The 71,599-nt window shown below is 38.3% G+C and overlaps 4 protein-coding genes and 2 long non-coding RNA genes across 12 annotated transcripts in view; 4 read left to right on the top strand and 2 right to left on the bottom strand.

Annotated features, from left to right (window-relative positions):
- Positions 1-2,807: 2,807 nt before the first annotated feature.
- LOC135767058 (CD59 glycoprotein-like) lies at positions 2,808-6,527 on the bottom strand. 7 transcript variants are annotated; one of them, XM_065276649.2, is made up of 5 exons: positions 5,453-6,012; positions 5,201-5,234; positions 4,259-4,778; positions 3,883-4,005; positions 2,810-3,599 (listed from the first exon to the last, which is right to left on the bottom strand). In XM_065276649.2, the coding sequence occupies exons 3-5, from the start codon at positions 4,305-4,307 to the stop codon at positions 3,499-3,501; spliced, it is 273 nt and encodes a 90-aa protein (XP_065132721.1). In that variant the 5' UTR covers positions 4,308-4,778; positions 5,201-5,234; positions 5,453-6,012; the 3' UTR covers positions 2,810-3,498. The 7 variants fall into 7 exon arrangements, with proteins under 7 accessions (XP_065132722.1, XP_065132720.1, XP_065132721.1 ...); XM_065276650.2 differs by lacking the exons at positions 5,201-5,234; positions 5,453-6,012 and adding an exon at positions 6,476-6,527 and having other exon boundaries at positions 2,808-3,599; positions 4,259-4,322; XM_065276648.2 differs by having other exon boundaries at positions 2,808-3,599; positions 4,259-4,322; positions 4,629-6,012.
- A 17,366-nt stretch (positions 6,528-23,893) lies between these two features.
- ly97.3 (lymphocyte antigen 97, tandem duplicate 3) lies at positions 23,894-28,032 on the bottom strand. Its single transcript, XM_065276643.2, has 4 exons — positions 27,927-28,032; positions 27,372-27,424; positions 24,298-24,420; positions 23,894-24,145 (listed from the first exon to the last, which is right to left on the bottom strand). Exons 2-4 carry the CDS (start codon positions 27,421-27,423, stop codon positions 24,036-24,038), a joined length of 285 nt encoding a protein of 94 aa, XP_065132715.1. The 5' UTR covers position 27,424; positions 27,927-28,032; the 3' UTR covers positions 23,894-24,035.
- A 2,661-nt stretch (positions 28,033-30,693) lies between these two features.
- On the top strand, positions 30,694-37,603 carry crygn1 (crystallin, gamma N1). The gene is made up of 5 exons (XM_073815093.1): positions 30,694-31,287; positions 31,556-31,804; positions 32,284-32,429; positions 33,953-34,039; positions 37,499-37,603. The coding sequence occupies exons 1-5, from the start codon at positions 31,213-31,215 to the stop codon at positions 37,566-37,568; spliced, it is 627 nt and encodes a 208-aa protein (XP_073671194.1). The 5' UTR covers positions 30,694-31,212; the 3' UTR covers positions 37,569-37,603.
- LOC135767056 (uncharacterized) lies at positions 34,298-37,369 on the top strand. Its single transcript, XR_010541879.2, has 4 exons — positions 34,298-34,384; positions 35,129-35,161; positions 35,288-35,435; positions 36,128-37,369. It is a non-coding gene; the product is annotated as an uncharacterized lncRNA (long non-coding RNA).
- A 3,480-nt stretch (positions 37,604-41,083) lies between the features above and the next one.
- On the top strand, positions 41,084-57,866 carry acvr2bb (activin A receptor type 2Bb). Its single transcript, XM_065276640.2, has 11 exons — positions 41,084-41,558; positions 45,917-46,124; positions 48,269-48,378; positions 48,886-49,037; positions 49,579-49,722; positions 49,809-49,952; positions 53,165-53,310; positions 53,416-53,530; positions 53,632-53,770; positions 54,728-54,858; positions 55,027-57,866. Exons 1-11 carry the CDS (start codon positions 41,507-41,509, stop codon positions 55,228-55,230), a joined length of 1,545 nt encoding a protein of 514 aa, XP_065132712.1. The 5' UTR covers positions 41,084-41,506; the 3' UTR covers positions 55,231-57,866.
- A 10,827-nt stretch (positions 57,867-68,693) lies between these two features.
- LOC135767505 (uncharacterized) overlaps positions 68,694-71,599 on the top strand; it is a 17,276-nt gene continuing 14,370 nt past the window's right edge. Inside the window, exon 1 of the long non-coding RNA XR_010542046.2 lies at positions 68,694-68,925. This is a non-coding gene — a long non-coding RNA (uncharacterized lncRNA). The remainder of the gene's footprint in view (positions 68,926-71,599) is intronic.

Raw genomic sequence — 71,599 nt, 5'->3', positions numbered from 1 at the left:
CGAGAGAGCACTGTTGCAAAAAGGATCTGCAGGTGTTGGGGTCGCCATTGTAGGTGGGAGGTGTTGCCGTGTGTGGCTCCCGTTCAATCGAAACGGCTCCTCCGGATGAGGCTGGAGCTTCATAGTGAGGAGTCACTTGGTCCAAGCGATTACTGAGCTCCTTAAGTTGCTCAGACAATATTCTGAAATCTCTGGCAGCAGCAGACAATAATGAAGAATGTTGATCGATGGCCGCCCCCTGCTGGTGAAGGGCGGTTTGCACCTCCAGACTCTCTAAACTTGCTGACTCCATTAGTGGCGCGCTCATCTGTCAGGAAAAACTTCGGAGTCAAGTGCAAGTTAACAATATTTATTTAGAAAATAGAATGAGAGATCTGGAGAGCAAAGTCACTGGTAGATCCACACACGGCACACACCCTTTGACTTACTCTGGATGACAACACTACTGTGGGAATGAAGCACTCCCACAGTAGGAGAGAGTGAGTCGGCGCTACACAATAGTCCAGTACAGATCCGAAGGGAGAGAGAGAGCCACCCACGCACACCGTCGAGAACACCAGCACAGTCACCACACGCAATAGAGGGATGAAACACGCCGCTCTGAAGGTGGATGACAGGCGGAGATGGAAGGTGGAAAATCCAAGTTCTCAGACGGGTAATCCACTGTGAAATCCTGATGTAGATGAAGCCACCCGGAAACAACTGGTCACCGCCTAAAAACGAAGCGAACCAGCGGTTCCGAGAAACAACAGTCATTAGAGTCAATGTAATCCACAATGGTAAAAAGGTGTACTCCACTCACGGGTGATGATGCAAACCGATGAGAAACAGAGACAGCTGGTGTACCGCCTAGAAACGAAGCGAACCAGCTGTTCCGAGAGACAAACAAAGTCAATAAGATCCAGTAATCCACAAGCGAGCGGTCCGGGCGAAGACGAGTCCCCGGACGCCGAAAACCAAACCTGGGGTAACAAGAGGAAGAGACAGAAAACGACTGACAAGACAAGGCAGGGCAGCAGGACTGTGATAAAACAATGAGCGCGCAACGAAAGACAGGACTACGTGCAATATAAAGGAAAAGGTAAACGAGACACCACCGGTGAACAATTACCGAAACAAGGGGGCGGAGTTAGTGAACACACGAGGAACCGGCACCACAGGTAAACAACACACACACACACAGATATCACAGAGCCATCGATCACCCAGCAGTCATGACAAGAATAAAGCAAAGAACAGAACCCTGGGTAAATGATGACCTCCTTGAGGCATTTAGGATAAGAAATAAGAAGCATGGTTTATTTAGAGAAAATAAGGATGAGCAGAGTTAGGAGGATTATAAAAAAGCAAGAAGTGAAGTAAATAGATTAGTGGTCAATACAAAGAAGGCATATTTTAATGAAAAAAATGCTGAATACAGAAATGACTCAGGAAAATTATAGAAATCCCTTAAGCAACTTGGATACAGTAAAAGACTAAAAACAAAAAACACTAACACTCTAGAATAGATCTTGGTATCAACATTACATCAGAAAAGGAGATAGTGGCAGATTGCTTTAATAAGTACTTCTCATCTGTTGCTAGGAAGCTGGTGGAAAAGTTGCCCAGCCAGACTGGTCAATATGGTGAAAGGCATGTGCATTCTGTGAGCTTCTGTTTTGAAAAGGTGTTGGATGCACTTGTTTTTGAGAAGCTAAGAGGATTAGAATCTATTCCATCTAGATTCCTGAGGGATGCCACCGAGATAATTACCCCAAGCATTACTCATATTGTAAGAAGGCTGATAGAATAAGGATGCTTTCCCAATGATCTTAAGATTGCCAGAGTGATTCCATTATATAAGAAAGGGAGTAAATTAGACCCCAGCAATTATAGACCTGTTTCAGTTCTTTGTTGTCTGTCAAAGATAATTGAAAAGATAATTTTTGAATGGTTATGTTAGATCTTCAAAAAGCCTTTGATACAGTTGACTATGGTGTCTTAATGTATAAAGTGAAAGCCATGGGTTTTAGTGGACAAGCACTGAAATGGGTGGGCTCTTATTTGGAGAACAGAACACAAGTACTGGATATTGGGTGGAAATGTCTCAACCAAAAGGCATGGTTTGTGGGGTACCTCAGGGAACCATTTTGGGTCCACTTTTGTTTTTGCTATATATACATGATCTAAAGTCTGCTTGTTCATGTAACCTTTTTTTGTATGCAGATGATTCTGCATTAGTTGTCTCTCATAATAATAAAAATATGATTGAAAGCATACTCAGCACAGAACTTCTAAATGTTAGTATGTGGATGGCTGATAACAAATTATCACTACATTTAGGGAAAACGGAATCTATATTGTTTGGAACAAAGCTAAAGTTAAAGAAAGCCTTAAAGCTCCACTGTGTACTTTTTTGAGTTAATTCTTAGCAAAAACCCATGTTTTCTTTACATACTATAAAAGGGTACATGTGTGTATGTGCATGAGTGAGCATTAGAGCCAACCACTTTACATCTTTGTTCAGCATCAGTTGCAGTTGTTTTGCCATATTCTATAAAAATACCTTTGTGTGTGTGTGTGTGTGTGTGTGTGTGTGTGTGTGTGTGTGTGTGTGTGTGTGTGTGTGTGTGTGTTTGTGTGCGTGCGTGCGTGCGTGCGTGTGTGTGTGTGATTGAGCATGTCTTTTCTATTTTGGATTTGTGCTCTAGTACCAGGCCTTCTTTTCTGTGTCAAATTTTCAGATTTATTCTGGATGCATAGATTTTTTGACAAATAATAAAAAAGGATTTTTTGCATTTCCTATTCATTTTCAGGGCCTCTTTTGTAAAAAAAGTACACATCTTCAGAACGACTTAATCAAGTTTTTTAAATATTGACAGATAATGCCGAAAAGTCACAAAATCTTATTCCACTGAGATGAAAGAAACGATTTTTTTAACTAAAGAAAAGTGACTTGGGGTTAGAGTTAAAAATAATTTTGCAGTTGTAAGAGTTTCTTAAACACTCCCTCTCTGATCAGAAATACCCATCTTACATAACATTGCTCTGTAATGTATAAAATGATGCTAAATAAATTATACAAATGAAATGGCTTTAAAACAGATTTTTATGACTGAATCATGATTACATTAATTTACAGTATTTTCTTTCAAAAGCATGTAAAAAAAAGGTATAGAAACAATACATTTCGTGAAAGCAAATATGTTTAAAATGATTCGTTGAATAGAAAACTGCCCAAAGTTACACAATCACCCCCAAATACTAACAAACATACACCTAATATTTAGTTATGTAGTATAAAATCAAGTAATGCATTATTATTTTCATTCGGTAAAGAATTCCATTAATGGCTCTCTGGAGTCGTTTCTTGTATTACCCCAAAACGAACAAATGTACTTAATGTGTCAGTTGTAACATCTGAATTAATCATTATTATTACTTATGTAAATAATTTCACTGACAGTGCCGTGGCATAAAAATCTTCCCATTTGAGTTTCTTCTTCGTATAATGTGAACTTAATTGCACAGGTCTGTCTGACAGCATCTGGCTGTTATATAACGGTTGGCCTGAAGAATCAAGCAGTCGGACATAGAAATGCACCTCCGGAAAGAGGAAACTAGAGGAAAAAAGAAATGGAAAACAATCTGAAACAAAGATTTGAAAACGAAAGGAATCTAAAACAAAATGGGCCTTTAATTGAATTTATTTGTAGCTTACTATTGGTTTACAGACAATTTTCAAATTGACTTTTGTCAGCCGTATTATTCTATTTTGAGCATGCCTATATATACAGTTTTATGTTGGTTTGATAAAGTGAACTTTATTCATACATACTCTGTTACATTCTTTTTAACTTCACATATCATGAAGATGTGTAGATGAGTGTACAGTATACTCACAAGGAGTGATTAAGAATCTGGCAGATACACAGGTATTTTTATTATAACCACAAGTCTCCTGCGTGGTCACACAACTTCCACCAGGTGTGCCAGGAACACATTTATTACATTTCAAGGCAAATCCTACAACACAATAAGACAATCAGTGCAAGACATCATAAATCACACGCTTTCAACACCATAGCTGTTGCATTTTTTTATTTTATTACAGAGTCCTGGCCCGAGAGATTAACTGAGCTTTTCTGTGACAACATGAAAAATGGGGACTTTGTTCACATAATCAAAATCTTTGATAGGGAACATAATAACTGTTGTGCAAAGAATGTGTAGAATTGAAACAGCATCGATTGGTTTCATCTAGTATTTTAAGACTCACCATCAGCCAACAGCAGCGCGAGAATCAATGACAGCAGCAGAACCTTCATCTTTCTGTTGAATTACTGTAAGCAGAAACCACATTGGCTATGTTTACACACACAAAATTTTGTCAATCCGACTAAATTTAATTTGATTGCAGGTTACCGCAATACAGCATACATGTACCCCAAACATTGCAATCAAAATAAAATCTTCATTTTCATGCGCATTCTTTATAATCCGAACCAAGCACACAGCCAGGGTTGCCAGACTCGCGTATTAAATCCAGCCCAATGGACATTCAAATATAGCCCAAAAGCCCCCACTCTCATGACTCCTTGGTGATCGGTCAGTTGTGTGTGTGTGTGTGTGTGTGTTTGTTTATTTACCTGTTGGTGACGGCTCCTCATGTGTGCACTAGCCCCGCCCGCTCGTTTCGGTAATTGTTCACCTGTGGTGTCTCGTTAGTGTTTTCCTTTAAATAGCACGCCGTCCTGTCTCTCTTCGCGCGCTCATTGTTTCGGTTGGTCACAGTCCTGCTGCCTTGCCTTGTCCTGTCGGATGTTCTGTGTTTCTCTCTCTCTCTCTCTTCTCCGATCACAGGTTTGATCCCCGGCATCCGGAAGCTTGTCTACACCCGGAGTTCACACACCTGTGGATGTACATGAACTTGACCTCGAATGAACTCTGCCTGTCTTCCCATTACAGCTGGTTCGCTTCGTCTTTAGGCGGTACACCAGCCTCTTCCGGGTTCCAGCGGTTTCCTTCAGTTGTGTGTGTATCATACTGTCTGTCATCTATAGTGAGTGGATTTCTCCCCGGTCCATGACCAGAGTGGATTACCAGTTTCCAGGTTCGCATCACCCTCACCTTCAGTCGAGTGTGTATACTAACCTCTGTTGTGTGAGGTGATTGTTCCTTCAGTCATCAGCCGTGTGTGGATTTCTCCCCGGTCCAAGACCAGAGTGGATTATCAGTCCCCAGGTTCCGGTTCACTGTAGTAACCATGTTTTTTTGGTCAATTGATTACTATGAGCAAAACCATGGTTTTACTACACTAACCATCGTTTAACTATGGTTTTTGAAAACCATGGTTGTCAAAACCATAGATATTTTGTGGTAACCATGGTTTTACTACAGTAACCATGGTTTTTTGGTCTTAACTGTAGTAAAACCATGGTTAATTTTCGCAAGAGTCACGTGTGTATCATACCCTCTGTCGCATGAAGTGAACTCCCCGGTCTCCATCCAGTGTGGGTTCGACGGTGGTCGTCGCGTGTGGTTCTCCTGGGAACTGTGACTTTTGCTCTGTTTCATCCTCTTTCTCTTTTCTCAATAAATTTGTGAACTTGCATTTGACTCTTTTTGTGACACCGAATGATTATTCACAGCCTAAATACCAATAACTAATCAACAAAATCCTTTCATCTTAAACTCGCTAAACAGTTTAAAAGTAGCACAAATCTGAACTCGGCCAAAAGCAGAGGACTTGGCAATGCCACGCTGCGCACAGCATCTCTCGTCGAGTTCACACTTTATCTATGAATAAATGTACAAAGTCAAAGATAAGTTTGAGAAAGTTGTTCTTAAAAAGCTTTCAGATATACAATGAAAACACACTTTCGAAAGGCACAACGCTATTTTATTGCTTTATATAATGTTGCAGAATGTACGGCACATGACCCCATTACCTTAATAATGTGTGGTGCCATTGCCTTGCTATTGCTATTTCTGTGACGAGAATCATGTGAAACGTAAAAAGAGGTAAATATAAAAGGTATCCCACGATTAATGCGTTTACATGCATACTTTTCTCCTGATGATCGGAGCGGAGAGCAGACTACACCACCCCTTTCAATGCGATCAAATTTTCCATTCATTAATCTCAATCGAAATTCCTATATGAAGGCTTTTCAATCTGATTGAGCCACCAATACAAATACAAACAGATTATTTGGTTGAATGTAAACGTACCTTATGTTTAAATGCTGATGGATGATTGCCATATGAATCGATAGATTATTATAATTCCTGCACTGAATTTTTTCAATTTGATTTATAATAACTGTGAGCTCAGAGCCATTTAGGCTGTCTGTATACAATTTGAAAAGGAAAAGAAGTTCTGAAATAAACTTTATAAAATTCAACTATTGTCGATATATTCATTATCTGATTAAATAAAGCATCTATGTCTTATTACTGTAGAGCATTGTTAATTAATGGAGTATAAACATACCTTCAGTGTGTAGTGCTGAGCTGATACAAGTTCACAGGCAGCTTTGTCTGGCACTTATATAGGCTACTGTCATGTTACAGGAATACATTCCAGAAAACCAGTATCGAGATTTTGGACATTTCGTGTTAAAAGCTGGCCAAGAACCATAAAACATTAATAGCTTCATTGTTTGCTCCTGGCATGAGTCATTTTATAAGGCAACTGTTTTTCTGTGCTTCTACAAAGTCATCTTTGTTTTCTCCTATTTACTTTAAATGTTATTTATATAGCACTTTTCACAATTGTTTAATTGTTTCAAAGCAGCTATCCATTAATAATAGTGGGAGAATACACAGAAAAATTAGTGGACAACATAAGAAGCAGAGTACAGCAGCAAAAAAAAACCCATACTATTGAGCGTAGCAATAACTAAGGCTAACTATGGCGGCATAAGTATATTACCCAGACAAGTTATGTGAATGCTTTATTCCAGACTAGCTAACTATTGTGGGATAAGTACATTTACGAGAGGAATTATGTGAATGCTTTGTTAAAGAGATATGTCTTTAGTTTAGACTTAAAGTGATTGACTGTGTCTGATTCTCGAACATTGTTTGGTAAATCATTCCAAAGCTTAGGGGCTAAGTAGGAAAAGAAAAGGATCTACCAACTTACACACTTTTGATATTCTAGGGATAATTAAGTGACCAGAATTTTGCAACCATAGTGTACGTGATGGATTGTATTCTGATGGTAGTTCTTGGAGACACAAAGGTGCTATGCCATTTAAGGCTTCATAGATGATTAACAATATTTTAAATGTATGCGATATTTTAACTGGAAAATCGCTGTAAAGATGCCAACAAGTTACAATAGTCTTTTCTTGAGGTCATAAAGTGTGGCAAAGATTCTCTGCATCTGGTGCAGACAGCATATGTTTTAGGATCCCATCTCCAGCACCATCCACGTCATTCACTTCTCCCACTTGTTTACTCTCCCCTGAATATTATCCCCATCACCTGTGTCTCATCACCATATTCCTTTAAAACTCTCACACTCCCATCCCATTCCCTCATCGTCTGGTCTCATCTCATAAGGACACTCAGACTCACCCGTGCTACTCACTTGGAACTTACCTGTTGTCATCTTCAGTCACCCTCCAGGAATCCTCCATCTGCAATACAGACTATATTATTATTCAGCTATTTGCTGTTTCCGAAACTTAATACATTTATATACTCACCTGATATCCCACTGCTTCTGTGTGTGTTTCAATAAAGTACTGTCACACTTACCTTCAGTCTACTTCCTGGTTCTGAGCGTGACAGAAGACCAGACCAAGGATGCAAGACACCACAGATCCTGGAGGGAACCCGGATCACAATCCGTTCGCTGAACTGGTCCAGTCGGTTCACTTGTCACTACTCCCATCTCCTCCAATTAACCCTCCTTCAGTACCCAAAGAAAAACCTACACTCTGCTCACCAAATACTACTTCCCAAAAAATCTGCTGTTTTGTCAGCTGCCTCTGCTAGTCCCATGTTCCAACCAGCAACATACTCTGGTGAGGCCGAGGATTGCAGCGATTTTTAACTCCAGTTATCACTTTAATTCCAAATGCAAGCTCATCAGTTTTCTAACGATTCCTCACGTGTGGCATTTATCATCTCCCTGCTGTCCGGTCGAGCTCTGCAGTGGGCACAATCCCTTTGGAATTCGGATTCACTCGTTTTACAGTTTCTGTCAAGTTTTCTTCAGCACTTCAAGGAAGTCTTCTGGCAGACAGTGGCAGATCTTACCGTTGCACAATCAGCTCTTTTATCTGCGACACAAAAATCTGTGAGCACCTACGCTCTGAATTTTCACACATTGGCTGCATCCAGTGGCTGGAATGAGACTGCCCTTATTACCGCTTTTCAACTCTAACATCCGTCAGCTCATTGTAGTGTATGATGATAGCATGGGTCTAGAAAACCCAGAGGTGTAAAGAGTAGCTTAAAGCCATACTTGAGTAAAAGTACAAATTCCTTACTGTAAAAATTACTCCACTACAAGTTACAAGTCACCAATTTAAATACGACTTGAGTAAAAGTATTAAAGTAACCCAATTTAAAAGTACTCAAGTATTTTTACTCGTACTGAATGTTGTCTCAAAGATGCACTAGTATTCAACACAAAGAGACATTGTAGGTCCGGGCAGTGAAAACTAAGAAAGTTTATTTATGAGGTTTTATTTCCTAATATAGAAAAGAAATCAAACACCTCAAAATTTTGACCTGGCAGAACAAACACAGATTAAACATAGTCATAGTCTTTTGACTCAAATTTAATTTAGTTTTAGTCATATTTTTGTCATCTGAATTGATTTAGTTTTAGTCTAATTTTATTCAACTAAATGCCATGAGATTTTAGTCTAGAAATCTACATTAAATTTAATTTAAACCCATTTAATTTTAGTCTAGTGTCATTGTGTACTTGAATGTGCCATGCTGAAAAATATATAGCCTAACTTTGTGATATAAATATATGGTAACACTTTACAACAAGGTTCATTAGTTAACATTAGTTAGCTACATTAGTTAACATGAACTAATAATGAACTGCACTTATACATCATTTATTCATCATTGTTAATGTTAATTTCAACAATTACTAATACTTTATTAAAATCTTGTTAACATTAGTCAATGCACTCTGAACTAACATGAACAAACAATTAAAGCTTAAATTTTTATTAACTAACATTAACAAAGATGAATAAATAATGTAACAAATGTATTGCTCATGGTTTGTTGAAGTTGGTTAATACATTAACTACTGTTAACTAATGAACCTTATTGTAAAGTGTTACCAAATATTCTTATATAGGCCTATCCTAAAAAAGATATAATTTTAATATTTAAAAAATTCCAGTAAACTAAAATTACACTAACAGAAATATGATAATGCATATTAAAAACGTGAAGTTGTTCATTTGAAAGATTAATTGTAAACACATGTAGTACGTAACACGACTATCTCACAAGTGCACTACATTTCTTCCGTCATGCATCCCTCTTTACATTAAATACATTACAGCATACTTGATTAAATGTGAGGACAGTGAAATTGTACACTTATTATCAATCTTATAATGTACTTAAGTTACTTGGGCAATCAGTACAGGACCTCGCTGGTTTATTTTGGCTTATATAGTAAGTTATATCAAGTTATGTACCAGCTCATGTTAGCTGATAAAGTAGCATCAGAGTATATAAACATTTGTGCTTGCCTTTGAGTTGCGGGATGACTCTCCTGCAATCGCGCATCACTTTTGCTTTGATTGTAGCATCACATGTTTAACAAAGGGTCCCTTGATTGAAGCAAATGTGATATGCATCCATATGTTTGCTCTTTATCTCTTCTCTCAGACCAGACGCGAACTTTTCGCTACAGTTTATGACATACGCAGCACGCAGATGTCCCGCTACGGTGGCTCAACGCAAGCCATTCAGCGTTTGACATCAAAGTACCGCGAGACCAGACTTCTCCATATGCATTTGATTCGCTCTCGCAGTACTTTGATTTCATACGATTGCTCTGCGCAGCGCCAAATGTGTGTTGCGTGTAACCTCGCGACCACAGATTCTATCCATCATCACCCTCTGACACTTTCGTCTCGTTTTTATTTGACGAATAAACAATGTAGCGAGTAACGTTAAGTGTCATTTCAAATGTAGTGGAGTAAAGAGTACAAATACCCTATCAAAAATGTAATTGAGTAGAGAGTAAAAGTTGCCTATATTTTTGATACTCAGTACAAGTACAAAGTAGCCCAAAAAATACTTAAGTACAGTAACGAAGTACATTTACTCAAGTACTTTACACCTCTGAGAAAACCTCATACAGAAAACCATCCATTTATCCCAACGCCTATCAGCCTGTAAAGATGTCTCTACCGCTGCTCCTCCTCCGCCTATGTAAATCTTATTCCACAGAGACTCTGGCTCTACTGTAGTGGTGAGAAGCACATCATCGCGGACTGCCCAGTTCAACCTCCTCGTCAAGCGGTAAGCTCTGTTCATATCCTTCCCATTACAGAGACCTTAAGTCAATCTACTGTACACCTGCTGACCTCCTGTGTTTGTGTCCCAGTAAATCTACCCTCTATCCATCCCAGAAGAGAAGGCCATGGAGAGGTTATGTGGAAGAAGCTTAAAAACAATTCATCCACCCATCAACCTCCCCTGCCGCTTCCAGTTTCTTCTTTGTGGCCAAGACCGTGCATTGACTACAGCAGGGGTGGGGAACCCTGGTCCTGGAGGGCCACTGTCCTAATTAAACACACCTGAAAAATCAAAGTCTTCAGAATTACTTGAAATTCGGGTGTGTTTGATTAGGGTTGGAACTAAACTCTGCAGGACAGTGGCCCTCCAGGACCCAGGGTTCCCCACTCCTGGACTACAGACATCTTTACTTCCAAACAGTTAAATTTAGTTACCCTCTTCCTCTGGTCCCAGCCACTCTGGAACAACTGCATGGAGCCCGCATCTTCTTCAAGCTGGATTTGCATAGTGCCTATAACCGAATCCAAATCCGTTAAGCTGACGAATGGAAAACGGCCTCCGTAACCCTTTAGGCCATTACGAATACCAGGTCATGCCCTTCGGACTCTCGAATTCGCCAGCCGTCTTCCAATGCTACACGAACAAGGTTCTTTTGAGTACCTTAACAGGTTCTTTATTGTCTACATAGGCGTTTATTATTGTCTCTGCAGGGGAATCCTCCCAGACTCCATTCATGTGCCACCTTCTCCAAAAAACTGTCTCCAGCTGAGCGGAACTATGATATCGGTAATTGGGGAACTGCTCGCCATTAAACTCGCCCTTGAGGATAGCCCATGGTGCTGGCATTTTTTCTTGGATTCTTTTTTATCTAATGGGAGCAACAGTGTCTAGCGTGCTAGAACAATTGTTGTTCAAGGTTTCTATTAGAGCATCCAGATCTTCATGTTTATCTGCTACATGTTTTATTTGGGACAGTTCTGGGAGAGTACTAATAAAGCTATCTTTAGTAGTGGAAATTATTGTTCTGCCGTATCTAGAAGTACTGTGTACGAGACAAGGCAATGGTCTGAAACAACATCACTCTGGGGTGATTTTTTTGCATCATTAATAATGAGCCCAAGTAACAGAATTAAGTCTAATGTGTGTTTAGGGGTATGCGTATGCCCTCTCACAGTTTTTTCTAATACTGAGGGAATTAAGAACATTCATAACGCTAGTCCAAATGTATCTTTTTGGTTATCAGTCTGGATATTAAAGTCACCAACGATAAGAGCTTTCTCTACAGTGACTACTAGCTCAGGCAGGAAATCTGCAATTTCTTTTAGAAAATCTGTGTGGTGGGCTGAATATCTGTAGATAGTAGCAAAAAAAAAAAATCTGTAGATAGTAGCTAGGATGAAAGAAAGATGTTCTTTGTTATGATTAGTTAGTTACATATTTATCCACATTATTTCAAATTAATTAATGAATTAATTAGTTTAAATTAAATTTTAGTTCAGATGTATGGTTTACTTTGAATATTTTATTGTAGACTGTAGCTACAAATAATAGTCCTGTGGGGTGGATTCATTTAAACTAATGTAATCATCTGTTTTAAGCCAGGTAAATGCTATTTTGTTCTTTTATTTTTATTTCTTTGAAATATCTTTTAGTTTTCCAGATCCAATTGATCTTGTTACATTAAAATAGAAATGTTTTAATATTTTGTTGATCAAAAAATGCGATCCATGTTTATGTTCAGGCTCAGTTGATTGCTATACATGACTGAGAAAAAACATGATGAAGGCACAATGAAATTAACTTAAGCCATAATTAAACATAAACTGGCCAATTTTAATGTTTGCTCTCTAATAAGCATCAGCTGGTATGTTTTAAATATGTTTAGTGGGCTGCTGTTTCTTTATTTTCCACAAAAAAGGGAAGGACTCACCCTGCAATGTTTTTTTTTTTTTTTTTTGGAAAGTGACTGTTTCTTTTCTAATGTTCATACGAATCTGGTGTTTTTCTTCATCACAAACAGCAATAAAAATAAATATTTCACTTTTTGTGGTTCTATAATTTCATAAATGCAACAATCTAAATGTTTTTTTATAAATAGCATATGAATATTAAACTTATATGCCATGTAATTTTTAAATTAGGGATCAAATAAGTTTTGTGGCTCTCAGAAATTTTTTCTTTGGTCAGACTGAGGTCAAAAGACTGAGGTGCACTCTTTGGATGTTAAAGGTTGCAGACCCCTGCACTATATGTATATATACCAAAATTTGGAATCTGAGGGTCCAAAAAAATATGAACTGCCTTTAAAGTTATCCAAATAAAGTCCTTAGACACACTGATACATACATTTTTATATATTTACAGTTAAGTTTAAAAAATAAGTTTAATCAACTTACAATTTAATACTAACAATTACATTTAATTTCAACTTTCTTGACTAATGAGCAGTTGCTATCCTGCATAGAGAAGCAGTTAGTTCTCTGCACCGCCACCTCTTGCACATGCTCAAACTCCATATGCATGCTCGCTCCCTTTTCTATCTCCTATATGAAACGGATGTTTCCAAGATCTTTGCTTCAAACCACCTGACTAACTACCCGTTAGATCCCATACCCACCCATCTCCTTCAGGCCATTTCTCCATCGGTTATGTTTGCTCTCACACACATGAGATCAACTAATTTCATATACCCCACAGTATGTGGTTTTTGACCTCCTTCTTCACACAAAGTAACCTCCTGGACAGCAACCAGTCTGGTTTCAAGGCAAGGGCAGCCTCCAAATCATCTGATCGTACTGGATCTATCTTCTGCTTATAACACGGTCAATCAACACATCCACCTGTCGACCCTCAAGGCTACGGGTGTCTTTGGAACAGTGCTAATGTAATGTAAGTCTTTCTCTCAGGTAGGTAATTAAGAGTATCCCAAACCCCATTCACACAGACCTTTAGTCCCAGAAAATACCCGTAAAATTGCCAGACAAGCGTCTGTTTGAACACAAACTCGTCCCGTTAATCTTCTGGGATTGTTGCCGGAAAGAGAACCTAGTCAGATACACGAAAAACCCTCTGTGTGAACAAGAAGCCGAAACAATGCCGTAATGGGCGTGTCGTGTTGAGGACGCGCGCGTCATCACAACAAAAGTTATGGTTCAGCTCCTTAAAATAAAAGATAACATGCATATAAACATTCACCACAAAAAATGTTGCAAACCAGATTGAAGCAGTTATCAGGAAATGATAAATGAGACGCATAAACAATGACGCACGTGCTGTAGTGAGGACGTGCGTGATCATGGCAACATGAAGTTGGTTCAACTCTTTAAAATGAGGGATTTACAACATTCACGACGAGAAATGTCAGCAAACTGGACTGAAGCAGATATCAGGTAAGTTAGCTCATCAAAACTGAGATCATTCAGCAGCATAAAAGAATATCGCGTCACGTTCTCATTTGAGCTATAATGCAAAATGCGGGTTTTAAATGCATATAAACAATCACGATGAGAAATGTCTGAAAACTGTTTTAAAGCAGAGATCAGGGAGCTTGTTAAATATCCATTCAGAAGCTGAGATCATTCACCAGCATTAGAACGCCGCGTCACACGCTCCTTTATTGTCTTATCATAAACAAAAATGCACGCGAGTTGTTTCTGGAGAGAGAAATAATAAATAATATGCAAACTTCAGATGCTGCGTAGAAGAGAGGGCGGGACTTTCAACAGCAGGGACGTGCACAGGAATTTTTAGGGGCAGTTGCTCTGACCTAAATAAAGGGCACCCCCCCCCCTAAATATTTTTTTAAACACGGCCTATATGAAGGATTGAGAATAACAGGGTCTTTATTAAAATCACCAAACATGTTTGCCTAATGCCTACCAAAAAAATTGTAGCCTAGGCTGCTTGTCTGCAAGCTATGATAGCTAGCTGCTATCTGTCTGATTATTTAGGCTTAAACGTGGCAAACTCAGCCTAGATTCATGAAGATTTTAACAGAGGTGGAAAGAGTAGCCAAAAACTAGTAACTAAATAAATAATTACTCAAGTAGAAGTAAAAAGTATGCAATGAAAATAATACTCAAGTAGCGAGTTACTAGTTACTGATGAAAAAATAAATCTAGATATACACGCGCAAACACACACACACACACACACACACACAATACAGTGCCCTCCATAAGTATCAGAACTGTAAAGACAAGATTTTTCTGTTTGCTGTGGAGACCAGAAATTGGAAAGATAAATATCAGTATGTCAGAAGTTTAGAATGTCACATTTTATTAACCTTTGTTTATGTTTCAACACATACATGCTTTAACAACAAAGAACAACAGCATTAAATGCTGATTTATGTATGTTGTACACAAATGCACATACGTGAATCAAACTGATCCTACACATTTTATGCTTTTCATGTGTAAACAATCAGGACACAGCTCAGTGACCATTAAAAAATAATGATGTGACAGATTCTGTACTTTTGTTTCATGTTCATCTTTTAATGTTTAGACATTTCTTGACTCCACAACCAACAGAAGAATGCTTATGAAGGGCACTTCTACAGTATGTGTAAAACTGCAACATACACAAACAGTACAGAAAAAAGAATACAAACACAGAATAGACAAGCATTTCAAATTAACAAATTAACTCTAGTCTCAATGTTGATGTAACTTATATCTGAAATATCAGACAAGTAAGCTGACAACAGTTTTGCATATGTATAAAGTTAGAAATCTCCTAAGATGGTCTAAGGCAGTGGTTCTCAATCCTGGTCCTGGAGGCCCACTGCTCTGCACATTTTGTATGTCTCCCTTGTTTAACACAGCTGATTCAAATCATCAGCTCATTAGCAGAGATCTTATTGTCCATCAGAAAAGAGAGACATAGAAAATGTGCAGAGCAGTGGGCCTCCAGGACCAGGATTGAGAACCACTGGTCTAAGGACATTGACAGTTTACACTTACATAAAAATGATTTTAGACAAAACTCATGTTTTCTTACGTTGTCATGTCACGTGTGTTTTGTGAGAATCACTTACATCATACAGTACAGTATACAGCGAATCAGATGTCAATCATCGATGGATTTTCTTCAATCTGTGCTACAATGCTTCTGGAGGTTGCACGCGTTTAACTGTGTCTGACGACGAACAGGTCGCGTGGGTACATGTGTGAAGTTTTGCTTTTAGTTAAAAGATTGGTAAATTCATTTCCACGTCACCCAAAAAGGGTTATATTCTGCGTGTTTCTACATAGGTTACGAGTAAAACAGCTTCGGACGATTCCGTTTTTGCAGCGATCTGAACAATTCATTCAAACTGATTCGCGAACCAATTTAAACGTTTGGCCCATTCGCTTTGTAAAGAATCGATTCAAAAGACTCGTTTATTTGCAAAACTTTGTAAGGAATCGACTCAAACGAGTCATTAATTCGCGAATGCGCCAGAAACACAAGATAGCAATTTAAAAATAAAATACAAATTTCGTAATTAATTAAAATACAGTAACGAAGGAACGCTGCATAGTGTAAACGAAGTAAAAGTAAAAAAAAATGTCCACCTCGGAAGGGCAACTTGAGTCGAGAAGGGCATATGGGCAGTTGCCCGGGCAACCTGAGCAACCCCCCTATGCTCGTCCCTGTTCAACAGGTCACGTGTCTTTCCGGGACCATCAGATGCCGGCAAATCATGTCAGTGTGAATGAACAAAAAATGGTTCAGAACAGTGCTTGGACCACTGCTTTTTTCAATATACATGACATCCCTAGGTTCTGTCATTTGAGAAAATGGCTTTTCCTACCACTGCTATGTAGATGACACACAACTCCACTTGCTTTTCCATTCTGACAATCCTACAGTTTTTGCCCGCATTTCAGCATGCCTGAGGGACATCTCACTCTGGATGAAGGATTATCATCTTCAGCTGAACCTTGCAAAGACAGAACTGCTTATCATATCATCTGACCCTAAGATTTATTACAATCTTTCCATTTAATTAGGCTCTTTGACCATTACCGCTTCCAGGACAGCCAGAAACCTGGGAGTGGTTATTAATGATCAGCTCATTGCTACACGCAATTGTGTACCGAAGTCACAATGTTCAGTAAAACTTCTACGTACTGTGCAACGGTCTCCCCTTCCTGTTGATTTCGTTTGTGGAAATGGAAACGTTCCGCTATTATCACGGGCTTTGGCGAATAATTTTCATTTAACGTCGTTACAATCTCCTGATATGTTTTTTCTTCTGGTTTATCAAGTTACGTAGAAGGCTGTACGTTTTAGTGCCCATTACACTTAACAGCACTGGCACTTTGTTTTCCCTCAGCGATATCATTTGCCTTCGTGAAGTGGTCAAACCGTTCAATATATTTTGCCCAATGTTCGATGGCCTCGTCAAAAGCATTAATATGCCCAATAGTCGCCATCCTGAATTGTCCCACTCTTCGGCTGTTGCTAGAGTCTTCTGCCACACCTTGTAATCTTCATCTATTTCAGCAAGTAATGTACTAACTTACACTCATTTACATTAATCCTCTCCGTAAAGGGTTGGTTAAATTTCAATATTTCCACTCCTCGTCGCCAATTTTGTTGTATTTATCAGAATATCATTATATCCTGAGGAGTTATCCATAAAATTCCACGGAGACTGAGTACTCTTAGAATTGACTTCTTTTACTGTTTTTTTAAATGCTCAAGGGATACATAGCGCCATCTACAGCATAAGAAAATAATTGCCTTATAACCCAGTTACCAACACTAAATACATAACACAGCTTAGATTCACATAGCATGTTGCCAGCACCACCCGCGCTTGTATATTCATCCTCTACAATATTAGGAAAATTAGACCTTTCCTAAATGAGCGTGCAGATCCTAGTCCAGGTTTCAAATTCGAAGCTCTGCTCCTGGCCTTTAAAAACACCACTGGGTCAGCACCCCCTTACCTCACTCACTTATACAGACTTACGTACCCTCTGTATCCCTGTGCTCTACCACGAACGACGCTTGTGGTGCCATCCCATAAAGGGAAAAAATCACTACTGCGACCCTTCTCTCTCTGGATCTGTGCCAAGATCTGCTGATTCTGTAGTCTTCTTTAAGAATCGGCTAAAAAAACATTTTCTATCTTTATCTTCTTTGTCATTAAAAAAACTAACCCTTGGCTATGTACACTGTGCTACACTTGATGAGAGTTCTAGTGCACTTATGTGTTATTGTGTTGTTCTAATTCCTTCTATTGTTTACCTCATTTGCAAGTCGCTTTGCACAAAATCATCTGCTTTAATCAGGGCCGGCCCTGGCCAATTTGCTGCCCTAGGCAAGATTTCACCTGGTGCCCTTTAGAATCACAGAATCACAATTGTGTTCCAATCATTTTATTCATAAACTTACACAGAAACAAACAGCACAGCTATGTCTTGTTTTTCTTTATTTTGAAAATGTTTTGGAAACACACACAAACACACGAACACATACACACAATACCCTGTTACTCAGGCATTTGATCTTGACATTGTTAAAATATTGTCTTTTTTACATGTTTTAACACTGTACATTTAACTTAAAATATTTAATTGTGTACAAGAAAACAGCTCTTATTAATGAATTATTAGTAGCATGTTGTAGTGTCTCGGGAGATTGTGCTCATTGTTAAATAGCTTTGTGGCTATACTGCACTGAAGCGGCAGTTTAAAATATAAACCCAGAATTCAGCGAACGTCAAGAACAAGAAAAAAACAATAAGGCCAAGACGCGGGATTTATACGTTACACGGACCATGTATAAATTTCAATGTTTCTGGACAGAAATACAAACTTTGTCTGGTATTAATAAGCTGCACATTGGAGTGCTGGCTGCTCCCCGCGGTGCTGAAGACGCGTGATGGCACATATACACAGATATCTACAGTACGTGCAATCTATCGGAAATGGAGGAGTCATTAGCTGGGTTAGTAAAATAACGAAATTACAGCTTTTAAATAGAAGATAAACGTTTTTTTTTTTTGTAAAGAGATATATTTTTTTTAAATTTAAAAGTGCAGAACTCTTCTCAAGGGGAAGAAAGCTATACTTTTCTCCTTACGTGCAACCTATCGGAAAGCGCAGATGAGTTAGTTGGGTTAGTAAAATAATGAAATTATAGATTTAAGTACAAAATAGTATTTATATAAAGAGAAATATTGAAAAAAAAGTGCAGAACTCTTCTTAAGTGGAAGTAATAAAGTAAAACAACGAATACTAATTATATAATAACGAATAATAGTTTTCAATAGGTTGCACGTAAATATCTGTGCTGCGGCTGCCACCAGTACTCCATCCGAGCGCGTCTTCAGCACCGCGGCCAGCACTCCAATGCGCAGCTTATTAATACCAAACAAAGTGAATAAGTTGGTATTTCTGTGCAGAAACATTGCAATTTAAACATGGTCTGTGTAACATTATGTAAATTCCGCGTCTCTGTCTGATTGTTTTTTCCGTTTTCTTGTTCTTGACGTTCGCTGAATTTAATTCTGGGTTTATATTTTAAACTGCCGCTTCAGTGCAGTATAGCCACAGAGCTATTTCACAAGCACGATCTTCCGAGATACTATGCTACTAATAATTCATTGATAACTGCTGTTTTCTTGTGCAAAATATTTATATTATAAAATATATAAATATTTATTGTTAAATGTTTATATACATATATTAAAAAAATAATAATTTGGGCGCACGGACGCCCCAAGGGGTCGGCGGCGCCCTTAGCATTTGCCTATTCCGCCTATGCCCAGGGCCGGCCCTGGCTTTAATGACTAAATGTAAATGTAGAGTTTCCCCAACATTATTATTTTTGTCATCAGCTATGCATAACAAGTACTGACTGTTCCATGTGATTAAGCAAGATCCAGTTTATTCTCATTCCACCACAACAAACTCTAAACTGATGTAAATTAATGTTCAAGAGACTAAGTTTTTGAGTTATTTTCCCTTATCCCACAGGTACAGTATGTTGCTGTACTTATCTCTTTATTGCTTGTATACTCCAGTATGATTTGAGAGTATAAACAAAAATTTTATTCAAATAAAAATGTATAATTATTTGTTTTTTTAGCATTTAGCGTAACATTAGGCAACATATATTTGTCAATAGTAAAACAAACATTTATCAGAAAGATCTATGAAAGAAATGACGTCAGATTGCAACATAACACATTACTCACCATTGAACCTTTAGGCTATTGATGAACAATCTGGAAATCACAAATATGCAAATATGCTTGAGGCTGGTAACAAAAGACAATAGTGTTACCAGCCTGGCAATGGTCCACTATTGCTTAAAAATGAAGAGAAACACAACAAGTATAACTGACATAAAAAGCACAGATAAGAAGTTTTATACCTTTTCAGGATATATATCAGAGCATATATATATATATATATATAGACATAAAAAGCACAGATAAGAAGTTTTATACCTTTTCAGGATATATATCAGAGCATATATATATATATATATATATATATATATATATATATATATATATATATATATATATATATATATATATATATATATATATAATGAAAGTTGTTGATGAGCTCTTTCAGCTGCCAAAAGAACACAAGTAATTTTTTAATCAAATTGGAGTTAATTTTTAGTTAATAGGAACTACTTAATAGAAGCTAAAACTTAATAAAGGTCAAAAGACTAAACATAACAGTTGATGTCAAAAGGGCGTAACTCCACAAACGCCCTTTTGGTATTGAGAAATGTTTTGTGGGTAAGGCATGTGAAAATGACATGTAAGATAGGCATAACAAACATGAGAAGAATACAGTTTTTAACTGCTGAAGATAGCAAGCATGTATAACATATTCATCTTTCATCATTTTGTAAGAAATCCTTATTAGATTGAATGTTAGCCTATGTGGTTTTATTTCTATACAGTAGGTCTATATGACAGGGGTATTCAATTACTCTACTTCCAGGGCCAGATTTTAAAAATGTAAATATGATGCAGGCCAAACTTTACCCCCTATTTTAACCTTTTATATATTTTTTACTTTTACCTATTATATGTATTATTATAGCACTAACTATAATGCAGAGCTCTTAACCTTTAAAATTATATTGGCTAAACTGCATTTCTATGGTACACTACTTTCGGACACGACTGTCGGAGTTCGCCCCCTAGTTGCAGTCGTAATGAAATTTCAATTTAATCATAGATCCGTGTCAACATTTGAGAGAAGCTCATTCCAGCGCAAGAGCCTTATGTACCCTCTCGATCACTGCGCTCTGCCACCGAGCGAAGACTTGTGGTACCATCTCAAAAAGGGAAGAAAACACTAACGCGTACCTTCTCAGGAACTGTCCCACAACTGTGGAATGATCTGCCGGTCGTGACACGATCAGCTGACACTGTAGCTGTCTTTAAGACTCGGCTAAAAACCCATCTCTTCCATCATTACCTAACTTCCTAATTACAGATTTACTATCTTTATTTAGTTACCCTTCTCTTTATCTCTTTCTCTATTTACCTTCCTCTTTATCTAAAAAAAAAAAAAAAAAAAAAACAATACTAACATACCCTTGGCTATGTATATTGTGTTGGACTTGATGAGACTATTTCCAGTGCACTTATGTATTGCTGTTCTTATGTTGCCATAATTGCTTCTATTGTTTACCTCACTTGTAAGTCGCTTTGGACAAAAGCGTCTGCTAAATGACTAAATGTAAATGTAAGAGCCTTTAATCTCTTAATATATCTATGGTTAATAATTTACTTATCAGTAATCCATCTCATCAAGTATCAAATGTTACTGATACAGTAAAAACATGTTTGCTATCACACAGTCTGTCTGGCCATTTTACCGATATTTTCTGGGACCAAAGTGCTGTGTGAATAAAGTTTATGTTTAATGATATAAAAAATAATGTCACAGGGTTCACAATAGTCTGTCTATGTCAGACTTTTATTATGATATAAATTGAAAGGGATGTTTTGTTTTGGATATCAGAGCAGCAGCCTCAGATATATCACAGTTAAATCAACATCTGTATATAGATAAAAGTATTTAACCTTTTATACAGTACAGTGGCTAGGGTTAGCCATATTCATCCATAGTCATAGTGTTAAATGAAAGAAAGAATTTAAAGAATATAAAACAAGCATATCAGGTAACCTTTTCAGGATTCTATACTGTACATGGTAGATGTGTGTCTTTTACCAATGCAAATAGTGTATGCAAATACTCAAAAGTTTTAATAATAATAACATTTCATACACTCTAAGAAAGGATGTGTTCATTTTCACAAATTTTTTGTGTTATGATATTAATACATTATGTGTCATTTTGTGTTGTTTTTGTGTTAAAATAAAAATTTTCAAAACCCCTTTCAGGGTGAGGATTTTAAGAAACGCCGATTGCAGTGCTGTCCTGTAGACACTAAAATCGGGGTTTTTGCATTGCAACGTCACTTTCGTTAGGCTTCTGATTGGCCAAGGTGGCTTTAAGATTTGGGTTATATCGCCGCCTGCTGGTGTGGCATGATCTTGACAGCGCTTGATAGCGTGTTTTTGCTTTTTCATGTGGACAGAGATTTCTTTAAACCAAGCATGTGTCGATGGGACTTTTTTTAAGGAAAAACTACAGTTATAAAAATACCCGTTTCCGTGTGGACTAGGCCTTAGTTGCCTCAAAATAGCAACGCACCAACAATGCGCCAAAACGCCAATGGGCGCAAAAATTGGCATAAATATTTAATCAACGTGGCACTGAACGTGAAAATTGAAACTGCGGTGTGGTTAAACTAGCAATAAACACTTGCATCGCTCTTTGCACTGCATTGCGCCGGTTGTATGATAGGGCCCTTGGGGGTGGTTTTCCGGACAAGGATTAGTCTAGTCCTAGACTAAAATAAATGTAAGAGCTATAGAGGTGGGAGGTGAAAAACAAACACCCGAAAATTCTCGGGACAGCCGCATATGTCGAAATTTCAGTCAAAACCGTTCTATTTCATCATAAACAATCTAAAAACAGGGCTTTAAGTGTAAAATACTGAATTTGTCCTTTAAAATACACCAGTGCCCTTTGTTTGCCTCAAAAAAGTAGCACAAGTAATGTTTTTAGCAAGGCATGTTTGTTAAAACTAGTTATATTTCCTAATTAAACTAAGGTCTAGTCCAGGCTTAACCTAATCCATGTATGGGAAACCACCCTTGATGTGTAAACTTTAGAGAGAGTTGCGCTGCTGTGTCTCAAACTATAATCGATTAAAATACACTTGATGAATAGAGCACTAAACAGCAACTTGATTTTCACTTTATGTTTATACTGCATCTGCTTACCGAAGCGCCATTTGGATTTCGCCCTCCGTCTGTGTTTGCGCGTGCATTTAAATGCACTCAGTAGTGTATACACGGAGAGACGCGTTTCAAAAAGTAAGCGGACTTAAAATCTTTCTGTTTTTGACAGGACATATACAAACAAAATGATCTCAAAATACCACAGTATTCTTTTTCTACTAAAAACATTTGTTGATGTCTTAAGTGTATGTATAGATTAGAGGCAGTAACCAGTCCGTGCTTATCTTAAAGAGACAGTAACCACAATTAACCTACTCAAGTCTTTGTCATTAACGTTAAAGCGTAACTAAACCCCTGGTCAGAGCCTGACTCCACCCACTGGCAATATTTGAAAAACACAAGAAAAGTGGGCAGATCCTAAGGAGATAGAGGGGACGAACTAAGTGTGTGGTGAGATGGTAACAAGGGCGTGGTGATCTTGAACCTGCTTACGTCACGAGTCATTTTTTGGACCCACCATCCAATAGGAAAATTCAACTGCAGTAGCCACCGTTCAACCTGAAGAGGGCAGCACTCAGATGTTTTTACACCATATATTGTAGCATTGAAACACTTTACATCCAAATGTCAAAAAACTTACTAAAATCAATGAACAGCACTAATAAAGCCCCATTCTTACAGAACATTAACTAAAAAAAGTTGGTTTAGGGTTTAGTTACCCTTTAATCAACACAAGACAAAGAGAAAATCATTAAAAAATTATAATAATATTTAATTTACACAATTAAGACAGTGTTATTATTCATTTGATTTGATTTCTGAACCTTATGCTAATTTTAGACCTTACTTAATGTGCAATTTGGTGCTTTTTATTAAATGTTTTTAATTTCTTTATTTGTTATTAGATTTTCCCCACCCCTTTTTATTTGCTGATCCGAAAAATGATCCAATCCCTTTCTCAAAAACTGTATTGTGATCCGAACCGTGAGTTTTGTGATCCGGTACACCCTTAATTTGCAGACACGTATTTCATGTATTTTCTGTAATCTATTTGTGAAAAGGGCTATTTGTTTTCAAGACAAAAAATTACATCAGCAACAAAAATGCTAGTATACATATTTTATTGTAACCAATTATGTGCCAAGCTGCAGTTCTGCAACATGTTGCATATTGTGTTAATGTGTGTAACTTGTGCTAATAATAAGCCATTGTTTTTTATGTAATAATCTGCCCGATAAATGGCAGTTTAGTCAAAAGTGTTGCATAAATCTTTCTGGCAGCACTTGATGTTGATGTAGGAGTTCTGTTTCACCATCTCACAGTCTGGCATGGCCATGCACTTCTGGAAATGTCCATCTGTTTCAAACAAGTACAGACTTTGTATTGATACAAATGTAAACATTTGACACATATGAGCTCATGTAAGACACAGTTAAGTGAAGTCAAAGGAACAAGTAACTTAAATGTATATTAATGTTCCTAAAAGCCTGAAATGAACAGGTACTCACATGGTTTTCTGAGGAACCTGGCAGCCGCACATCCGTTTTTCTCTGGTGGACAGGTAAATGTAGTAACCTCACAGGCTCCACCTGCCTTAGCTGGGGCACACTGAAGGCATTCTAGGGCCCAGCCTTGAAACACATATTCATCGTACATGTTAAACATTTCTAAATGTTTTAAAACATAATTATTCCCTTTTCAACTGTTTAAAGTTGCAGTCTGTAACTTTATTCAGCTTAAATGAACATAAATCAACTGTTGTTCAACTGTTGTTTCAGGTTTTAAACAGAGATGGCAATAAAGAGGCAAAAGTTATGAATTAAAGCTTTAAAGGGGTCATATTTAGCCTGACGTTGTCATACTCAATTCTAGTCAGAATTTGAGTCTGATACCGCTCCATTGAGCTATAATTATGAGGCGTGTCTCAACCGAAAAATGCCTCTGCACTCAATTGGATAGACCTACGACCAATCAGAGCAACGGGGTGTGAGACGTATGTTGAAATGACGTATTTGCAGCTTGACCGAACTGCTAGTTATTTCGCTACGACACACACTACAAGTCTGAGTTTGCGAACGTACATCAACACCTACTATGTTTACAACATTTCATTTATATCACATTAAGTCATACAGTAAGACTATCTCTTACCATTTGTACATTAGTTGAACTTCATCCACGACGATACCCATTACGTTTGCTTGTTATATCCATCTCGTCGTGCACACCGAGTTGCATCGCCGTGATACCCATTTTAGTTGCTTCTTTAACTTGATCTTTCATAAGTGCGACAACTTTTGTCGAATCCCGTAGGACGGCAAAAACATCAACAAATGCCTTGCTCGCGTTTCTCTGTTCCTCTTTTAAAATCAATGCTCTGTCGATATCTTTTAGAACAGACTCAATGTCAGAGTCCACACATCTGATTTCTACCGCGGCAGCCATTTCGTTGTAAACAACAGATTCAACACACGCGCTCTTTGGTGACGTGGTTGATTTACGTTACTGATCATCTGTCCATCATCATATAAAGCCCACCCTGACAATTTGATTGGTTCGACCAGCTTTGGGTCGAGCATAGTAGCAACTCAACGGTGAAACTCCAGACCGATCTTCCCGTTCCTCAAAATGTTGTGGGCGGGGCTAAGATCGGCTGGCACCCAGGCTAGGTCATATTATGAGATTTTTTTAAAATGTCAAATAAATCTTTGGTGTCCCCAGAATGTGTATGTGAAGTTTTAGCTCAAAATACCCCACAGATAATTTATTATAGTATGTTAAAATTGCCACTTTGTAGGTGCGAGCAAAAATGTGCCGTTTTTGGGTGTGTCCTTTAAAATGCAAATGAGCTCATGAAATCTTGTCCCTGTGGATCTACACTAGTGTCCTAATAAGCGTTGGGGGTAACGCATTACAAGTAACGTGCATTACATAACAATATTACTTTTCTGAAGTAACTAGTAAAGTAACGCATTACTTTTTAAATGTACACAATAATATTTGAGTTACTTTTTCAAAAAGGAATGCAAGTTACTTTTTTAGTTTAATTAATTCGATTTAAACAAATTATGTACTGAATTAAACTAAACGTAGTCATATTATGCACTCCATGCATACACTCCTGTGTGGGAACAGTTTGAGTCAGAAACTGAGATGGCAGGCCAGAGCTCGACATTTTTGTGTTGAAATATCCAATTTCTGAATGCCGAAGTTTTCATTCACATAAACACCTGCAAGGCCTAAAAGAGATCAAACCTCAACCAAGAACAAGTAATGCAAAAGTAACTAAAAAGTTACTTATGCATGAAAAGTAATTAGTTACTTTTTGGAAGTAACTTAATATTGTAATGCATTACTTTTAAAAGTAACTTTTCCCAACACTGGTCCTCATTGGTCCAGGAAAGATTTTGCACCACAGACCAGTAGGAAGGTGTGTGTGGCCCCCGAAATGCCCCTCTTATGGCACTTTTCCATTGCATAGTACCCCACGGTTTGGTTTAGTTTGGGTCGGGTCAGCTTACTTTTGGGAGCTTTTCGATTGGGTGCAGTACGTAGTACCCGATACTTTTTTTCGTACCACCTCGGTTGGGGTTCCAAGCGACCCGAGCTGATACCAAACGTGATGCGAAACACTGTTGATCACTGATTGGTCTGAGAGAATCGTCACGTCATCGCTATAATGTAAATATTAGCTTTAGCTTACTGCTAGCTTGCGCTGTCTCAAGCAAACATGTTGTTATCTGTGTTCTGCTATAAGTTTCCAAACACCCTTTTAGTGATGAAAAACATCCACAGGTTGAGAATCCGGGACACCATAACAGTTTTTTCCAGACTTGCAGTTTGTGGCGGCACATTCGCGACGTGCACGTCCGCATTATATATGCTTAAATGCAACTTGAATGAGGCTCAGCGGAGCGCCGTCGACTGACGCCACGGGTCGGGTGTTTGAACAGAAACTGTCATGTGAGACAGAGGTAGTTATAAACGCGATGTGCAAACATCTATTTGTGGTGGCCAATTTTAATTTTGTGGCAGACTGAGAAATAAATGAATGTATGGGAATGTACAACAACGCTCTCACGTGGATGATACAGCAGTAGGCAGCGTAAATATAACGACACGCCTATAATCCCTCCCACTACGTAGTGATACTAAACTCGATGGAAAAGCTAACCACGCCAAAGTGAGGTGAGCTGAGCTGAACCGACCCAAACTAAATTAAACCGTGGGGTACTATGCAATGGAAAAGCGCCATTAATGGCTTACCTGGAGAAAGTTAATTTACTGAGGCCCTTCTCTCTGAGTGGACACCACAACCCCTTTCATTTGGACTCTACCCCACCCCCAGTAGATACTTTAATCTCCTTTATAAACATTCATATTTATTTTGTTGAAATAACCGCCCTGATGCCACACCAATCTTTGCTCACCCCTATATATTTATAACTCAAAATAACAATATTATCGCTTTCCTGTTGCTAATTCATCATCTGTACATTTCTGTGCCCATACAGTTAAGCACAGCAGAGGTTGATTGCGTCATGAGTCTGTTTTATGACAGGAAATCAATAAGCAAACTCACTGCCTGACACAACCAGCCCAAGAAGAACAGCAAACACAATGAACTTCATCATTCTGTAAAACAAACAAAACCAGAGTCAGCAGGACAAACATTTCATTAAATAACAGAAATAGCAGAGATGTATGATATTCGTTTTTTCACAGATAGCCGCACAAAAAAACATATATATTAAATAAATATAAGTGTTTAATTAATTTCATTTTATATTGTAAGAAGTATAGACCTCTCTTAAATGTTGTTAAAAAAGTATGTTTAGATATCCTTACTGGAAAAAAATGAATAAAATGTCCAATAACAAATCACAAACTAAATCCAAAAATAATGCAGTCTTGTGATAAATCTATTCAAAGTAGAAAAGCTTTTCTAATGTCAGGATTTCTGCAAGTGGATCAATAAAGCTTATCTCATATGAGCTTCAGATATCTGTGTGTGTATCCGATGTACAGTATAAACCCAGTAATACATCAAGAAAAAAAAAATTCTGATAAATATATCAGATATATATACATTTTTAATCCTTCCAGGCAAATTTGAAAAAAGATTAGTGTAACTTACCTTTGTACCGCCGCGACTGAGTAACACTGAATGTGGCTCTGTCTGCAAAACCCCACCTTTATACGATAAATTTCTTATCACTCTCCCTTTCACTCTCTCTTTGCAAACAGACCAAGCCTGGTCATACATACAGCATAAATGAGCCAATAGCCATAACCCAAGAACATTAAACAGTATTTCCCAACTTTATGTGTGTGTAAGTTGGCAGGACTTCTGCATGCAGGGTTTTGTGGAGTTGTCTGCATTGGTTTCTTCTGGTGATCAAAAATAATGCAAACTTCAACCTTATTATGAAAAGTAAAGTTTTTACCCAACGTTTTTAACTATAATGATATCTCAATAGTCAATATTTAGAATTCCGTAGAAATTACAATGTTGTTGCAGCTGGGTTGCCGGTAATTTACCGTAGATTTAAATTTATGTTATTTACTGGCAAGAGTTTGTTCAAAGTTAAATAAATTGTAAATATTAACAAGTCAATAGGTGTGTTCGACTTCATGCGGCGCTGCACAGACCGATCGGCGGCTGACTTGAAGCAGTGCATTCCGGTTAATATTTTTGTCTGACTTCAGCTGGCGCTGCAGGCACGTGACTGTGTCATATGGTTTTTAAAGGACAAGTTCGGTATTTTAGACTTAAAGCCCTGTTTTCAGATTGTTTATGGTCAAATAGAATGGTTTTGACTGAAATTTCGACATTTTCGGCTGCCCTGAGAATTTTCGCGTATTTGTGTTTCAGCTCAGACCTCTACAATGGGTTTAATGGTGCACTGGAACAATCCTTCCTAAAATGCATTAAACTTTCGTTTACAAAGACGTGAAACTCACCGAGTGGTCAGGGGTGTTCACTGATATGCTCACACAAAAATCGCTCCAAAAGACGCATTCCAACAGGTTTTATCGTAGTTTTTACCAACTCCATTGACTGTATTAGACGTCCTGTGAGGTACGGTATTACTCCGCGCCGGGAACTTTGTTTCTATTCTTGCAATTGGCAAAGGCGGATTAGCGCCACCACCTGGGCTGGAGTGTTTATTATTCAAGCTCTCAGCGGAAGAATGTATGGGTGTGAGGCGTTTGGAAAAATAGGTCCACAAGTTAACAACGAATGCTAAAACAGCTGTTGGAAAGCATCTTTTGCAGCGATTTTTGTGTGAGCATATCAGTGAACACCCCTGACCACTCGGTGAGTTTCACGTCTTTGTAAACAAAAGTTTAATGCATTTTAGGAAGGATTGTTCCAGTGCACCATTAAACCCATTGTAGAGGTCTGAGCTGAAACACAAACACGCGAAAATTCTCAGGGCAGCCGAAAATGTCGAAATTTCAGTCAAAACCATTCTATTTGACCATAAACAATCTGAAAACAGGGCTTTAAGTCTAAAATACCGAACTTGTCCTTTAAGTACCGCGATAGCGTTTCGAGAGTAGCCGGCTAGCTCAGCCGGTGCAGCCTCTCCAGAGCGGCTGCACGGAGTTGTGATGACGACACAGCTTTACGTGATTGGTCGCCTCACTGATGACAACGAGCACGTGCGTCTCAAGTTTAATCCAACCTTTAGTTCCACTAATAAACATTTTAATTCATGTTTTAAAACAGGGAAAACACGTTATTATGTATAAATATGTTATATTATGTCGTGTAATAAAATAAAAATGAAAATAACAAACTCTATTGGTATTTTAATAATATAGGCTTGTTTCCCGTAATTTTCGGGTATACAGTATAAGCAGCAATTAAAATATTCTATATAAAATGTTTCTGGTTGCAACTTTTTATTAAAAGGTTTGTTTTTATCAAATTCAGCTTTTAATTCACTTCATTTGCGATTAAAAACAAGAAAACACGGCGCACACGTCACTACGGCAAGCAGCAGGTGTCCGGCTTGACGGCTCCGTCTTCAGTTCCTCCCTAGACTGCAAGCGGCAAACCTCGCCGATTGGTCTGCGCAGTGCCGGATGATCTCGAACACACCTTTTATCTTTACAGAATTAAACTATATAATAACAGCCTCATGCAGAGCATTCTGGGAACCAGAAATCATCATCAACCTTTTTCTGTTTTTTGCTTCAGATTTTGTTTCCCAGAATGTTTTGCTTGATGCTGTTTTTTTAGTTTTACTCTGTAAAGACAAAGACTTGTAAATGTTAAATGTTCATTTAACTTTGAACAAAATGTTGCCAGTAAATAACATAAATTTAAATCTACGGTAAATTACCGGCAACCCAGCTGCAATTTCCACTGATTTTTTTTACAGTGTAGGGGCTTAAATACCTATGCAAAGTCTTTATTTTTCATAGTCAAGTAAGTGCAAATTTCCATAACAGAGAAATGTTACATCCATAACGCTGATTCTTCCTCATAAATGCATATACAAATTTACATAAATAAATATTAAGAGCCTTCTCAATTTGTTGGTATTATAGCTTCTGGTTTGTATATTTTAATTCACAAAATCCTACAAGAACAACTGCCTTTTTTGTCACATCTGCATGCAGGTTTCACTCATTTAAAATAGAAATCATATAAATCGACTGAACATCCATAATACTGAAATTGCTCATATGCGTTACTTTTCTCCCACATTGCGATTCCAACCAGGGCCAGCTTTAACCTGCAAGAGCTTTCAAATCTAACCTGGTCAATCGTGTTATTCTGCGGTCAAGTATTTTCATACGTATTTATGCATCTGGCAGACGCTTTTATCCAAAGCAAAACAACTTACATGCGAGCTTCACATTTTCTCAGTATGTGTGTTCCCTGGAAATCAAACCCATGACCTCTACACTGCAAATGCAATGCTCTGCCAACTGAGTTAAAGGAACACCGTCTTCATACAGTTGTATAACTGACTGTCATGGGCAACCGGTGACCTTAATATAAGTAATTTCTATAACAGCATGACAAATGTAAAAGGTAGGTGGATGGAAATATAGACAGGAACATAGGTAGATATGTAGGATGTAGATTTTACGCCTTGTAACCAAACTCATATATTGTACACCTCACCCAGTCTCTTTTTCTCATGTTTGTATACTTTTTGCTCTGATCGGTGTCCATCTGCCTTGTTTTGACCGTCTGCCAATAGCTGTGCCCGCACCCAAACAGTGTGTTTGGTTCTGGACTGTAAATCTAAGCTCAGGCACAATGCATTCTCAGCCTCCTGAACTCCAATATCAGCAGAGCCTCTGTAAGAGAAACTGTCAGTGATGCAAAAATACTAAGCTCTCCATTGTGAGGGATAACAACTTTTAGCGCATAGGGCATATATATCAGACAGTCCAAAATGTTTTCTTCTGGTTGCCCTTGTTCTCATACAGTACCAGTGGATAGTGAAGCGATGTCACAGTATTCAGGGAAGGTGAGTAAGGCACATTTATTGCATCGCCCACTTGCATGCAAATCACTTATGTTTTGATGCTCTATGTATACTTGCAATGCTTCACTGGTCCTTTATCCATTAAAATCTTGGATTATATTGTTAATTTAACAAAACATTTGCTGCAAAAGAGATACACAGATAAAGTTGAAACCCGAATTCACAACCCACTTTCATTCTGGAATGTCATTATGAGTGAACAAGAAAAAGATACCGGAAGTATTTCCTGATGATTTCCCTCTCATCCCAGATAGTGTTTTACGAGGGGAAATGTTTCACGGGCAGAAAGCTGGAAGTGTTTGGAGATTGTGATAACTTTGAGGACCGTGGCTTCATGAACAGGCCGAACTCTGTGCGCGTGGAGAGCGGGGCCTGGGTTTGTTTCGACCATCCGGATTTTAAGGGACAACAGTACATGCTGGAAAGAGGAGAGTACCCTGAATACCAATGTTGGAACGGCCACAATGATCACATGGGCTCTTGCAAGCCAGTCAAAATGGTGAGGATGAAAACACAATGTTAAAAGTTGCGACTTTCCGTGATGTACGCTAAATTCCATTTTTATGCTTGAATTCCGTGATTCCATTCATGTTTTCAACATTGGGGAAGTTATAGGGCCCTACAAATTTTAGTTAGGAAAATCACTGCAAAACTTTATTACAAATGAGAATCAACAAATATTAATAACAAATGTGATTGTAGTGAATGTATGCTTTATTAAATGCTTTATTATTTAGTGATTTGTACATCATACATCTCATATTATAATGGTATAACCTACTTGAGGAGGCATTAAAAGCTAAAATATACTGAGACATCACTTTTGACCACTACTGTACACTTGAAATTAGTATGTAGTATGAAATGATAAATTATTTCCTGCATGCCACACACACTATGCATAATGCATACTAATGGAAAGCTATGACTATGGTATGTTATTTTAGAAAATGTAATTATATATTTACACATTCTCAGCATGGAGAGCATTACAGGATGGAGCTGTTTGAAGGTCAAAACTTCACTGGTCAGTGTGTCGAACTGTGTGAAGACTGTCCTTTCCTCCCGAGCACTGGATTTGGCAAGAACTGCATAAACTCCATTAAAGTCTATGGAGATGGCGCGTAAGTTTCACAAGGCATAATATAACAATAAAGGGTTTAGGGTGCTTACACACCAGCACTTTTGTTGCGGACATGGGTTCATCAGTTTGTTTGAAAGACGTAAATGCCATTGCGAAAACTTGACTTTGAGTGCCTTGTTGACAAGCTGGCTAATGTCCTGCAAGGGAATTCAAGGGAACAGGTGTACTGATAAATGAATAGGTTGAATGCACTTGTAGACGTTTGGACAAAGGTATCTGTGAAATACATAAAAACACTTGTTTTTAAACTTTTTAGTTTCTAAAGTTTTAGATTAATCCAGGACTAGACCTTAGTTATATTAGGACAATTGAGTAGTTTATACTCAGAAAACTTACAAGAAACAATGCATCTTAAGACAAAACAATGTCACTGATATATGTTAAGATTCGTCAGTCCAATTTATTTTTTAATTAAAGGATTAGTCAATTTTCTTAAAAAAAAATCCAGATAATTTACTCACCACCATGTCATCCAAAATGTTGATGTCTTTCTTTGTTCAGTCGAGAAGAAATTATGTTTTTTGAGGAAAACATTCCAGGATTTTTCTCATTTTAATGGACTTTAATGGACCCCAACACTTAACACTTAACTCAACACTTAACAGTTTTTTTCAACAGAGGACTCTAAACAATCCCAAAAGAGGCATAAGGGTCTTATCTTGCGAAACATTTGTCATTTTTGACAAGCGCGACCTCACGTAATTGCGTAGTAACGTAGAAAGTTCACGTGTTACATATATGAAACGTACATTTGCGGTCCATTTTAAACAATAAACTGACACAAAGACATTAATTAGTATCTATGACATACAACAATGTCGGAATGGTCCTCTTTCTCCACACTTGTAAACACTGGGGCGGAGTTTCGCGTTCGTCTTCTCTTCTGTGACCTCTGGCGCGTCAAAGGACCGGAGATAGACGAGAAGTTGTGGTTTAAAGTGCATATTTTAATCGTTTCACTAGATAAGACCCTTATGCCTTGTTTGGGATTATTTAGAGTCCGTTGAAACTCTGTTGAAAAAACTGTTACGTGTTGAGTGAAGTGTTAAGTGTTGGGGTCCATTAAAGTCCATTAAAATGAGAAAAATCCTGGAATGTTTTTCTCAAAAACATAACTTCTTCTCTACTGAACGAAGAAAGACATCCACATTTTGGATGACATGGTAGTGATAAATTATGTTTTTTTTTTTTTTTTTAAAGAAAATGTACTAATCCTTTAAGGCAGCTCAAACATTCATTTTAGTCTGTACAGGAAACCGCACCTTAGTTAAAGTATTTTGCAATGGTAAAAGTACATAGCGATAACAATTTCAGCGCCCTCCATCTGTTGTAAATTCCATTTAATCTTAGTAATATTATTTTGTTATGGCAAATACTTGTTTTGACATAACAACATTGCTACAGTCCTGCATGTCTGTTTAATAAAGATCTCTCTCTCTCTCTCTCTCTCTCTCTCTCTCTCTCTCTCTCTCTCTCTCTCTCTCTCTCTCGCTCTCTGTTTAGATGGGTCATGTATGAGGAGTCAAACTATCGTGGACGCATGTACATTGTGGAGAGAGGAAACTACACTGAAAAAAAGGGACTTGGTGGGTCTTTGAATTTAAATAAAATAAACATGTATATGCAACACAAAATATTTATATTCCTTGTGTAAACATAATTTAATTGATTAGGATGAAAATGTTTTGTTTGAATGTAAAATGAACACATTATTCTCACATTGATTAAAATTGATTGAATTGAATACTTAAAGCAATAAAATTGAGTTTGCACACAAAATGGCACCTCCTAAACAGAAGGTGGCAGTAACGCTCAATAAAAAGGACGTCAATCGCCATAAAAGAAGAATAGAGATCGTTTGTTTTGAGCGCCAAAATGAAGACTCAGCAGCAGTCAGTCAGAAGAACTCTCTCAGACGGACACCACATTATTAAAGTAAGTTCTATTATTTATTTATGTTCACTTTATACGTGATACATCTTCACTAGATAGACAGTTTTTTTTTTACAATATGTAGCCATTGCAATGACTTGTAGTAAAAATGAGTTTGGAGGATGTTGGTGGAGTAAGTTAACTTTACAGTCAGTCAGTAAGTGTAAGGCTCATAAAGAAAAACAGCGTTTTAAAAATGTCAGCTGTATAACGTTATTTCACGTTTGGTAGTTTTATCCGAGTTGAAAACTGTCAGATTTGAGTTGACTTTTGAGGCACTTTTTACTCAGTTGTTCTATGGAAACGGTTCAGGACAAATAAAACGCTAACCAAACGTTATTCTGTCCAGAGTAACGTTATCCATGTAAGTAATTTACCAGATGATATCAATTGACTACATTAATAATGACATTGCGTATGAAACAAACTGTCTGCTTAATCAGATGAACAGACCCGCGTCAGTTATTCGTGACTTCACTACGCCATGAGCAACACTTGATTCAATTAGAAAAAGCTTTTTTTAAATGCCTCGCGTGACGTTTGGTATATTAACTGAAAAAATTGCTTTGAAGTGCCACACCTTAAAGCTGACGTTTTCAGAAGAGCACCTTGTTTTAAGATCTCATTTTGTCCAAAATTGCGTCCTATGACAGATATAATACTTATTTCATTATTGCTCTGTGTATGTGTGACCTTAATCATTTGAGGTTGTGTGTTGATTTCACCTCTGAATATTTCCTCTTATAGGTCCATCATCCTTGCACACACTCAAAAGCATTGGTAAGTAATTCATATCACTGTTTTACTGCTGTTAGGAGCTAAATCTTATTTTTGTAACTAATATACATGTATTATTCTTTGACTCGCAGTACTCAAATATACAATGGTTGGTTAATTTGTTTTCAGATAAATGCTGAATTTAAAAGAATCACTACTGTCTAATGTTCCTGCGTGTCACCTGGACCTCCAATCCAAAAACCTGACGAAACTCTTCTATCAGAAAGGAGGACAGCTAGCAAAAAGACTTCAAACAATGAATGATCAAATGACAGAAGTAAGTAATATAGATTCATAGACATAAAAATGTGTAAACATTGTTGGAAGTACAGAAAATGTAGTATGTTTTAGTTACATCTTTTGGCACACGGGTCATTAAAACACCTGGGAAGATTTAAAGGGGTAGTTCACCCAAAAATAAAAATTCTCATCACTTACTCCCTATCATGTTGTTACAAACCTTTATAAATGTCTTTGTTCTGATGATCACTAAGGAAGATATTTTGAGGAATGTTTGTTCCCAAACCAATCATAAGCCCCATTCACTTCCATAGTGGGGAAATATAATACTATGGAAGTGAATGGGGCTCATTCTTAAAATAAATGTCTTCCTTCGTGTTCATCAGAACAAAGACATTTATACAGGTTTATAACAACATGACAGTGAGAAAATGAGAATTCACTTTTGCTGTGATTGTCAGGTATGGTAGCACACACTCGAAATGTGGCCTCTTTATTTAACTCATTCCAGTCTAGTAAACGCGCACACACACCTGGAGCAGTGGACAGTGCAGCTGCCTTGCTTTGTAACCCATATATTTGTAACCAATTGTAATATGCTGTGGCAATGCACATGGGTCTGTATACTTACATTTATATTTGTTTGCATTGTACTAATTTCCAATGACACTTTTATTGTAACAGTAACTTTTTTCTGTTTCTTTAACTACATTTGTCTGTTTTGTACAGGGCATGGATGAAGTCAGCATCAGTGTGGTCATTTGAAGACACCACTGTTGGGATTTGTGCTCTCAAACAACATGCTTCTTGTGATGAAGAAGAGGATCTTTGTATAGTCCTGGAAGGCATGAAGGTGTTGCAACATCGTGCCATGTTGTTTGAGCTGATGTATGCCTTAAACCTGAGCTATCCTGATCTCTGCTTTATTTTTGAAGAAATCCAAAAGATTTTAATGGAACTGCATTGAGCGTAACTTTAATGAACCGTTTCTTTCAGTGAAAGGATCAGAAAGACTGTGCTGCTCATTTATGTTCTTTTTATTTATCTGTTTTAAGTGTTTTTTCTTATTAAAACATTAACCGTTTGCTGCTCAGAGTTGATTTTGGAAATGGTTGTTGTATTTTGTTTTTGTTGAATCTTTGATTATCAGTTTATACAAATGCTTTAGCTCTGACTTTCTGAAGGATTGATATTTTCCAGTTTGTAAATCCATTTAAAAAATAATAGTACTTACTGTTTTGCATGTCTCTTTGGAATGCAGTGTTTGTGCTTTAGCACTTCTAAATCTACTGTGATAGTAACTATTTTAAACATTTGGGTCAGTTTTACAGATGGGGCTTTTTCTAGTCCCAGACTTTTGCAATGCCTTAATTTGAAAACATATTGCACTGACATATCTTGACATATATCAGTGCCATTGTTTTGTCTCAAGATGTACTCCAGTGTTGTTTTTGTAAGGTAGGTTTGTTTGTAAACTTTTTTTGTAAAAAATATCCTAATATAACTAGGGCCTAGTCATGGCTTAATCCACAACCTGTCTGGGAAATTGCCCCTTTGTATGTACTGCATGTGCTGATTGTTGTAATAGTTATTGACTGTTGTTGAATTAATGTGTAGTGATTTAAATGAATTGATGATCTGAAAGCAGTGGTTTGCCTCAATATCACTAAACATTTGTTCAAAACTCTTTGCTTTTTATGCCAATGCAAATGTATTTTGTATTTAAAAAAGAAATAAATAACATTTGGATAATTATGGGTGATTATTCTGGTGCCAGAGACATAATGAAATTGCTTTAGAGTTACATAATCCCATAATATAAGCATTAAAAAAGCATGTTGGAATTACAGATGAAAATCTAGTCCCCTTACATAATAAAATTACTTAAACATTACAAAATAAATGTGTTATAGTAAAGAGAAATAGCACTTTGAGTCAACATATTTATATTAGACTACTTAAAACAATTAAAATGTTTTGGTCTGACACATTAAAATTAAATGAGGAAAATTATGTTGGTTTTACACAATCGGATTATGTGGGACCGATGTACACATTAAAATTACGTAAATTGAAAGGATTTTTTTTTTCAGTGTACAGCTCATTTTTGGAATGGCAAGCTGAAAATCCCAATATTCAGTCCATCCGCCGGGTGATCAACTATTTCTAAATGTCAAATAGATGAACAGCCTCACTTTTAATAAAACAATAGCTCAAAACACTGTAGTATATTAACTATCTGAAATAGCTTAATATATTGATAAACATTCATTTGTATAAAATGATTGCATGTAATATTTTTTACCCCAGTGAAAATTTGAGTAACTTCAGATTTGGATTTTAAAATAAAGTGCAATTCTTACAAACTATTTTCTCAGTTCTTGTCTGTTTTTGTATTTATATAGAGGAGCTGAAATAAAAATGAAAAAGTGTTCTTTTACAGTAAATGATTTCACAATTTCAAACTTTTGGTTAGTAATACTTTTCTAGATAAGCAGTGTTCCTGTTTTTTGCATTGTGTTACAAACCTCTCAAGACACTAGAGCTCATACCAACATGGTGTGTTCACTACTTACTACTAGGATGCAGAGGTCACATTTTAAATATGGGCTACCTGACAATTCACTTTCACTTTTTACCCACACTTTCTCCTTAAAAAGCATAGTTTTGCTTAAATTTAATTTATACTGTATGTTGAACCTGATGTGAACACCTTACCTCCCCCATACACGTCTCACGTGACCCCCCTCATTATGTAATACTTACACCCATTAACACAGACACACACAAAATCTCTGCGTATTCCCTTACATTTAGATATTTTTAAGACCAAAATGCATGAATTTAAAACAACTTGATTTTGCAAGTCAATTCAACATGCTATTTTAAGTTTTGGCAGTGTATGATCATTATATTAATGTGTCTTGTGGACTTTTATAGTTTATTTTATAGTATAGTTTATTTTTATTGTCTATCCTTTCAGTTTTTTAACCCTGTTGTTAATAAGCGAGATATTATTTATACATTTAATCTTTGTTAAAGTGATTAAATTAATTACTTTAATGCTATTTAGCTTTAATATGTTGACCAAACATATGTTGCATTTGGCATTTTTTTTAAAAAATAAAGAGATTTTCGAGGTTTTGTGAAAACTTGATTATTGTTTGTTCTGCTTCTCAGTTCAAACTGTCTCCTCTGGTAGTTAAATATCACACACTCAGTTGCTGTTTGCTTCTCGGTTTGAGAACAGATTCTTTCAGAGTCTTTGTATTAGAAAGTGGGGAATATCCTGGGTTTGTTCGTGACAGCTGAATATCCGGCGGTCTGGGGGTGGGGTAAAGAATGTGACCCTCTGAAGTTTGTGTTAGCAGGGTGGAACAGAACGGACAAAGCCGTGACCTCAGATGTCAACTAGCACTGGGGGTTTCTCTCACTCTTTGTGTTTTTAATGCAGTCCATTGGTTGTGCACAGAAGAAAGGGAAGACATAACCAAGATACATTCAGGTCGTACAATTATATCAGTTTAGTATCAGATGAATATTTGTATACCATGAATACAGTACCATTAAAGTAATGCTGAACAATAACATACAAAGTCAGTTGTTTTAGGGTCATTTCAATGATTAAAGTTCAGCACTGTAAAAAAATTATGTGATCAATAATCCATATAAGCAGAAAGTGGGTTGGGATATTATGGGGGATCGTGGTCAGCCTTATGGTGGGTTTTCTTTTTTTTATTGTTTTGTTTTGCCTTTTTAATGTTGTACCACATTAAGTTTTAAGTTACCTTTAAGTTAACCACTTTTTTTAATTAATTTTTTATGAGTTATAAAAAAGGCTCTCAAAATGTACAAGTGAATTGTATGTTAAATCATATGCTTTAATAAAAAGACGTTTGATAAAAACGCCAAAAGCATATGTTTTGCAGTTTAAGCAATTTCAACATGTTTTTAGAAATTATAGCATTTATCATAATCACAATTAATCATAGTAAGTTTTATTGATTTGCACTGTGGCAACATGTTTAATTTTATAGTATTTTAAAATAATACACCTAAAAATTAGCACAACTGCTGTAAAAAACATTATGGCAACTTTTTGGTACATGGCCTCATTTTATAACTTTATTTAATAAAGTTATTTAGTCAATTTCAACTTCTCATAAGTTATAAGAGATTCAACACGACTTTTGAGACACTTTAGTATAATTTAATGAGTTTAAAGTTGGTAACTGAGGAGCTGCTTGTTCACATCAATTAAAGTCATAAAAATTTGACTTTTTCCATGTTTAAGAGCTATAATTGGGTCCCCAGTGCTTCTATTAACCTAGAAAATGTGGAAAAGACAAACCATTCTCTGCAAACATGTGAAAAAATAGGTAATTAAAGATTTGGCTCCCCTTGTGATGTCAGAAGGGGATACCACCCCTTAATCTGCTATCCAATCACAGCACTGCCATTAAGTGCAGAGATCAACTCATTTGCATTTCAAAGGACACACCCAAAACACCACAGTTTTGCTCATACCTACAAAGTGGCAATTTTATCATGTTATAATAAATTATCTGTTGGGTATTTTGATCTTAAACTTCACTTATGTACTCTGGGGACACTAAAGATTTATTTTACATTTTAACAAAATCATGTGAAATATCCCCATTAAGTTAATGTAAACATTTTTTTTATTTTTTTTTATTTTATGACATCAAATTTGTATAGCTATGACTTTTTTTTGGTAATTTTTACTTTTTTCTCAAAAATATTACAACTTTATTGTCTTTATTGTGACTTTCTTCCTGTTATGACTTTATTCTTGTTATTTTATTTATTTTGTCTTTGTTCTCAAAAAACGTATGAGTTAAGTCTCGCATTATTCACTGTAAAAATGCATCATTTTTGTCAAATAAACAAATATTTTTATACTAATTTTACTTAAAAAATAAAGTTTAGCAATTTCAACTTGTTTTTATAAGTTATGTGAACTATTCACAGGTCAAAACTTAAAATAGTACATTGACTTGAAACCAAGCTGTTTTAACTTTTTTTTTAAAAGTGTAATGATTTTAATCTCTAGATGTTTTTTGTGATTATTTTTTTACTTGGCCAGTTGGCCCTAATCCTCCTTCATATTTTTAAAGGGATAGTTCACTCAAAAATAAAAAATTGGGTTATCATTTACTCACTCTCATGTTGTTACAAACCTGTATAAATTTCTTTGTTCTGATGAACCCCAAGAAAGATATGTTAAGGAATGTTCGTAGTAAAAACAGTTTGTGAGCCCCATTTCCTTCCATAGTATTCTTTTTCCTACTATGAAAGTGAATGAACACTTTGGTTACAAATATTCCTCAAAATATCTTCCTTCGGGTTCATTAGAACAAAGAATTTTATACAGGTTTGTAACAACATGAGAGTGAGTAAATGATGACAGAATTGTCATTTTTGGTGAACTATCCCTTTAAGATAAAATAGGTAAGCATCTTAATTTTTTTATTACCATTTTTTATTTTAATTTTTTTGCATTTTTATACACAGTATATTTTCTCCAACTTCATGCAACAATTTATTGCTTGGATATTGTTTTTAAATAGAGTTTTAAATATGTGACTAGCAGCTCAATGATTAATTCAATCCACACCACAGTGGCCCTAATGAACATCCGGGTTTCCCCGCTGGCACGGCTGTTGTTCGGCTCTCAGGAGCCATTTTGGAAGCTGTTCAGCTTTTCGCATGTCTGTCCCTTTACTGGCCCTCACCAACTGCCCCAGCAGTAGCAGTAGCACGCGGAGGGGGAAAATCACAGTGGAGCGTTTTGTTTCTACCCCAGGCGTTTAACAAACTCAAGCTTCTACCAAGAGCCCGTCAATGCTACCGGGCCAGAATGAAATGTTGGTTGTTTGTGGCATCACGAACTTTAATTCATTGGATCGCGCTTGTGGTAGAGACCTTGCGTTTCAATTTTGAACGGGAGGTTTTGTTATTGTAGCGGCGAGGAATTGCGCGCAGGCCTCTTCGCGTTCACGCGTTTGCGCGCACGTTTCTTTTCGTTTTAAATGCTTACACAGCCTAAATGACAATATTTATCTCCAGGATCCTTAAGGAAGGAATATGTTTGTTCCCTGGCTGATTTTTACACTCATCTGGGCAAGCTGGTGTACAGGTAAGCGTTTAATCTTCAGTGTTTGATCAGCTGGGTCGATAAGTCTTTGTAACATGTAGCGCGAGTGTTACAATGTTTCACTTATTGTGTTTTAAAAAATAGCGAACTGTATACATAAACAGCGTTTTGGGGATGTAATGGTTCAAAGCTGCCCATGGTCTCCAAAATGCTATGTATGGCACTTATACAAAGCCATTCTAGTCAGTGATTGTTTGGGTTCAGGGTGAAATCCATTTCAAACGAGTTAGTTAAATTGTTAATTTATTCTTGTGAAGTTAATTTAAGGTTTTGAATTGTATAGTAAGACTGTTCTCGTTGAGCATGGATACAGACAGCATTGGTACATTTGAACAAAGTAAGACAGCTGCTGTCTTATAAAAACAATTGATGTCCACACAGCAACTGTTACATTTTTGCTTCATGTTTTCCTACAGCGTTTGCCTTCTTTACTCGGAGATTAAAACCTTTAACTTGATTTGCATAATTTGCACAAAAGTTTTTGTTTTTGTTCGTTTAAAATTGGCTGTGATTTGTTTACTTTAATGTGGTCATTTGTCAAATATAACCTTTATATTGAATTTATGTTCCTTGTATAGCTGACATGAATAAGGTGAAATAGAATAGTTAACATACAAAAAATACAACAGTAAATAAAATCATTATAAAAGACAAATCAAGTTTGGGAGCATGACATCAGATTTTGAGTTACATTTTATTTTGTGATTGTTAGCTATTGTTACCTAACAGTGAACAATAATTGTACAGCATTTATTAATCTTAGTTTATGATGATTACTAAAAAAATTTAAAGCCAAAAGTTGTTACTGTTAACATTAGTTAATGTAACATTGGTATTAACTAACTTAACATTAACAAATATTAATAAAAGTTAATAAACTATATTGTTGTCTGTTAGTTCATGTTTGCTAATGCATTTACTAATGTAAACGAATACAAACTTATTGCAAAGTGTTACCAGATTTAGTTTATTTTGTAGTTTTGCGACTAATATTTTAAACAAAAAACATTGTTTTTACACTTAATGTAGGAATATCTTATCATCCCATTGTCTTCCCAAATTCCCTTGTAGTTAAATCTGTTTGACTTGGACACACAAAGCTTTCCACTTTGTTGGGTTATTGTTTTGTTGATCAGTAAAGATCTTTATATCCTGAATGCTGGTTTGTAACGGAGTCCTTTACAGGTCCTACACTGAGAAAACCTCTTGAAAACAAAAGGGTCTTTGATACACCCTCCAGATCAAGAGACTGTGTGTCTGTGAATGTGTGTGTGTTAGCTGTGGGATAAAATCTGAAAGAAAGGTAAAATCTGTGGGATTTGGTGCAAAGGTTCACCACAGGGGTCCTTAAAAATACATGCAGAGCTCCTTCTCTTATTGCATGTGTGAGAGTGCTGTGGGTTTTAAGTTGGGGGTTGCTGATGTAATTCACTCTTATCATGTGACACCTAGTATCAGTGACCGTAAAGAAGCTGTAGATACCACAGTGTGTGTTCATTTGTCCATTAATAGCTTCACAAATAGCTTTTTATAACAATAATATGGCATTTTAACCCTTCTCCAATGTTTCTTAATCCTGGGGTATTAGTTTTTACTTGTAGGTGGGATTACATTTGTGGGAGGATGGGCAGCCTGCAGCTATAAATGTAATGTAAAGGGACAGGTTGGGTTTTTTTTAAGAATGTTACATGCAATGGAGAAAAATGGTCATGGTAGTGTAGCTTGTTGTTTTTTGTTTTGTCATTGCTGTTATTTTCTCTGCATTAAATCTGACCTGATGCATCTTCGTCGTCCTCGACTGTTGTGCGGACTCTATGTAAACATCTCACGATCCTTGACCCAATTCGCGGTCGGCGCTAATGTGTGCGGCGATGCACGGCATTATGGCATTCGGTTACATGCAGACCTGAATCCTGACAGCTGATCCAACATCTGGATTCGATTTGGTGGTTTTCCCTGAAGACCACAGAAACTGGATTCACTGGTCTTAAATCACCAAGTGCCATGAAACGTGTGGTTTGTGACTGATTGTTTAGCGTGTTTTCGTATTGGGCTTTGATGGGTTGTTAAACACACATTATGGTTTTATGATGAGTGCCTTTTTAAATGTTTTACATCCCATTAGTTTTTTTATTTACAGATTAAATGTTGGCTGTCTTTAAATTGGCGACTAGTGAACGGCTTCATGTTTGCTTTCTTTCTGTGGCAACACAACAGTATATGGATGCACGAGCCACATTTAAAAAAATTTTGATGGCATTTCTATTAAATGCTTACACATCGGAATAAATGCATGTAATGGGAAAAAGCACAGACAGACATATTTTAAACAAACCATTTAGCCCAAAATTAGGGCCCTGCACTATATTGAGGATCTGCCATCTGCATCAACCTTAAACTTTTGGAAATATATTAAGGGATGGGCATTGTTCAGTAATATTCAAATATTTGAGCTCATAAAAAGCGAATATTAGTTTATTTAAATGTTATTAAGGACATTTGTTTTTAAAGCTTTATGTATTTTTCATTTTGTCACAATTTCACATAAGGTTTATGATTAGGAAATATCCACAACATGCTGAATTATAGTCTCTATGTTTATTTAAATTGAAAACATTGTAAACAAATCTTTAGACTATTTTTCTCAAATAGTTTTTTTAATGAAAATGGCATTAAAACCCTGCGCGGAGTGAAGGCTGAGTCTAATCTTCGGTGTTTAACTCTTTCACCGCCAGCATTTAAAAAAAAAAAGTTGCCAGCCAGCGCCAGCGTTTTTCATGATTTTCACCAAAGTTTAATGTCTTCCAGAAAATGTTCTTCTTTAAATATATAAACATACAATATACCAAATGAAAGAAAAGACCCTCTGCTTTCAAAAAAAAAAAACGTTTCATCCTACCTTCAGTGGTTCTTTTGTAATCAGCTTTTCAATATGGGTAGGTTTCTGCAAAAACACCACATTTTGAGCAAAAAGCAGAGATAATTCCATTTTTGTGACAGACTTTTCATAGAGATCCCATTCAGAGCGATCTTTAAAACAGACACGGACATGCAGTCGCTTGCCATAGGGCAATACTTCCGGGTTTAAAAAGTTGCGGAAGGCGCCACTTGGTGGATAATAGCGGTATTGCGGAAAGATGGAAAATCTCGTCATTGGCGGGGAAGCGTTTTCTCTTAATTGACGAGATATCTCGTCAATGGCGGTGAAAGAGTTAAAGTCGTTTGTTTTAAGACTCAATGCACTCAATCAGTTTCAATATACTGATTAATATCCAGCTGTTTATTATGTTCACTTCAACAAGAAAGAAAACGTAGTTCAGTGATCACGAGTGTGATGACGGCCAATGCTTGCTGTGTGTGTGCTTTGTGAGCCCTCATGTCTAAGGAACATATATGAGGTATAAACCGTTTCAGCAGTAACAACATAAACAAGCCGCTGTCGCGGTCCGCACGTAACTTCCGGTAATCTCCGCTAATAATAAATAACAACAAAGTTCTCTAAATATAGTTTATTTATATAACAAGCAAACAAAACAACACATATATTGCCTAGGAAACCAAATCATTTGTTATTTTCGACGAGGCATTTGTTCAAGAGATCAGTTTAGCAACTAGTCAGACCATTAAAAAAACGAAACCGGAAGTAAGGTTCGGATCCAGACGTGTATCACATGCGTCCGATGAAACCGTCTATACACACTGGTAAATGGATGTCAAGAGCTTCGCTCTTGCAGTGAATATACACGTACATATATGGTGGACACAGCAGTAGTGGATTAGTTGCTTTCCTTCTCCTTTCCTAAATGTGCTGGTAATATACTTTCAAAACTGTGCGGACGTGTGCGCACGCGTCGCGGAAAGAAAGTATACTGTATCTTTTGGTCTGCTGTGCCCTGGGCTTTAACAAAACATGCTTGTGCTCTGGCAAAGCTTGTGAATGTTTGCAATGCATGACGAGAAACGGACGTACCTTTATTTATGTCCGCCATTAAACAAATGGGAAATGTGTTTGTGCATTTCTGTCAGCTATAATGGGTTTTAAAAATGACTAAATCTAAAATGTGCCAAATTATGTGACATTTGGCGTTGTACAGTGCATTCCGTTTTATGCTATGTGTACAACATTTATTTGTTTTGGCTAATTTTAACCAAAAGTGTTTTTTTTTTAATTTTGGGATATAATTTACATAATTTACCAATTTTTTTATATTAAGAAAATGTGATTTCATAGCCTGTGAAATTACATTAAATTTAGCATTTTACAAATAACTATAGTCAAATAGTCAAATATTTAAATGAAAATGTTTTCTTGTTTTATATATGTGTGTTTCTCTTGTCAGGAGCGAGTCAGGGTGAGGTGGCGACAAGAGAGTGCGTCTACTACAATGATAACTGGCGGACGGAGAAAACCAATCAGAGCGGTTTTGAGAGATGTGAGGGTGAAAAAGACAAGAGGCTTCACTGTTACGCCTCCTGGATAAACTCTACTGGAACCATCCGCCTGGTCAAGAAAGGTTGCTGGCTTGATGATTTCAACTGTTATGACAGGTAAACCATACCACTACAGTAGTTATAAACTTGTCTTCCATGTGTCATATTGGTGCCTGTAAATCTTACATGGGTGTTTTCACCATGACCAACTAGCATGCAACATGGTCTCAACATTGCGTATGGGTGATTATATAACTCTAGGTTTTGATTTGATGTCCAAAGTCATTATTATGATTTTGATTATGATATTGTTGTCAGAATTAGTCTGTGTCAATTCTGTCAATGTCAAACTCTGTTACCACAGAAGAGTAACATTATAACTGTAATGTTAACTGTATGTAATAGAAATGACAATCATATTCATATAATATATTAGGCATTAGACTTTATTCTCATCATGAATTAAGCCTTACAAGCTGGCCTGGCGTTTAAAAAAAGAACAAACTGACAATCATACACAGAGAAACACTCTCTTCCTCACACTCTCTAACACACACACACACACACACACACGATTATCTACACTGTTACTCTAGCTTGGTAAGAGGGTTTAACAGTAACACATATGACTAATTCAGACAACAGGAAATCATATTTTTTTTAGCTATGCAAGACACTTTTTACAGGAAGTATTATATTGTTTTGGCCTGTTACATCTCGAGATCCATGATTATGAGTACCACATTATTAAAATAACTAAATGATAATAATCACTTTGGGACCAAATGTACTTGCAATTATATAATCACCAATATGTCTGAACTGTTGCTTTGTAATCCTGACGTGGGAATCCATGGGTGTAGTTCATTACATTACATAACATCAACTTTAAATATGATCCAGTTGAAACCTAACAAATTCCAGATTCTGTCACATGGGACATCCAACCACAGATCTCAAATGTGACATTGTCCATTAAAGAAAAATCCTATATTGGTCTTCCATATGATTTTTTTACGGTCTTACTAAAATAGCACTAAAAAGGTTGTGTGTGAAACTTATACATGCTTTCTCATTTTCTTCAATTTTTTTCAATATCAGTTGATTTTGTTGGTATTAAGGATGTTCATATTGACTTGTTAACCATTAACTGAATGTAAGAATTTATGACCGATTAAAAGGATAAATATGTGTTAGCACATTGTGCATGTCGACACGTACCTACAGACATTTCGCCACCTCTCAATCTTTCATTTGTAAATGATGCGAATCATTTCTGATGTGTAGTAATCATTTGTGTGCGCTAGGGATGCACCGATAGGATTTTTTTGGGCCGATAACGATTTAAACTGACAAATTCTGGCCGATGCCGATATTAAACACTTGTATACAATACTATACAGTTGGTCTATTAGCTAGTTTATTTCTGCCTCAAATAATTTTTACTGAACATGGATTTGATCTAATTAACATTCAACTGACCAACATAATAAGAGAGGCACAAAATAAGCTAAAACAAATATAATAAGACAGCATGACAACCTTCAAAGGTGGTTTTTGCTATTCAGCATTTATTTTATTAACAACATTAACTCATTTTTTACATATAATGGATTTTTTTATGCAGTTAATTAATAAACAATCAGTATCGGCCTTTCTCGTACTATTGCCGATATGCCGATGGTTTTAAATTCATCAAAAATCGGCCGATACATCGGTGCATCACTAGTGTGCGCACAAGATGACGCGGTCTGTCTCACGGGGGTCCGGACAGACCTGCACTGATCACCTTTGTGCTAAACACTGACCATAAACATCTCTCGCAAGCAGACAAAGAAGACTCAAAAGCAAAACTTTTTTAAAATGTGTCCTTTAGAAATTGCAACAGTAGTGGATTTTAATCCAATTGGACTGATCGCGTGCTCTTTGATAATATAATTTTCTGTGAAAAATTGATAATGTATGAATTCTGGTTCTGTTGTTAATCTGTTGCTGCTGTTTGCCTGTTCAAATTAAATATAATGTTTATATTGTTTTTACCGGGTCACAGACAATCGTCAACTATATTTTTACTCAATGACAATTATTAAAATCTTATGTTAACAGTTATGTTTGGTTAACAAACTGCGGTTGTCGGTCAGGAAAGTTAACTGAAATAAACATCCCTAGTTGGTGTTTTCAATTATATCTGCTAGCCAGTAATTTCATAAATTCATTGTTTTCATTAAATTTATTCCTGTTTTCTGTTTTTGTGTGAGCAGACAGGAGTGTGTGGCTACAGAAGAGAATCCACAGGTCTTCTTCTGTTGCTGTGAGGGAAACTATTGCAATGAGAGATTCACACACCTTCCTGAAGCCATCAGCCCTGCAGGTACAGCTTTTAGATTATGTACAGAACATTCTGTGTAAATATAACCTTGATATCTTTAATATTGACTGAGTGAGGTCATGCCAAAGATTGAAATCAATGACTTTGATGCTCCTAATCTCATCATTAGCTTTTGAGACTTTATTCCATGGTGCTGTTGAATGCTTTATTCTGATTGGTTGAGAAATGATCCACGGGTATACATTATTTTTCAATAAATGCACACCTAACCTGTCAAATGTTTTAAAAACAACCACCAGAGCAATGCCTGTGGTATCCGTGGTATAAGCAGAATAATTGACTCCGGTCCTTTAAATTATTTGAGAATAATGCACTCCTGCATTGCAACAACACAATGTGTATTTTCACCTTGGGTGTGCATTATTGTCTAATAATTCAAAGGGATTTTACAGGGTCACATATGTGTTTGTGATTGTTTTTTAGACCTGTAGCTGTTCTTCATCTGCTGCTGCTTTTGTTGAGTTTTGGTTTGTGTTTTTGTTTCTGTAGTAAAGATTCAGCCACCACAACCGGGTCCACCTCTGTTAGCTGTGCTGGTTTATTCTCTTCTTCCTCTGGCCATTCTCACTCTGACCCTGCTGCTCGCCTGCTGGACGTACCACCAACGAAAACCCCCTTATAGACACGTCGACCTCAGCCAGGTTTGACAACTATTGACAACTAACTCTTCATTTAACCTAAACAAGCTTTGGGTCATATGTTTGCAATGAGCATTTCAGAAACATGTTATCTCTGGCGTCAGAGTTTTACTCAGGGATTCAGTTTAAGTGTATTAATTTGGTGTAAATAGTGTAGTTATAGTTTTTTTGTTTAGTTTTTTAAAATCACAAATGTTTTGTTTAAAAGTTATGTATGGTTAGACACATGAATGCAAGTGCACATGTGTTTTGAGTGCATGCAAGAGCTTTGAAAATTTAAACGTATATTAGTAATTTTCAGGTTTTAAATCTTTATTGAATCTAATTTAAAGGGATTTTACAAAATTTAAACCGACATCGAATCGCATATTGAATATTGCATTTATAACTGTTAAGTTAGCGCATACTGCAATTTTCTCCCGTTTTAAAATTTGTCTAAGCCCTTAATATATCCTAATGTTTATTTAGTTTCCTAAAACTGCTGTTTTAAATGTTGGTGTTTCATTGAAAATATTTGTGACAAACACTGATTTTCTTTTATTAGGATGCTGGCCTTCCTCCACCATCTCCTCTGGTTGGACTTAAACCGCTGCAGTTACTGGAGATGAAAGCCAGGGGGCGCTTCGGCTGCGTGTGGAAGGCCCAGTTACTGAGTGAATATGTGGCGGTGAAGATATTTCCTATACAGGTGAGTCTTGCACTCTTTGTTGTGTTTTTGGTTTATGGGTTTTTTTGTATAGTGCTGGTTTCTGAAATGAAGCGTGTGTTCAACAGGACAAGCAGTCATGGCAGAATGAAAGAGACATTTACCTCACCGAGGGTTTTAAACACGAGAATGTTCTTCACTTCATCTCGGCAGAGAAACGCGGCACCAACCTGCAGATGGAGTTGTGGTTGATCACAGAATTCCACGAAAGGGTCAGTCTGTGTGTTTGTTGGAAATTTTATGCACAATATTTTTTCCAAATAGCTTTGCCAGTGTTTTTCAAATACGGGTACAGCTCACGCATCAGGGATAAGGTACGATATGTGCACAGAATGCAATCTTTTGTGTGCGGAACATAGGTCAATTTTTGTGTTTCCACACAAACATATTAAGTGGCGAAAGTCTCCGCGTTCAGCGCAAGTCTAACATATAACATAATTCGGCACGCAGAAAGATTTTTATTTACTTAGTTGTATATTCGTTTGATAATTGATGTAAACGTTTAAGGGGCCGCTTACGTGTAGCTTTTAAAAGCGCACGTTAAACGCGTGTCAACGCGCTGTTTTGTTCTTTCAAAAGTGCTTGAGAGGTTGGGCGTCTTTTGTTGCTCCGCAATCATGAGCCGCGCTTGACAGCGAGAATAACGGAATGCATGATCAGATTTTTCATCTCACCTTACGTCAATCATATCATTGTCATAATGCGATCAGTTAATCTGGTCAGGACGGAGAAAAGCTGTAACCCGGCTTACTCAGCTGTGGAGGTTTTCCATTGGAGGGGTTCCACAGCTTACATTTGGCGACACAAGCAAAGATTAGGAGAAACATGCAAAAGATAAAAGATGTATGCAACTCGCTCATCTCAATATGAGTGTATAATAAGTATATCATCATCATGTTGCTTGCTATGCAGTTACACATAGAGCAGTAATATTATTTTTATACAGAGATGGTACATAACCAATTCAATACTGTGACTTAAAAAACCCAAAATAAATCAAAACGGAAACATTTTTTGGTGGCAAAAATTTAGGCTAATAGTTCATAAATGTATTCAGGAATTGAATTTGTTAGTTTAGTAAAAGGTTTTAGTAGAAAAAGTTAAAGAGAAGGTTAAGAAAAGATTTACCTACTGTTATAAAATAATGTAAAAAAGTATGTTATTTAGTGGAGAACTTTGCAGCAGTATTTTATTTATTATTCTTTTATTATCTAAATAACACACACACACACAATTTATATATAATGTGTGTGTGTTATTTATTATATTTTAATAAAAATTGTTTAAAAAAGTGTAAACAAATTGTTAAAAAAAGTTTATAGTAATAAACAACCTGCAGTTTAATTTTAGCATTTTCCCCATACTGTACTGAAAATGAAACGAACCGTGGCTTAAAAACCGAGGTACGCACCGAACCGTGATTTTTGCGTTACGTTTCACCCCTAATACGTATCATTTCTTTTATGGGAAAACCACGCCCACACGTCAATCAGCGGGAGAACAAGAACCAAGGATGCTTCATCACAATTTACAAATGCTGTTGGTTTCCAAGGCTGGAGGGGGCAGCAGAGAGAATAAAGCCTGGAGTATAGTTCGTTTTTACATGGTTGTACGTACAGCTTTGCAAAGCATAGTTTCTTTGATTTGTACACATACAAGGATGTGTGACGCATGCGCATTAACAACAAATTGCAATACCTCTCCTGGACTACATACTTCGGTACATGCATGCGCGACCTACGCATACAAAGTAGGACGCACAGTTACAAAAATCTGTCTGTGTGCGTTGTTTACTTTTAAAAAAGTCTCCTTACTTTGCCCTGATTCACAATTGTAAATCTATGATAATAATAAGTTGAGCTGTCAGGTACGATTTTGAAGGAAATGTCAGTTTGACGAGAACTCAAGTGTGTAAACTTGTCGAAACAAGTAGGCCTACATAGTTCATACTCCTGCACACGCATGTGGGTACAAAATATGCACAGTTTGCAATACTATTCTGATAATGAAATCTGTGTCACGCCATTGTATGCTGACCCTCGCATATGCGTAAAAATGAAATTTTTATATAACATGAAAAAAGCTGTGTAAGTGTTTTATTTGATAAATTATAGTTATTTTACGTAACAAACCCAAGCTTGTGTTGGCATGACCTTATTTGGCCTGCTAGAAACTTTCTTCTTCTGCCAACTCTTAAATGTCACATGCACTTGAATATAACGTCCATAAATTTATTCTAATGAACGTAAGAGTTCCAGGTTTTAAAGGAACACAATGACTTTTTGGGACTTTTGCTTATTCACCGTATCCCCCAGAGTTCAATACATCAATACATACCTTTAGTGTTGGGGGTAACGCATTACAAGTAATGTAATTACTTTTTAAATGTACACATTCATTTTTGAATTACTTAAAAAAAAAGTTACGTTTTTAGTTTAATTAATTTCATAAAAAATATGTACTGAATAAACTAAACGTAGTCACATAATACACTCTATGTGCACACGCCTGTGTGGGAACAGTTTGAGTCAGATACTAAGATGGCAGAGCTCGACATTTGTGTGATGAAATATGCAATTTCTGAATGCAGAACTTCTCAATCATAAAAAACACCTGTAAGGCCTGAAAGAGATCAAGACTCGGCCAAGAAAAAGTTACGTAAAAGTAACTAAAAAGTTACTAAGTAACGCAATTAGGGAGTAACTTAATATTGTAAAGCATTACTTTTAAAAGTAACTTTCCCCAACACTGCATACCTTTTTAATCTCTGTGTGTGCCGTAACTCTGATGCACCCACCACTAGCCTAGCTTAGCCCAAAGTCTGGAAGTAAATGGCTTCAGCTAGCATACTGCTCACAATAAGTGACAAAATAACGCCAACAGTTTCCTATTTATATTTAGTGATTTGTATAGTCACAGCATGTACAAATAACAAGGTCATATGAGACCCAGCCATCTTTTAACGTAAACATACTGGGAACTAGGAGGAGCAGAGCAAGTGTTGCGCTAATCACTTCGCCCAAGTAGCAGTGCTTCACCTTCTGAGAATATAGTTCCCAGTATGTATAAGGTTAAAATGTCTAATATGACCTTGTAATTTGTACACACTGTGACTATACAAACCACAACATATAAATAGAATAATGTTGGCGTTATTTTGTCACTAATTGGGAGCAGTATGCTAGCTGAAGCTATTCACTTTCAGTCTTTGTGCTAGGTTAGCGGTGCGTGTGTTAGACAGAGTTACAGTACGCACGGAGATGAAAAAGGTATGTATGGACTTATCTAACTCTGGGCGATACAGTGAATAAGCTAAAGTCCCACAAAATCGGCGTGTTCCTTTAAATCTTACATATATTATTTGAGGTGATTACGATAGTTATTCCAGAATTTTATCCTAAAGCCCAAATTGTTTGCATTGCAGGGTTCGCTTACAGATTATCTGAAGGGGAACCCGGTGAGCTGGTCTCAGTTATGTCACATCTCAGCCACCATGGCCCGGGGCCTGGCACACCTTCACGAAGATCTTCCTTACAGAGCCGAGGGACCTAAACCAGCCATTGCACACAGGTACGCAAGGCAAAACTCAGCATAGTGCGGTTATGATTTGTATAAACTGAGAAATCTACCGCTGTCACTGTCGACTTTGAATGATGTGAGATTTGTGCTCCGCAGAGATTTCAAGAGCAAGAACGTTCTGCTCAAGATGGATTTAACAGCTGTGATCGCAGATTTCGGCTTGGCTGTTCGGTTTGAGCCAGGAAAACTGCCTGGAGATACACATGGTCAGGTAAAAGAACATTCGTCTTTTGGATGAGATGTGCAAAAAAAGCTTTGTGTATAAAATAGTGAGCAACAAGCTGATGATTGTTTTGGGTTTTTTTGTCGCAGGTTGGAACACGGCGTTACATGGCCCCAGAAGTGCTGGAAGGAGCCATTAACTTCCAGAGAGACGCTTTCCTGAGGATCGACATGTACTCTTTAGGACTGGTGATCTGGGAGCTCATGTCTCGCTGCACGGCCGCCGATAGTAAGTCTATGCAAACCGTCAACTGTGAACCAGCCCACGCAAACCTCTGTGTTTTACACCCGACATGAGTGAATCACCAATTGAAGTCTGTCTACAGACATCCAACGGGGGTGTCTACATCCATTATTATAGTCTAAATTTATCTCTTTAAATTTAATGCTGTCAATTTAATGCTTGCAGGTCATCGAAAGTGCTTGAATCTATTTTATGCAAGAAGTTTTCTGGAAAAAAAATCCATATTATTCCCTGTGTAGTGTAGGATAATATCATAAAAATTCTAGACTTTTTAAGCACACGTGCTTAACTGTTTGCTTTAAATGCTTATATCTTCTGTATGCGAATGTTGATTCATACCAAAATGCTTTTTTGCATAGTTGTGTTTGACACATGAAAATGTCTCGGGTAACATATGAAACTGTTGTTCCCTGAGAAGGGAACGAGACACTGCGTCTCCCTTGCCATACTTCCTGCGTCCCTGTTACGCAGTCTTTGGCAATATTTCAGATAGCGATATACTTCCTGGCTCTCGTGTCACCCTGTATTTGTCGTTAAGCCCCACCATTGGTTGAATTTGATATACACATTCGGACGCACTTACCCATGGAGGCATCCCCAAAATGTCACTGCAGTGACACAGCGCGAGTTCCCTCTAAAGGGAACTGTAAAAATGTATCTTAAAAGGTAACATGATGTAACCTTGCTCTCACTTGAAATGTGTCCCCACATTTAGTCCTTGAATTTGAGGGTAGGTGCGGGAACCCTGTTTTCTGATTCAGTTTTGTAATCTTGTATCTTCTGGAATTAAATCTAAGTATTTATTTATTCAGATTTTTGCCCTGCCAAAACTTTTACTGGCCCCACCACAAAACAGGACTAAAATGGTTTTTGACCCCTGTTACTTTAATAAAAAATGTTTTGACACCAAACTAAACAATCCTGTTCTGGTGTCTCACTCAGGTCCTGTGGGGGAATACCAGCTGCCATTCGAGGAAGAAGTAGGCCAGCACCCATCACTTGAGGACCTTCAAGACGTGGTGGTCCATAAGAAGATGCGACCTGTCTTTAAAGACTGTTGGATCAAACATCCGGTGAGATATAAGCTTTAGCCTAGCAGTTACTTGACACGCTTTGACTTATTGAACCCAAGTGCCAATGTGGGCATACGAGGTTCTAATCTCTTCTCATTTTTGTACTTTTTGTATACATTTTCAGTTTTACTGACTTTATTTCCCACTGCTTTCTCACTGTTCGGTCAGGGTTTGGGCCAGTTATGCGAGACCGTTGAAGAGTGTTGGGACCATGACGCCGAGGCTCGACTGTCTGCGGGTTGCGTAGAGGAGCGCATCTCAACCATCACCAGGGCATGTAACACCATCAACACTTCTACCTCAGAGTGCCTGGTCTCAATGGTTACATCTGATAGCGATACGGACCTTCCACCCAAAGAATCCAGTACATAAAAACTGACCTTTGAACCAGGAGCAAACATCAGGGACTGCGAATCGACAGACGTATTACAACCTCTCCAGTAATGTGAACTTTGCTGCTAATGTGATGTTTTTTGGAATTTCACGTTATTTTATTTCTCACGCCGTTGGATTGGTTTCACCAGCGCGTTCATCTACTGAATTCTTCCAGAAGGAAGGCACAAAAAACCTCAAACGTATGAAGACTTTCAGAGGGCATTGTTTCAGACTGCTGGGATTATGAGCACGTTACCTCATCGATTTTAATGCCATTATTATGTTGTTTTTGCCTGCACTCCATGAATACCTCTTTTCAAATACTGACCTACAACAGCCCTAAACTACAAAACAACAGGAAGTCTGGCGACTGTTACATAAAACCCAACCTTCCAAGAGCACAAGATTTCTTTCTTACTCAGTGAATTTTTAGCGTAGTTTTATTGCTGTTAAATATACCTATTAAGCCATTTTTGTTGGGGGGGGTGTTTTTAGTTTCATTTTTTGTTGGCAGTCGTCTGGGACACTGGAAGCTGAGAGGCAGCGGGTCTGTTTTAGAGTTAGCGCGGCGTCGCCTTAAGCAGTTGTTGGCATTTGATTTTAAAGTAGCGTTCACCTCGTATGTTGCGATCGGTAAAGACTTCCTGAGGCTTGTCACTGGTGGCGAGTTTTACCGTATTTATTTGGTCAGCCGTTGACTTGCGATTTCTCGTAGGGCGTCTGAAGGTTATGTAGATGTTTTGTATTCAGTACCAGTTATGTTTTAGTATATTGACAAGAGCTGCCGTCGACATTTACTTTCGACATCAAGCTCGATTCGGCTAACTTTCATTTCAGTCACAACTGATGTATTCGTGTATCAGGAAAGTGTTGTTGTTTATCCAGTGCACTACTCAGGTAAATTTTGTTTGTGATTGTGACCTCTTTACAGCAATAGTTCTCAGTAGTGAGGTGAATCTTATATACATCTGAAATTTCACTCTTAAATCAAAAGAAACACATTTTATTTATAAAATGAGATTTTTTTATATATGTAAATGATGCCTTTTCAGGACCATACATTTTTGCATTGTGAAGACAAGGGATAGTTCAATTTCTGTCAAAACTTACCCTCATGTTTTTACAAACCTGTATTCATTTCTTTGTTCTGCTGAACAAAAATGAGGTATTTTGAGAGATGTTTGTAACCAAGCAGGTCTTGGGCACATAGAATTATGCTATGGAAGTGAATGGTGCCCCAGATCTGTTTGGTTATAAACATTTTTTGAAATATGTTCCTTTGTGTTTGCAGAACAAAGAAATGTATAAAGGTTTACGTAAATGATGACAAAATGTTCATATCCCTTTAAATTAAGGTTGTGTTTGTTTACATTTAATAGCTGACATGATCTAACAATGTACAATACTTTTACAGCATCTTAATTTTAGCATTTACTGATGCATTTTTAAAATCAAAAGCTATCTAGCATTATTAGTTTATGTTAGCTGTAATGCATTTACTAATGTTAGCAAATGCCACTTTATTGTAAAGTGTTACTAAAATTTCAATGGTCCTTTAATTCTTTTGAAATAAGGTAGTGAAATAAAGGCGTTTCTAGAGGCAGTTTTCATGAGATTTCCCCCATGAACAGTGAAGAAAATGATCTCGCAATAATTTTACTGTTGCAACCGACTGAATGTCTGTAGTTCAGTGATCGGTGCTGTGAAACTGTTTATTCATCTCATTGAACCTCTCAGTATTGTGAACTTTGCATTGTTCATAAACAGGCAGCTTTTATTGATCGGACTCATCAATTTTCTTTTATGATAATGCTAAAACAATCACTGAATCGCAGGCGTCATATACTCAGTGATTAGATATACCTCAGATATTGTGACCTTTTTTGTTTTAGTAAAGTATTTTATTCTGTTTGTGGTAGCAATATAATTTAATATAAGCTGCTTTTTGTGATTTTTAAAGAGATTTTTTTTGTCGTCTAATGTTTATTTTTAACAGAAGGTGCTCTATTTGATTGCCAGGTGCTCGTGCGTTTCATGAAGTCATTTATATATATATAGAGATTTGAAATGACTTCGGAGTAACTCTTCTCTCTGAATACGTGGAGAAGATGGATTTCTTTTCTCTGAATACATGCAGGTTTTCCTCAGCATTAGTTTGTTTGTGTGGTACATGTATCTTCACTTACTTCCATCTTAGCAATGTATTAAGTTGGACTTCTCTATTATCAAATCAGGGATTTGAAATGTAATTAAAGTATTGCAGTGCAAGTGGTGCAAAGTTAGTTTAAGCCAAACTCTGTATTTTATCAGGTGTTGATGAATGATTCATCTTTTATTGTATATAAGTTCATTAAAACAGTTAACCGATGTAGTTGAAAGCATCTTTTACCCTTAAACTTGTTATATTTCTATACGTTCTGCATCAAGCCCGAAGAAGTGGTGATGTGTAGGTTTCCCATTATCCATAGCCATCCAGATGTGGAATGGATTCTCGTTTGGGAGATGAAGAACTTGATTTTGATTTTTACTGCTGCTAATGTAGTAAATTACATTGTGTTGCCCCTGTATATGGGTCATTTTGGATTCGGCTGCCATGTTCAGTATTTTCTTGAATTAAACATTACCTATGTTTATCATGGCTTGTTGTTTCTCTTTTACTTTGTGTTTTAAGCCATTCACTGGATTTCAATTATTCAGTAACAGACTGTATGAACGGGTCATTTTTTATATTATCAGATAAAAACAAAGTACACGCCAAGGTTCATTTACCATCACACACCAATGGTATATTCAAAAACAAGGAAGTTAGGAACTGCTCCAAATTGTGTATGTGTGTTATTTGTTAAGGTTGGCAATGCAAAACTCAAAGCGAATAAACTGCAAATCCAAAATTAGTTTGAAATTTCTCCAGTAAATTTTTTAACATATAAATGCTCGGAGCACTGCAAAAAATATCTAAATTCTGGCAGTACTCCATAATGTTGTAATGTTTGCCAAAGTCTTGTCTGGCAAAAGGTTTAAGATTTTATTCTTAAATCTTAAGAATCTTAATCCTAAAGTAAGCAATAATAGGACATACAATCAATAAAAATTATGTTTGGCTAAAACCAGAATCTATATATTGTAGTATACTTTAGTGGTATTTGCTATAGTAAACTGTAGTATATCATCATATATAATATAAACTATAGTATTGTGTAGTTTTACTATAGTAAATTGATAAACATTAGTAAATACGATAGTATATTTTTATATTTACTATGATAAGGTTAAAAAACACTATTATATCTAGAAATGATACTGTTAGGTATAGTAAATGTTAAAGTATACTACAGTATTTTTATGTGTTTAATAGGGCAATACCAAAAAAAGAAACCATAATAATTGGTTGGTTATTGTGTTACAGATAATGTAAATTATAAAGCTCTATATTGCCTATGAATAAACATAATGTAAATTATTTATTTAAATGTTTGTATTTTAAGGAGAAATATTCATTTAATTCTTTTTTTGCATTATATAGGGGCTTGCACTGACATCTAAAGGTATTGCGGAGGATTTTCTTTTTCCGGGTGGATCATCAAGACTATTGGTCCTCCTTGTTGTCAATCAGGAGTGTTGCGCAATTGCATTTTTTAAAAAAGTGGAGAAGGCGGTCCTTTTCTAAAATTCGTTTTTTGCAGTTGAATACTGTCGTCTATAATATGGAAATCACATAGTACTTAGGCTATATAATGTGGTATACTGCACAGTTACCCTGCTAATTTTAATTTATATGTGGAGATAAATAAACCTTTGCAAATCTGCTGATTTAATCCATTCATGTCCTGACCACAGGCTAGAGATTTTAAACATCCTTAATCCACACTACTAGTCTATCAAATAATATCTCATAATCTATCATCATTAGTGAGTTTCTGGTTACCTGTGCTGTGCAGTTGCATATGGAGTGTTTTATGGACCGCTGCATTTAAAAATATGTCTTTTCAAAGCGAGATCTCAGTGTATCATTGATGGTATAAATTTTGAAGGTATAAACCAAATATACAGGTAATATTACACAAAACTGTATGTTTTATAGGAGTTAACAAAGTGTAGTAATTACCATAATATGCTGCAGTAGACTACAATTTATTACAGTAAATACTAAAGTATACAGTTATTTTTCATGTGTGTATTTATTTGTTGTTACTCTATAGGACACAAGGGGGCAGATGTGAGATCATGACGCGCGTGCACTATTGACTCAAGGACACAGACAGGAAGTAACAGATGTTGATGATGACTGAAAGGTTACAGGCTGAACATAAGAGGACACATCACAAATGTTTCATATTCACTGATCTTTCTGAGTCTCTCTGCTGTAAGTATGTCGAATAACACGTCAGAAATGTCTGCCTAAAGGACTAAAATCCTCACACCTGTTAACAAACTGCGTTAATGGTTCACTGTGTGAACTTCAAAGACGTCATGAAATCAAAGAGTTTCTGGCGTTTGCTTAAAGCTCAAAGGTATTTTCTATTTAACCTGTAGAAGTTGACAGACTTTTATCAGTCATGCATTTAAAATTAGCTTAACTTTTGGAAATAAACAGCCTCAGTCTCTCAATATCGCCACCCACATGGTAAAAAAAATGCTATGCGAGTTTATAAATTCAATATAGTTAATATTATAAAACAATAGTATGCTATAAATTTACAAATATACTACAATAATTTGCTATAGTAAACTAAAGTGTTTGTACTAAAGTGTTTGTTCAGGCATTTAACTGCACCAACACATAACTTAAAGGGGACATTTCACAAGACTTTTTAAATATGTCAAATAAATCTTTGGTGTCCTCAGAGTACATATGTGAAGTTCTATTTCATCCCTACTGACCGCCAGAGGCGGTGCTTAAGCACTGAATGATCCATCTCGCGCATGCGCAGGTCGAGTGTTTATACCAACAAAGTCACCCGTGACCCCTGATGCCTACGGAGAGTCTATAACTTCCGGTGACATCAGAGGATCTGTTCCTTTTCATCTTCTCGCTTCGCAGGTTGTTTTTTCCGCGCTAGCTAAAGACTAGGATATTGTGTTTCATTCGTTGCTGGTGGCCTTGTGGCATTTTTTTGTCGGAGCAGCGAGTTGCTCGCCCTCCAAAGGCCGCAACGGAATCCACCGACAGGTGAGTCACAAACTTTATATATAACTGTTCGTTTGGTGCATTTGTTGGTGACGGCTGTGTTTTCGCTCCCTCTCCCGACATTTGTAATCTAACGTTAAAGGTTACCGTTTATATTATTCATTCATCTGCGGTTTATTGTTTATTGTTGTAACACGGACGCGTGTAGTTACCTCGTGCCAACTCGGTTGTGCCGGTTTAGTTTGTTCAACGTCTATTTGCGCTTTAATTGCGCTTTGTGTATTTACTTTAGTACCAACTCGGTTGTGTCGGTTTATTGTTTAACGTTCGGCGCCTAACTGCGCTTGTGTATTTTGCAACAACTCGGTTGGGCAAGTTTTTTGTTAATCGTTTCGGCGCTTAACTGCGCTTTTTGTATTCGTGCCAACTCGGTTGTGCCGGTTTTTTGTTGATAGCGCTTACCTTTAACTAGCTTCACAGCATTCGTGGTGACGGTTGTGTTTTCACTCCCAGTTCTGCGTTTAGTGTCTAATTTCTTTTTCATTACCCTAAGCTAGTGACGGCAGTGTTTTCGCTCCCGTTCCAGCATATTTGTGTCTCAGTGACTAGATTGGTGGCAGCGTTCCCGCTGAAGCTAATCTTTTTTCTTTTTTTGCTACATTTGTTGGTGAAGGTTGTGCTTTCGCTCCCTCTCCCGGCATCTGTACTGCATTCTGTGCCTATTTTTTTCGTTGGGATAGTCCCTTAGCTGGTGAAGGCAGTGCTCTCGCTCCCGCTCCCAGCATAGGTGTGCCCCTGTGACTTATTGGTGGCAGTGTTTCCGCTGAGGCTACCTTTTTTCTTTTTCTCAGTCGCCAGCATGGTTGGCAACCACTCCTGCTCGGCCTGTATGGCTCCTCTGCAGCTTGAGGATGGCCATGATTTATGTCCCTCATGTCTTGGCTTCGAACATTTAAAGGAGGGTCTTTCTGACGACCCCTGCATGAACTGCGGTATCATGCCTCGGGCAGTGAGGGCAGCTAGACTGGCTGAGGTGGAGCAACTGTTGGGCTCTACTTCGTCAATTGGACATTTGACCCCCGCCCAGCGGCTGGTTCCAGATCAGACTGGGCAGCCTAAACGTCAGGCTGCTGAGGCCGCAGGCCCCACTCCTGCAAAGAAGGCTAAGGGACCCCGGCTTGCCTCTAAAGTGGACCAACTGACAGCGGAGCTCAATACTATGAAGTCTCTCTTCCTGGCTTTCCAGTCCGGGACTGGAGCAGAGCCGCCAGATAATTTTGCCCCTTCGGCAGCCTCCTTTGAGTCTGAGGACGATGTGCTTTCCATGGCAGCGTCAGCTGGCCAGTTTAATGAATATGAGCCAGAGGTACTTCCACAGATGGGAGCCTCCCAACCTTCTGTGGCCGGCTCCCGTTCTTCAACCCATAGCTCTACTGGTGGTGTTGAGGACCGTTCTATGGGAGCCATCATTCGTATGGCTTTAGCCCGTCTCCAGTTGGACGTGCCGCAAACTCAGCCGCCTCCGGCCAGTGCTTTTTTCAGGCGTGTCCCAGCCTCTGTCAGCTTTACTGCGCCCCCATCGGAGGAATATTTGAGGGAATTGCAGGCATGTTGGAGGGATTCTAAGGCCCTCTCTCATGCAACGTCCGATGGCCGGACCCTGGCAGCCATGCAGGATGCACAGAAGTTTGGATTAGACCGCATGCCAGCAGTTGAGCCGACTATAGCGGCTCTTATCATTTCACCTGATGAGGCTTTGAGGCCGGATGCTAGGTGTCCTCGTCCCCAGTGCCGGGTTACAGATGACCTGCTCTGTAAGGCATATGATGCAGCGGCTCGCATGGGACGCATCGGTAACTCCATGTCCCACCTGATGCTCGCTTTGTCAGCTTCCCTGCAGGAGACTGAGTTGGATGCCTCTATCCACAATTTTAGCGATGCTTCACTACAGGCATTCGCATTGATGTCTAGGGAATTGGGGCGGTTGATGTCTACTCTTGTGCAGGCTCGCCGCCAGGTATGGTTGGCACAATCTCCTCTCACTGAGGCCTGCAGGAGAACCCTTCGCGGTGTTCCTGTGGAACCAGGGGAGCTGTTTGGTTCCGCAGCCCTGGAAGCGCTTGGGCGCACAGTCCAAGCCGGACGGACTCGACAGCAGCTGTCCGGGCTTCAAAGAAGCGTTCCGCATCCTAGCAGGCCTAGAGGTCCTCCAGCTGTCCCACAGCGCAGCCCTCGTCCACAGGCTCATCCCAGGGGCTACCTAGGGTCTCTGCGCCCACGTCCACAGCCTGCTCAACAGCAGGCACCAACCTTTCGGGTGCCTGACCGGCTACCCCCAGGACAACCTCAGTCCTTTCCAACCCGTCGTGCCTCTGGAACCTTTAGAGGCCGGGGACCCCGGCGCTGAAGCCCGGGGGTCGGCCGTCGGCTGTTTTTCCCAGCAGCAGCTCAGCTATTGGGCTGCCTCCACCAGGGACCCATGGGTGCTTTCAACCTTAACCCACGGGTACAAACTTCAGTTCTGACGCCGGCCCCCAGCCCATGGCCGGGTCAAGATGACCATCATAAGCGACCCGGCAAAAGCCCAAGCCCTCACCCAGGAGTTGTCCGCCCTCCTGGACAAGGGTGCCATCGAGCCAGTAGATCCCCTATTGCACCCCAGGGGGTTTTACTCAACTTACTTTCTGGTAGCAAAGAAAGATGGCGGACTCCGTCCTATCCTCGACCTGAGGGGTCTCAACAGGTTCCTGAAGGTTCTGAGGTTCCACATGCTGACCACTGCAGAGGTTCTACGTACAATTGCCAAAGGAGAGTGGTTTACGTCAGTAGACCTGAAGGATGCCTACTTCCACATCCCTATAGCTCCACACCATCGGCAGTTTCTGCGGTTTGCCTTTCAAGGGCGTCATTTCCAGTTCCGAGTGCTCCCATTCGGTCTCTCCCTTTCCCCTCGGGTGTTCACCAGGTGTGTGACGGCAGCCCTTTCGCACTTGCAGTCGCGGGGCATGAAGATTCTCCCATATCTGGACGACTGGCTCATCTGTGCGCCATCCCAGTCTCAGGTGGCACTGGACACGTCGTGTCTTCTCTCTCATGTGGCCCGCCTGGGCCTCCGGGTGAATTTTACAAAGAGTTGCCTGGTTCCATCGCAGGGCACGCTTTTTCTCGGGATGACTCTCGATTCAATCACCATGAAGGCTCGCCCATCACCACAGCGGGTGGACGACATCCTCCGCCGCCTCCTCCTGTTTCGGGAGGGCAGGCAGTTACGCTATGTGGAGTTTTTGCGCCTCCTAGGGAAACTCACAGCTGCCGCTACCGTGATTCCTCTAGGACTGCTGTCGCTGCGTCCCCTCCAGAGGTGGTTGCACGGCTTTTATCTGGATGTCAAGTGGCACCGGCACAGGAAGCTCAAGGTGTCACGTCGTTGCCTTCTTGCTCTGGCCCCATGGAGAGTGAGGTCATTTCTCCTGCAGGGCATGCCCTTGGGTTCCATCGCATCTCGTCGGGAAATCATCACAACAGATGCTTCCCTCTCGGGGTGGGGTGCTGTGTGGCAGAATCGAACAGCTCAGGGGCTGTGGTCTGTGCAGGAGCGCTCACAGCACATCAATGTTCTGGAACTGCGGGCTGTGCACAGGGCATTGCAGGTTTTCCTTCCCTTCCTGGGAGACAGGCATGTGCTTGTGCGATCAGACAATGTCTCGACTGTGTCTCATATAAACCACCAAGGAGGCACCAGGTCTGCACCACTGTTGCAGGCATCTCAGGACCTCCTGCTGTGGGCAGGGCCACACCTGGCCAGCCTGAGGGCGATGTATTTGCCTGGGGAGCAGAATCAGGCAGCAGACTTACTCTCCCGTTGCAAGCCTCCGCCGGGGGAGTGGCGGCTTCATCCGGATGTGGTCCTCAGCATCTGGGACATCTTCGGCAGGGCAGGGGTGGATCTCTTTGCCTCGGAGGAATCGACCCATTGCCCCCTCTGGTTCTCCTGGACGGAGAAAAGCAGCCTTCTCGGCCAGGATGCTCTCGCACACGATTGGCCGGAGGTTCTCCTCTATGCTTTTCCACCAATCTCTCTGATTCTTCCAACACTGCAGAGAGTCCTCCAGCAGGGTCACAGGCTACTGTTGGTAGCCCCCTTCTGGCCGGGAAGAACATGGTTTCCACTGTTGTACAGTCTCTGCAAAGGTTTACCGTGGCGCCTCCCAGACAGGAGGGATCTCCTGTCTCAGTTACGGGGCCGAATCTGGCATCCCGATCCTCACCGCCTGCAGCTGTGGGTCTGGTCACTGCAGGGCCCGACCCGCTGCTGACTGAGTGTTCAGATGGCGTCTGCAATACCATATTGAATGCAAGGGCGCCTTCTACCCGGGCGCAGTATGAAAACAGGTGGCAGCTGTTTACTACATGGTGCTCAGACAGGAATGTGGACCCTGTGCACTGTTCAGTTCCAAAGATTCTAGAGTTTCTCCAGTCACTCTTGGATGGTGGCCGGTCCCCGGCTACCTTGAGGGTATATGTGGCAGCCATTTCCTCTCGACATGCTCGGGTGGACAACGACACGGTGGGGTGTCACAGATTGGTGTCCCTTTTTCTGAAGGGTGCATGGCGGTTACGCCCCCCACGAGCACAACGCGCTCCAGCCTGGGATCTACACCTAGTGCTCGACTCCCTATGTTTACCTCCCTTTGAACCCCTGGCTCAGGCAGAGCTGAAGTGGGTCTCTATTAAGACTGCCTTTCTCCTTGCTATCACGTCTGCGAAGCGTGTTGGGGAACTTCATGCGCTCTCTGTGAGTGGCTCATGTTTGAGGTGGAACTCCGATGGCTCAGGGGTTACCCTGTGGCCGAATTCAGCTTTCCTTCCGAAGGTTTTCTCATCATCAAACCTTAACCAACCTATCCACCTGGCACAATTTACTCCCCCAGAAGGGGAGGACAGATTACAGCTACTGTGTCCCGTACGGGCTCTCAGAGCCTACGTGGTCGCAACTGCGAGTATAAGACAGTCAGACCAGCTCTTCCTCTGCTATGGTGGTCCTAGGAGGGGCTGTGCTCTCTCCAAACAGCGGTTGTCTCATTGGGTGGTGGATGTAATCACCCAGGCATATAAACGAGGTGGTCACCCCCTGCCATCCGGGGTGAGGTGCCACTCTACCAGGGCAGTCTCAACTTCATGGGCGGCCCTGCGCGGCGTTCCCCTGGAGCGCATCTGTGAGGCGGCATCATGGGCATCCCCGAGTACCTTCTCCAGGTTCTACCGGGTGAATGTCGCTACCCCCCATCCACTGGAGGTGATCCTGTTGCCGGACTCTGCGCTCTCCTCTCAATAAGGTATGTGCTAAATTCCTCGTGACTTTTTTGGTATGTGTCATCCAGTGCTTAAGCACCGCCTCTGGCGGTCAGTAGGGATGAAATAGAACGAGAGTTACGTATGTAACTACGGTTCTATGAATCCCGGATGACCGCCAGAGCGTTCTGTCACTCAGAATCACTGTGTACTCGCGAGAAGATTCTGTAGGAACAGATCCTCTGATGTCACCGGAAGTTATAGACTCTCCGTAGGCATCAGGGGTCACGGGTGACTTTGTTGGTATAAACACTCGACCTGCGCATGCGCGAGATGGATCATTCAGTGCTTAAGCACCGCCTCTGGCGGTCATCCGGGATTCATAGAACCGTAGTTACATACGTAACTCTCGTTTTAGCTCAAAATATCATATAGATAATTTATTATAACATGTTAAAAATTTCCAATTGGTATGTTTTTGGGTGTTTTCTTTCAAATTCAAATGAGCTGATCTTTGCACAAAATAGCAGTGCTGTTGTTGGATAGTGCAGATTAAGGGGTAGTATTATCCCCTTTTGACATCACAAGGAGACAAATTTTATTTTTACATGCTTGCAGAGAATGGTTTACCAAAACTAAGTTACTGGGTTGATCTTTTTCACATTTTCTAGGACCCAATCATAGCACTTAAACCTGAAACAGTCAGATTTTCATGATATGTCCCCTTTTAGTTTACACATAAATCACTCATACAGCATAAAACGTCATTCATTTGCATTTTGCAGTTTTAATAATTCTTTAGATTCTTATATTCTTATAATTTTCAGATTCTTATATTATCAAATATTTATTTATTTTTTGTTTCTCTAAGGTCAGTGCTGTATTTATTGACTTTTGCATTTCAAATTATACTTGCCACTGTAATTTTCAGTTATTGAATCATCATGAAACACTTGAAATCATAACATTTATTAATTATAACATTTTATAATAAATATTCACAGCTGTATAAGCCTATCAAAGGATTCCAATCGAAATGGCATTAAATTAAACATTGAATGTAAAAATGTCACTGGTTGTGGGAAATGTTGACTAAACCGTGTGTACTTTAGACATTTACATGATATTAAGTCATTTGGCAAATGCTTGTTTTATCCAAAGCGACTTACATTACAATGTATACATTTTCTATAAGTGTGTGTGTTCCCTGGGTTTAAACCCATGACCTTTTGCCCTGATAATGTAATTTTCTACCACTGATCCATACAGTGAGCTGTCTGTATAGGACATTTGCAAGGATTTGTTGTTTGGAGATCAAAGGTCAAAATCACACTAAATGTTCATTAGTTTATTAGTTCATCATTAATACACTTGAAAGCGTTTGTGAGGATTTTGAGGCTTTTAACCCCCTCCCAATCTTTACCTGATATCTTTCTTCTTTGAATGACTGTAATTGCTTTAAAAAAAAAAAATACAAACCCCAGCCCTAACTCTAACCCCAACGTCACAGGGGTAAAAGCAAATCGTACAAAAATGTATGAATGTGGTCAAACAAATTAATACAAATTAGGGATAGTTTTGTAAGTTAATTCAGCAATTAATTAATTAAAAATAAGTTTAAAACCAAGAAATATATTATGAATAAATGATTAAAAATCTACTTAAACTTAAAATATATTATAGACAAGTAGTTTATAGATGGTGTTATTAAAGACTTTAGTCTATTTTGAGCACTTAATCAGAAGTCCAAACCAATCAAACATTTTCATCTTTAGCACAGAGTCACAGTAAGCAGCACGCTTACACACACACACATCCTGATTAAGAATGTTCACATCCTTAAATCCTGGAAGTGAACCCATAAACTTTGTCAGCATGCACAGCCATTGCATTCATTTATTGACTGCCCTGCATTCATAAACGCAAGCAATTTCTTTTATTTTCTCTACAACTTTTTAGTTTAATGATTTTTTTTAGACCTCAGAAGCATATGTGTGTGTTTTATTGATGTAATTAATTATAGTGCAATTTAATCTTCGATAATGAGTTACTTTGGTCAAGCGTAATCCCAGCCACATGTTCCATTTTCAAACATCAGATCAATTACTCGAGTAGGCACATTAAAGTGGATATTTTTGATCTGGAGGCTAAGAATTTAAGTTAAAGCATGTGTTGAAACTAAATGACACTTAAAAAAACAACTAAACTTTATGAAAAATAATAGGAGCCATTCCTCCAGCTCAGAATATCCCAAAATAGGAATTTTTACAAAACAGCACAAAGCATTTTTATTCCGAGTCTGATTTTACTTAAATTTACATTAAGCAAAATTAAGTTTTTTCTTGTCAACATAAAAGGCACCTGTGCTTCTAGAAGATCGCAGTTTTATGGCGTCTCAACATTTGTGTGCAGGAGAGAGAGTTAACCTATGAGTACATTTGTATTTAATTAAAACAAGTGATTATTTTACTCTGGGATTATCCTGGAGGTCCAGCTGGTCTGTGAAGGATTTGCACACCCTCACCCTGGACTGGAGAAAGGGCAAGCTCTCCGGGGATGTAGCCAAATTGGCTCCCTAACCAAGAGAACTTAAATCTATGCATGCTGTTCACAAAGTCAAATGTCTGATAAGCTGTCATGTTGTCGAGTATTAATGCCCAGTGTTTGTTGACCCATCTTTCCTTTTGTTGTTCTTCAATTTAGATAAATGTACTTTAATGGAAAAGAAAATACAATAAAATACAATAAAAATATGGTTATGCTAGTTTTCTAGTAGGTGTCTGTTAGCTTTGAATAGCTTTGCCAGGTTCCATATGTATGATGTACCACTAAATATAATAACTTTGCTTGGTCATAATACAATATTTGTCCACCATGCAGTCAGCCCTAACACCCTAGTTTACACTTTAAATAGGAAATATGTCGGAATGAAAACTGTGGGTTAGAGTGTCTTCATACATGCATGTTTTCATAGTTATCTGAATTATGCAAATCATTTCTATTTAAATTAATTTTTGTTTTTGTTTGAAAGATTTAAAGGTGCAGTGTGGAACTTTAAGCAGCATCTAGTGGTGAGACTATGAATTGCAACCAATGGCTTAATCCACCGCTCATCGCTCCTTTTCGACAAACATGTCATCATCTGAGACAACGTAGAGACAAAACACGCTCTGTATAGCATTTTGTCCATTTGGGGGTACTGTACAAACATGACGCCGACTTCCATGTAAGGGGACCCAAGGTGTATGTAGATAAAAACGACTCATTCTAAGGTAATAAAAACAATACAGTACAATACAATATTCATTTTGTAAGGTCTTTATACACAACTGATAATATAGTTATGAATAATATATTGTATTTTTGTCAAGAGATCCTTCTAAAAGTCCCACATTGCAGCTTTAATATCGTTCTGTTTCCTAGCCTATGCAATATGTTTATGCATTTATGTTACATTGTATCCAAAGTTGACTCCCAGTGCATTACAAGATGTACATTTTATCAGTATGTTTGTTCCCTGGGGCTTAAACCTATGACCGTTTGCATTAATAACACAATGTTACCAACTAAGCTTCAGAAACAAAATGCTTTTTTGTTAGATTTGCTATTGTGACAATGGTGGGGTTTCTATCCAAACATGAAGCGAATCTTTTCAAAATTCAAAGAAAAACAAACAAATGTCTATAAGGTGCGTTTCCAGTAAGTTGTTTCAGCGAATGACTGTTTTATTGGTTACCTATTAACTGTCACGGATTTGCCAGGTCCTTCCACATACACTCCTCATCAACACCGATCACAATCACCTGAATACTAATCAGCTGCACCTGTCACCTCTCATCAAGCCTTCCCTTTATATACCACTCACAATCACACAGTCATCGTCCGGTCTCGTCACAAGTACTACTGTTCATGTGATTACCAGACTTACTAATTTCTGTGTCTTTCCAGAACTTCTCATCATCACCATCACCATCATCATCATCATCGTCGTGTGGATTACTTCTTCCCCAGTGTGTCTGTGTGTCTGTTATTACCTTCTGAGGATCAACATCATCCATTTCAACTTTGCATGTTCCATACATCATTCAATAAACTCTGTTATATTTTATATCTCTGCCTCCGTAGTCTTCTGTCAGTGACAGAAGACCGGACCATACAAAACTAACACCATGTCTCAACAGGACGCTTTCCAGAGCCTTGTGGACACCATACGCAACGAATTGCGACAGACACACCAGACCACTGCTACTCCTCAGGCTACCGTTAACACAGTTCCCATGGCCCATCCAAATCCATATTCTGGTGAAGTGAGTGAGTGCAAAGGATTTATTTTGCAATGTGAGCTTATCTTTGAGATGCAACCTAACTGTTTTCCCACAGACAGCAGTAAGATCGCTTTCATCATGTCTCTACTTACCGGAAAAGCGTTGCATTGGGCAGTCTCCATCAGAGAGCAAAACGGATCCGTTCTCCAATCCTACCGAGCCTTTAGTGCACATTTTCGGGAAGTTTTCGGATTTCCAGTAGGTGACAATTCCATCTGTGATGAACTGTATAATATGAAACAAGGTAATGAATCGGCAGCAGAGTTTTCTTTGCGTTTTCGCACACTAGCGGCTGCTAGTGGTTGGGATGAACGAGCACTCATCACTACCTATCGTAATGGTTTAAAAGCCAATCTTCGACTACAGTTAGCCACTTTTGATGACAACATTGGGCTCGAAAGTTTCATTCAAAGAGCAATCCGAACTGAAAACCGCATGCTGGCATGTAATCCCTCTCAATTTGCACTCTACCGCTCACCAGAACCGTCCCCTCCAGGACCAGAACCTATGCAGTTGGATTCCACTCATATCCCACTGTCAGAGAGACAACGGCGTATCAAAGAAGGTTTGTGCTTATACTGTGCCAGTAAAGGACATCTCATCTCCGAATGTCCCATCCGTCCACCAAGAGCACATTTACACTCCTCTTACTACACAAGTGAAACTGTCCTACCGTAATGTCTCTATTATAGTATCTGCACTCCTTGATTCAGGGTCGGCCGGGAACTTCATCTCTTCTCAGTTATGCAGACAGTACCACATCAAGAAAGAATCCATCGAGCAAAAATTAAAGGTACAGTCAATCACCGGAAAACCTCTTAACCGCTCTGATATCCGTCAACGATCTGGGGAAATCACTCTGACAGTGGGAATCTTACATCAGGAGAGAATTAAATTTCTGGTCCTGGAGAATTCCACCGCGGATGTGATTCTTGGAAGACCATGGTTGATGGAACACCATCCGGAGCTCTCTTGGGACACAGGAGAAATTAAACGTTGGAGTGATCATTGCTTTCCAAGATGTTTTCCAAACCTTCCAAAACCTCCTCATCATCGTGAAAAACTTCAGGTATGCAGCACATCCATTGAAAGCCCTAACAAGAATGTTTCGGTATCTATTCCTCCAGAGTACAAAGAATTTGAGGATGTCTTTTGTCCCAAGAGAGCTTCTAAATTACCACCTCACCGGCCATGGGACTGTGCGATTGACCTCCTCCCGGGTGAACCAGTACCTAAAGGTAAAATTTATTCATTATCCATACCTGAACAAGAAGCCATGGAAAAATACATCGCGGAGGCGTTAGAACAAGGGTACATACAACCGTCTAACTCCCCTGCTGCTTCTCCCTTTTTCTTCGTAACCAAGAAGGACGGCGGTCTCCGACCCTGTATTGATTACCGTGGTCTTAATAACATCACTCGGAAGTTTCGCTACCCTCTTCCTCTTGTTCCTACTGCATTAGAACAGCTCCGTGTGGCAACCATCTTCACCAAACTCGATCTCAGAAGTGCATATAATCTGGTCAGAATTCGAGCTGGTGATGAATGGAAGACCGCTTTTGTGACCCCTACTGGTCACTGGGAATATTTAGTGATGCCATATGGTCTAGTAAACGCTCCT

Source organism: Paramisgurnus dabryanus, chromosome 6 (genome assembly GCF_030506205.2).
Source record: "Paramisgurnus dabryanus chromosome 6, PD_genome_1.1, whole genome shotgun sequence".
Classification (NCBI taxonomy): Eukaryota; Metazoa; Chordata; class Actinopteri; order Cypriniformes; family Cobitidae; genus Paramisgurnus; species Paramisgurnus dabryanus.
This window is presented reverse-complemented; position numbering and strand designations above follow the sequence as displayed.

What these genes read in the sequence shown, in the direction of transcription:
- acvr2bb (XM_065276640.2), top strand. Translation starts at nt 41,507, where the DNA reads ATGTTTGTTCCCTGGCTGATTTTTACACTCATCTGGGCAAGCTGGTGT. An exon ending in TGAAGCCATCAGCCCTGCAG is followed by an intron (nt 48,379 to 48,885) that starts GTACAGCTTTTA and finishes TTGTTTCTGTAG; the next exon opens with TAAAGATTCAGCCACCACAA. An exon ending in TGAAGATATTTCCTATACAG is followed by an intron (nt 49,723 to 49,808) that starts GTGAGTCTTGCA and finishes TGTGTTCAACAG; the next exon opens with GACAAGCAGTCATGGCAGAA.
- ly97.3 (XM_065276643.2), bottom strand. Translation starts at nt 27,423, where the DNA reads ATGATGAAGTTCATTGTGTTTGCTGTTCTTCTTGGGCTGGTTGTGTCA. An exon ending in TGGGCTGGTTGTGTCAGGCA is followed by an intron (nt 24,421 to 27,371) that starts GTGAGTTTGCTT and finishes ATGTGTTTCAAG; the next exon opens with GCTGGGCCCTAGAATGCCTT. An exon ending in CAGGTTCCTCAGAAAACCAT is followed by an intron (nt 24,146 to 24,297) that starts GTGAGTACCTGT and finishes TGTTTGAAACAG; the next exon opens with ATGGACATTTCCAGAAGTGC.
- LOC135767058 (XM_065276650.2), bottom strand. Translation starts at nt 4,307, where the DNA reads ATGAAGGTTCTGCTGCTGTCATTGATTCTCGCGCTGCTGTTGGCTGAT. An exon ending in CGCGCTGCTGTTGGCTGATG is followed by an intron (nt 4,006 to 4,258) that starts GTGAGTCTTAAA and finishes ATTGTGTTGTAG; the next exon opens with GATTTGCCTTGAAATGTAAT. An exon ending in CAGATTCTTAATCACTCCTT is followed by an intron (nt 3,600 to 3,882) that starts GTGAGTATACTG and finishes TTTTTCCTCTAG; the next exon opens with TTTCCTCTTTCCGGAGGTGC.
- crygn1 (XM_073815093.1), top strand. Translation starts at nt 31,213, where the DNA reads ATGTTTTCTTCTGGTTGCCCTTGTTCTCATACAGTACCAGTGGATAGT. An exon ending in AAAGTCTATGGAGATGGCGC is followed by an intron (nt 32,430 to 33,952) that starts GTAAGTTTCACA and finishes CTCTCTGTTTAG; the next exon opens with ATGGGTCATGTATGAGGAGT. An exon ending in GAAAAAAAGGGACTTGGTGG is followed by an intron (nt 34,040 to 37,498) that starts GTCTTTGAATTT and finishes TTCAGTGTACAG; the next exon opens with CTCATTTTTGGAATGGCAAG.